General features: G+C 39.9%; 1 protein-coding gene and 1 non-coding gene across 2 annotated transcripts; both read right to left on the bottom strand.

The window, feature by feature from the left end:
• Positions 1–21,718: 21,718 nt before the first annotated feature.
• On the bottom strand, positions 21,719–60,799 carry LOC100438763 (POTE ankyrin domain family member B3). The gene is made up of 12 exons (XM_054531956.1): positions 59,785–60,799; positions 55,257–55,371; positions 54,924–55,097; positions 50,296–50,402; positions 48,838–48,975; positions 46,289–46,359; positions 40,402–40,472; positions 38,936–38,992; positions 37,736–37,902; positions 28,309–28,432; positions 24,660–26,691; positions 21,719–23,098 (listed from the first exon to the last, which is right to left on the bottom strand). Exons 1-11 carry the CDS (start codon positions 60,414–60,416, stop codon positions 26,473–26,475), a joined length of 1,875 nt encoding a protein of 624 aa, XP_054387931.1. The 5' UTR covers positions 60,417–60,799; the 3' UTR covers positions 21,719–23,098; positions 24,660–26,472.
• LOC112129133 (U6 spliceosomal RNA) lies at positions 47,483–47,589 on the bottom strand. The gene has a single exon (XR_002911561.1). It is a non-coding gene; the product is annotated as a U6 spliceosomal RNA (small nuclear RNA).
• Positions 60,800–69,505: the final 8,706 nt, after the last annotated feature.

The following is a 69,505-nucleotide window of genomic DNA, read 5'->3' as shown; positions in this document are numbered from 1 at the left end:
TAATATTCAGCCTTAAAGTATATTCTCACACATGCTACGAAATAGATGAAACTTGAAGACATGCTAAGTGACATGCCAGTCAGAAAAATTCAAACATTCTATCATGCCACTTCGATGAGTTACTTAGTGAAATTTGTAGAGACAGAAAGTAGAATGGTGATTGCTAGGGGGAGGGAGAGGGAGAGGAATGGGAAGTTGGTGTTCAATGAGTACAGCGTTTTAGTTGGAGAAGAAGACAAGTTTTGGAGGTCTATGGTGGTGACTGTTGCACAATAGTGCAAATATACTTAATGCCACAAAACTGTGCACTTAAAGTGATTAAAAAGGTAAATTTTATGTTGTGTATATCTTTCCAGAATTATAAATCTGCCATCACAGTACAGAAATAGGATATATTATATAGCGTTAGGTGATGATATTTTACACATTTGCACATAATTAGAATTTCAAAGCCTTAATTTCAGATAAGGTAATCTAAGACATAACAATATTGATGTAAGAAAGCCATAAACAATGTTTATTTTCAATCAGATTTACTAAAAAATTTTATTGAAATGGTCAATTTTCTTTGCCAATATTACTGTATTCTTATTTCTAGTAATAGAAGTGTGAGAAAGCATCAAGGAAACTTAAATTGCATTCTCATACTGACTGCATACAATAATTCTGAAAACAGCAGAAGTTATGTATATCCCCCATAAGTAAAACATGAGTAACACAACACAACAAAAATTAATAGGAGATAATTCAAATAATGGTGACCTGTTATTCTTATCCAGTTAAGTACTATTCTTTTCTAACAGGAATTTGCTATTTCAAATATATTATCTGAGATGTCTATATTTATATTTTGAGATGCCATACAAACTTGAGTCAATGACACAGACTTTTACAAATCAAGAAGCTTATTCTGGGGCCATTTCTTTTGACATTTTCTCTAAACTATTAAAGAGGCATTAATGATCCATAAATTATATTATCTACATTTACAGCATTTAAAATGTGTTCAGCATGAAATATTAGCTACAGGGTAAGCTAAATAAATTAAACATGGAATAAAGATTTATCCTTAAATATAAATTACAAGAAGACTTTGATATTAGTTTTTCACAAGTGAAGCATTCTTATGTTCCCCAAAAAGTGTCATATGTTCCCCAAAAAGTGTCATTTTTGTTCCCCAAAAAGTGTCATAACTTTTTGGGGAAACTCTGCGAAAAACGGAGAAACTCTGAAGGGTTTTAAGTATCTTTCCTGAAGCTGCAGACTCCATAACCTCTCTTTACAGGGAGCTCCTGCAGCTCCTACAGAAATGAGTGGCTGAGATTCTTCGTCGCATAGCAGAGCTTCTCATCCAAATCCTTTCCCTTTTTAGTGTCTGTATATCAGTATAAAAGTTCTATAAACTGTAGTTACTTATTTTAATCCCAAAGCAGAGTAACAATATATTTCATCCTAGGGCTGGCAGTTTCTGTGAGTGTTTTGTCTAATTCTCAAAACTCTATCTACAGGATTCCAAAGAGCCTAAAAAGTAAAATATTTTAAAAAGGGGAAAGGAGAAGGGAGAGAAAATAAAATTAATAGCCCATTTCTGTCACTGTTATTAAACACCAGAATACCTTTCTGTTAATCTAATTAAAATTAGTGACATCATTTAACATTTATGTCTTCAACAAAAGTTTGGAATCCTGAAAAAGACATTTAACTTGCTAATAAATATATTTGAATTGAATTGAAATCCTTATATATTACTTTAAATAAAGAACACAAGACGAATTATGATGTGGAAAATTCTATCCCTCATTGTCCAAAATCTAATAGTTAAATTGAACTTGTTAAATAATGTTTTTGGCCAGGCATGTGGCTTACACCTGGAATCCCAATACTTTGGGAGGCAAAGGCAGGTGGATTGCTTGAGCTGAGGAGTTGCAGACCAGGCTCAACAACATGGTGAAACCCAATCTTTACAAAAAAAAAAAAAAAAATTTAGCCAGGCATAGTGGCTTGCCTGTAGTCCCAGCTACTCAGGAGGATGAGGTGGGAGGATCACCTGAGCCTGGGGAAGCTGGGGCTGCAGTGAGCCATGATTGTGCCACTGCACTCCAGCTTGGGCAACAGACTGAGACCCTGTCTCAAAGAAAGACAGAAAGAAAGAAAGAAAGAGAGACAGGAAGGAAGGAAAATTAATGGTTTTGGTGCCAATAATCTTTATGGAATTTTGCTTTAATGAAATGATTTAACTAAGTAGTGACATGATCTGCTTAAGTGTATTGACCCTAGCAATCAGAGGCCTCCATATCCCCACAATGACTTAACAGTTACATTTGACAAGCATTGATTCTCCTATCATACATACAGCATAGTCAGAATTTCAGAATTCCAACTTTCCCTATGCTATTTGGGCATGTTGCTTAACATCTCTAAGACTCGATATTTATACTCTTAAGATACTACTAATAATAGTACCTAGTTTTTATGACATAATGTGCATCAAAAGCATTATACTTTCAGGCAGATGGCAATTTCTCAATAAATATTTGCTAATGTTTTAGTACAAACAGGAAAATTGGATTATGATATTTATGACACTGTTGATTCTCCTTCTAGAAACATTTGTTTCTAAAACTTGTTTTCAAGTTAGAGTGCTATTTTGTATTAAATTGAAAATACTATATGTTCAGATTTTTTAAAAAACAGTATTGCATGAATGTTTTAATTAAAATACTCCTAAATGAGCTTGAGCAAGGAGGACAGGGGAGATAAGCAAAATAAGGTTTTGTGGCATAGGAGACATTTGGTGGAAATCTTTCAGCTCAACTAAGATTTGAAAAAAAAAAGAGAATTTTTATAAAAAATGTAAAGGCAGGTTTTACCCTGATGAGCTTGTGGAGAAAATACAGAGTCTAACATAATTCAAAAGAGACTAATCAGTCAAAGTAGTTTTGAAGGAATATCTTGAAGAGAGAGAACATAAAATGAAGATCAGGTATGTACTTATTTTAATAATCTATCCATGAGATAAAAAGCATTGGGTTTTATTTTATTTGTCAAAAAGGGACAATAGTTTCAAGAACCATTCTTTATTCAGCCTAAAGAGGATTTTACATTTTGAATCAGCGACATATTGTGCTAAGTAGGATAATATCCAAATTTGTGTCTATATCAACAATTTTGTTCTCAGTTAAAAACACTTTATTCACACAACTGATGATTATCTGCATTTGATTTAGTGCTGAACTGTCAAAGGGGGACTAACAAAAACAAAATATTAGAGTTGCAAGCAGCGTAAGTGGAAAATAATGATCATATTGAACTCATCATTACTGAAATAAGAAAACAAAGCAAAAAGTAAATAAGAAAAAAATTGACTACATGAACATTTGCTTCTCTCCTAAGAATCAAAACCCTTAATTTGCTGTGGCAAAAAAGCATCTGGGTCCATTAACCCATGCAAAAGTCTACTGTTTCTGGGAGATAAGAAGAAGCAAAACACATCAGCTTTCAGAGAAGGTTAAGAAACCTCTCATACCCTACCTTATCCCACCTGAGACCAGGCAGAGGATCACTGCTTCTAGGGCAGGGATGCGGGAAAAATACTCCTCCATCAGGAGAGGAACAAGGATTGTTTTGGGGCCCAGGATTTTGCACTAATGCAGAGTTGTGCTACTGTGGTAAAGGTTTGGAAAATCTCGATCCAGTGACCACAGACAAAGGTGCATTGTTCCTATAGAAGGAGAAATAAAAGAGCTTGTCCTTATTGTGGGGTTGAAAACTTGCAATGACATAAATCACAGGTTTTCTACCACTGAGGTGGGAGGAGGGTAAGGTATTATTTCTTCTGCAAAAAACAACACAGATAAGTGACAGTTTGCCTCCCACTAGAATAAGAGTCAAGAAGTGCTAAAAATACCCCTTCTCTGAGTGTCCAATGATGAAACTGGCTCAAAAATAACATGAATCATCCCTCTGTCCCCAACCTGAGTTTTTTGCCTAGTCGCACACACACAAAAAATGATGTTCCACAGTTAGAGAGGAACCAGAAAGTGGAGCGAGACCCTCTCTATAACATAGGTGGTAAGGACTACGGAAAGCTAACTGTGGAACAGGATCATTGGCATATGCTCTCCAGAGTCTAAGGCCTCACACAAGGCACATCATATAGCAGCCTACTGCTGGAGAAATCTGAGTTACTTGGTTCACTGAATGTTTCAGACACCGCAGCAAAAACCAACCTTTGTTCCTGCCCACACTAATAGCATGACACAAACCAAAATGAAACAGAAATATAAAACAATCTCAACTTAAATAATTGTCTCATGATCTACTGTTTTTCTACATCAGATGATTTGCATTTTTTAGAAATTGGGAGACACATAAAAGCAAGTTAGAAATTTGAGTTATGAGTTATAGTATTTTCAAAAGATAAAAAGTCAACAGAATCAAATTCAGAGATAATTCAGATGTTGGAACTAAATGCAAGTAATTTAAAATAATAATGATCAAAATGTTAAAGGATCTAGTTAAAAAAAGACATGTATGGAAAAATGAGGAATTTCAGCAAAGATGGGAACAGTAAAAGGCAAAAGCTAGAAATAAGTGAAAGCATGAGAACAGAGACGAAGAATTACATCAGCAAGCTGATTAGCAGACTGGTCATCAGAGTTAAAGAAAGAAGCAGTAAATTTTATACTAGGTCAATACAAATCATTTGAATGGTAGCACAAAGGGAGGAAAGAGAAAAACCAAATAAACCAGTGAACCAAGCAAATAAAATACTCCAGTGAATCCAAGAATTCTCTGGTAATATGAAATTAACTAAAATACAATTAATTGGAATTCCAGAAGGAGAGTAAAAACAGAATGTGAGAGAAGAAAAATTTGAAAAAGATGACTAAGGAGACCAAATAACCTCAAAATATCCAAGAAAGATTAATACAAAATTTAAAGAATGCTAGAATAATCACACTAGTCAAACTGCTGAAAACCAACGATTAGCATAAATCTTGAATTCAGTCACAGAAAAAATAGGAACACTGTGTAGAGAGATAAACAGAAACAAACATTATAATGAGCTGCTTGTCAGTAACTCTACAAGTCAGAAACCAATGATACAAAATTCTTAAATAACTGAAGAAAAGTCAACCCCCAATCTTATATCCATTAACTGTAATACAGCAAAAATAACAATTAAATGACATTTTCAGATTAACACTGCAAGAGTCCCTTGCTAACAGGTATGCACTAAAATAAATGTCAAAATCATTTCTTGAGGCAAAAGGAATATGGAAGCAGATGAAAGTTGAAACTACACAAAGAAATAAATAGTGCCAGAGAAGATATAAAGATATACAACCCAATTATTTTACATTGCTCTAAAGATAATTGATTGTCTAATTTTTTTAAAAAAGGAACTTTATATCATGGAATTCATAATATTTGAGACTATAATGCATGACATAAATAGTATAAAGGAGAGAGGAAACAAATATACATTTTGAGGTTTTTGTACCATAGTAGGTATAATACAAATTATAGGTTACTGTAATAAGCTAGAATAGGTATTGAAATCTCTAGAGAAACCATGAACATTTTTAAAAAATGGTATGTGCATTAATGTTTTCATAGAACTTCCAGCTTTTATTTGTTTTTATTCATTTTATTTTATTTATTTATTTATTTTGAGATGGAGTCTCACCCTGTTGCCCAGGCTGCAGTGCAATGGCATGATCTCAGCTCACTGCAACCACCTCCGCCTCCCAGGTTCCAATGATTCTCCTGCCTCAGCCTCCTGAGTAGCTGGGATTACAGGTGCCCACCACCATGCCCAGCTAATTTTTGTATTTTTAGTAGAGACGCGGTTTCACCATGTTGGCCAGGCTTGTCTCAAACTCCTGACCTTGTGATCGGCCCACCTCAGCCTCCCAAAGTGCTGGGATTACAGACTTGAGACACCGTGCCAGGCCCCAGCTTTTAGTTTTTAAGGTAGTTGTTGTGTTATTACAGGTGAAGTAAGATTATTCTTAAATATCCATGTTTTGAGAATTAATGATAATGACAAATTAATTTATCTCAATCTAAATGACATTTTAATATTAAATATTTAAATATTTTTATTATTTTTCCTTTTTAACAGAAGTCATTCTAACTGGTGTGAGATGGTATCTCATTGATGTTTTGTTTTGCATTTCTCTGATGATTAGTGAGGGTATACATGTGTTAATATGTTTGTTGGCCACATATGTGTTCTTTTGAAAACTGTCTGTTCATGTTCTTTGCCTATTTCTTAATGGCGTTATTTATTTTTTGCTCGTTGATTTGCCTAAGTCTCTTATGGCTTCTGGATAATAGGCCTTTGCTGTATGCATAGTGTAGGAATATTTTCTTCCATTCTGTAGGCTGTCTGTTCAATCCCTTGAGAGTTTCTCATGCTGTGCAGAAGCTCTTTAGTTTAATTAAATCATACTTGTCAATTTTCATTTTTCTGGCAATTGCTTTTGAGAACTTACCCATAAATTCATTGCCAACTGCAATGTCCAGATGAATACTTCCTGGGTTTTCTTCCAGGATTTTTATAGGCAGAGGATGTAACCTTATGCCAATGGATCTTAATAATCAACTGACTCCACACTGAGAATCATTACTGTGAAAAATCAGTTTTGTTATAATGATGGAAATTTAAACATATGAAAGTAAAAACAGATGCCACCTTTTAGCTAGAACTCTACAAGGCAAATTACTATAAGAGAGGCAGAGGAAACAAGATAAATATATATCTATCTATCCATATATATCGATCCATATATATCTATCCATATATATATCCATATATCTATCCATATGTATATATCCATATATATATCTCCATATATATATCCATATATACATCCACATATACATCCATATATATACATCCACATATACATCCATATATATACATCCATATATATATCCATATATATACATCCATATATATCCATCTATATGTATCCATATATATATATCCATCTATATGTATCCATATATATATCCATCTATATATCCATATATATATCCATCTATATATATCCATATATATATCCATCTATATATCCGTCTATATATATCCGTCTATATGTCCGTCTATATATATCCGTCTATATGTCCGTCTATATATATCCGTCTATATATATCCGTCTATATATATCCGTCTATATATCCGTCTATATATATCCGTCTATATATCCGTCTATATATATCCGTCTATATATCCGTCTATATATATCCGTCTATATATCCGTCTATATATATCCGTCTATATATCCGTCTATATATATCCGTACATATATCCGTCTATATATATATCCGTATATATATCCGTCTATATATATATCCGTATATACCTATCCACATATACGTCCATATATACCTATCCACATATACGTCCATATATACATACCCACATATACATACCCATATATACATACCCACATATACATACCCATATATACATACCCACATATATATATCCATATATATATCCATATATATCCATATATATACACATATATAATCCATATATATATCCATATATATCCATATATATATCCATATATATCATATATATCCATATATATCCATATATATCATATATATATCCATATATATCATATATATATCCATATATATATCATATATATATCCATATATATGATATATATATCGATATATATATCCATATATATCCATATATATCCATATATATCCATATATATATATCCATATATATCCATATATATATCCATATATATATCCATATATATCCATCTATATATCCATCTATATATCCATATATATATCCATATATCTCTCCATATATATATCCATATATATATCCATATATATCTCCATATATATATATCCATATATATATCTCCATATATATCTCCATATATATATCCATATATATATATCCATATATATATCTCCATATATATCTCCATATATATATCCATATATATATATCCATATATAGATCCATATATGGATCCATATATATATGCATATATAGATCCATATATAGATCCATATATATCCATATATAGATCCATATATATATCCATAGACATATATCCATAGATATATCCATAGATATATATCTATGGATATATCCGTAGATATATCCATAGATATATATCCATAGATATATCCGTAGATATATCCATAGATATATATCCATGGATATATCCATAGATATATATCCATAGATATATCCATAGATATATCCATAGATATATATCCATAGATATATCCATATATATAGCCATACATATATCCATATATATATATCCATATATATATCCATATATATATCCATATATATCCATACATATATATCCATATATATATCATATATATATCCATATATATCATATATATCCATATATATATCCATATATAGATCCATATATATATCCATATATAGATCCCTATATATATCCATATATATATATCCGTATATATATCCATATATATATCCATATATATCCATATATATCATATATATAATCCATATATATATCCATATATATATCCATATATATCCATATACATATATCCATATATATATCCATATATATCCATATATATCCATCTATATCCTTATATATATCCATCTATATCCGTATATATATCCATATATATGCGTATATATATCCATATATATATCCGTATATATATCCATATATATATATCCGTATATATATCCATATATATATATCCGTATATATATATCCATATATATATATCCGTATATATATATCCATATATATATATCCGTATATATATATCCATATATATATATCCGTATATATATATCCATATATATATATCCGTATATATATATCCATATATATATATCCGTATATATATATCCATATATATATCCGCATATATATCCATATATATATCCGCATATATATCCATATATCCATATATATATATCCGTATATATATATACATATATATATCCGTGTATATATATCCATATATATATCCATATATATATCCGCATATATATCATATATATATCCGCATATATATCCATATATATATCCGCATATATATCCATGTATATATATCCGCATATATATCCGTGTATATATATCCGCATATATATCCGTGTATATATATCCGCATATATATCCGTGTATATATATCCGCGTATATATATCCGTGTATATATATCCGCGTATATATATCCATATATATATCCGCGTATATATATCCATATATATATCCGCGTATATATATCCATATATATATATCCGCGTATATATATCCATATATATATATCCGCGTATATATATCCATATATATATATCCGCGTATATATATCCATATATATATCCGTATATATCTATATATATCCATATATATATCCAAAATATAATTTTCAGTGAAATAAATAAAAGCAGATTATTAATAAACTTACCTGATTGTACAAACTAACCTTTAAGGGGATTTCTACTAATTTTTCCATTGCCTGCATTGCCCTTTCTTCTAGATGCAGTTTATATTTTTGTACTTCACCAATGTGTCTTTACCAATGAGTACTTTCCATACATTTTTTAAGATTTAATATTACTTCTTCCAACATCTTTTTAGCCTCCTCAAGTTTTTTGCATTCCTGTTGTATTTTTTTCATACGTACTAACTCCTGCTGAATACCTTGATTGTTCTGAATCAAACAGACATATTTTGAAGATCCAGCTTCCAGCTCTGCTGTAAGATCATCAAACTACATTAATAAAATAATGTAGCTTGAAAATGAAGTAGGCTGAGAATAATCTCATACAAAACCAATAACAAATTTTGAAATACATTTACTTGCAATAAAATGTTATCTATAATGTAGATTCTTTAAATGTTAACCTTTAAATTACTCAGAAATTCAAGAACAAATTAAAAGCCACCATAAGTCACAAACATATATTCTTTACTATCATCATCTTTGCCACAGAACTTTTGCATTTGACCTTTCTTTTATTTTTCTGATAATTTGTGTTTGTTCCTCCTTAAATGGCTCTAAGTTAACTCTTATTAGAAAGTTTCAAACCCATTTTTCTCATCATCATGCCCCAAAATTTGTCAAAAAAAGTTTCAGAGATATAATATTGAGTTATTTAGGCCAAAGTCAATAAATGTCTCTTAGAATAAGACTTTGAAAATAATGTAATACTCTATGCTAGGCATGGTGGCTCATGCCTGTAATCCCAGCACTTTAGGAGGCTGTGGCAGAAAGATTACTTGAGGCCAGGGATTTGAAACCAGCCAGAGCAACATGGTGATAACATAATCTCGACAAAAAAAATTTTTTTTTAAATTAGCCAGGCATGGTGACTTATGCTTGTAGATCCAACTAGTTGGGAGACTAAGGCACAAGGATGGCTTGGACTCAGAGTTCAGGGCTGCAGTGAATTATGACCAAGCCACTGCACTTCTGCCTGGATGACAGACAGAGACCATATCTCAAAAAAACACAAAATAATCCTATAAATAAGGATTCTAATGCCGTAAGCCTTTCCCTAGGCTGTAAATGTTTTATGGTAATTTGAATTGCATTTTAAAAAGTAATGACTCTTGGGGTAGAGGCCATAGACTACAGCACCCAGATAGAAATCCACATATTTGCCTTACAAGAAATAAATCCACATTCTTGCCTTGCAAGAGCTCCGAAGGAAGCACTAAACATGGGAAGGGACAAACAGTATGAGCCACTACTAAAACATACCAAGTTGTAATGACCATCAACACTATAAAGAAACTGCATTAACTAATGGGAAAAATAAATAGCTAGCAACATCATGGCAGGATAAATTTCACATGTAACAATATTAACCTTAAATGTAAATAGGCTAAATGTCCCAGTTAAAAGACACAGACTGGCAAGTTGGAAAAACACTCAAGACCCATTGGTGTGCTGTATTCAGGAGACCAATCTCACATGCAAAGACACACACAGGCTCAAAATAAAGGGATGGAGGAATATTTACCAAGCAAATGAAGAGAAAAAAAAAAAAGCAGGGGTTGCAATCCTAGTCTCCGATAAAACAGACTTTAAATGGAAAAGATCAAAAGAGACAAAGAAGGGCATACAAAGCAGTGCCATCTGCTTTTCCTCAGGACTCTGCTCCATCAGCCATCAGGTGGCAGCCACTCAGGCTGTTGGAACCTGGCCATCCATGCTTCTTTGAGTGGGTGAGGTTAAAGGCTGGTCCAACTGCCCCAGGAGCACGCTTGCAGAGGTGGCTGCTTGCTCTTTGAGCCAGCTTGGCCTTGCCTGGCATGCACAGGCCCCAGCTACTGACACGCTGCTCCGAGTGAGCTTGTCCTGCCTGGGGCCAAATTCTAAGTCTGGCCAGGGCCACAGAAGGCAGAGCCCCTGGGTGGTAATCCTGGCTGCTTTCTGCACTTGAACATAAAGTCCTCCTCAAGACGGCCCGTGGTCTGCCTGTTGGAAATCAAGAAGCCTGCAGTGCCATATGAGCTCTGAGGCATGGACTAGAGCCCCAAAGGCAGCGAACACCCTGCTCCTGAGCCTGCTACTCATTTCCTCTGCGTGGCTCCATTTGTAGCACAGTTGTTGTACTGAGGCTTGTGCATGCTGGGCAAGGACAAGCTGGCTCAAAGAGGAACCAGCCAACTCTGCAAGGCTGTGCCAGGAGCTGGTGGACCAGCCACTAACCTCACTTGCTGCTGGTAAGGATACATCAGTTCTTCTACCCTAGAGGTAGAGCCCCAGTGCCATCTGCTTTTCCTCAGGCCTCTGCTCCATCAGCCATCAGGAGGCAGCCACACAGGCTGTGGGAACCTGCCTATCCTTGCTTCCTTGAGTAGCTGAGGTTTGTGGCTGCTCCACCTGCTCCCGGTGCACCCTTGCAGAGGTGGCTGGTTGCTCTTTGAGCCAGCTTGGCCTTGCCCGGCATGCAGAGGCCCCAGCTACCGACACGCTCCTCTGAGTGAGCTTGTCCTGCCTTGGCCCAAATTCTAAGTCCAGTCAGGTCCACAGAAGGCAGAGTCCCCTGGGTGGTAATCCTGTCTGCTTTCTGCACTTGAACACAAAGTCCTTCTCAAGACGGCCTGTGGTTTGCCTCTTGACAACCATATGAGCCCTGAGGCATGGACTGGAGCCATATGAGCCATATGAGCCATATGAGCCCTGAGCCATATGAGCCCTGAGGCATGGACTGGAGCCCCAAAGGCAGTGCACATCGTGCTCCTGATCCTGCTGCTCATTTCCTCTATGTGGCTCCATATGTAGCACAGTTGTCCCACCGAGGCTCATGCATGCCGAGCAAAGCCAAGCTGGCTCAAGGAGCAACCAGCCACCTCTGCAAGGCTGTACCAGGAGCCGGTGGAGCAGCCACCAACCTCACTTGCTGCTGGTTGGGGCACATCAGTTCTTCTCCAATAGAGGTAGGGCTCCAGTGCCATCTGCTTTTCCTCAGGCCTCTGCTCCATCAGCCATCAGGAGGCAGCTACTCAGGCTGTGGGAATCTGGCCATCCCTGCTTCCCTCAAGTAGCTGAGGTTGCTTGCTGCTCCACCTGCTCCTGGAGCACCCTTGCAGAGGTGGCTGGTTGCTCTTTGAGCCAGCTTGGCCTTGCCTTTCATGTGCAGGCTCCAGCTACTGACACGCTGCTCTGAGTGCACTTGTCCTGTGTTAGGCCAAATTCTAAGTCCGGTCAGGGCCACAGAAGGCAGAGTCCTGGGTAGTAATCCTGGCTGCTTTCTGCACTTGAACATAAAGTCCTCCTCAAGATGGCCTGTGGTCTGCCTCTTTGCAACCAAGATGCCCGCAGAGCCATACTAGCCCTGAGGCATGGACTGGAGCCCCAAACGCAGCACACACCCTGCTCCTCAGCCTGCTGCTCTGTTTTCTCTGTGTGGCTCCATTTGTAGCACAGTTGTTGCACTGAGGCTTATGCATGCTGGGCAAGGCCAAGATGGCTCAAAGAGCAACCAGCCACCTCTGCAAGGGTGTGCCAGGAGCAGGTGGACCAGCCACCAACCTCACTCGCAGCCGGTCAGGGTACATCAGTTCTTCTACCCTAGAGGTAGGGCCCCAATGCCATCTGCTTTTCTTCAGGCCTCTGCTCCATCAGCCATCAGGAGGCAGCCACTCATGTTGTTGGAATCTGGCCATCCCTGCATCCTTGAGTGGGTGAGGTTGGTGGCTGCTCCACCTGCTACAGGCACACCCTTGCAGAGGTGGCTGGATGCTCTTTGAGCCAGCTTGGCCTTGCCTGTCATACACAGCCCCCAGCTACCGACATGCTGCTTCGAGTGAGCTTGTTCTGCTTTGGCCCAAATTTTATCTCTGGCCAGAGCAGAGTCCCCTGGGTGGTAATCCTGCCTGCTTTCTGCACTTGAACATAAAGTCCTCCTCAGGATGGCCTGTGGTCTGCCTCTTTGGAACCAGGAAGCCCGCAGTGCCACACGAGCCCTGAGGCATGGACTGGAGTCCCAAAGGCAGCACACACCCTTCTCCTGAGCCTGCTGTTCATTTCCTCTATATGGCTCTATTTGTAGGACCGTTGTTGCACTGAGGCTTGTGCATGCCGGGCAAGGACAAGCTGGCTCAAAGAGCAACCAGTCACCTCTGCAAGGGTGTGCCAGGAGCAGGTGGACCAGCCACCAACCTCACTCACAGCCGGTCGGTGTACATCACTTCTTCTACCCAAGAGGTAGAGCCCCAGTGCCATCTGCTTTTCCTCAGGCCTCTGCTCCATCAGCCATCAGGATGCAGCCATGCAGGCTGTGGGAACCTGGCCATCCCTACTTCCTCGAGTGGGTGAGGTTGGTGGCTGCTCCACCTGCTCCAGGCGCACCCTTGCAGAGGTGGCTGGTTGCTCTTTCAGACAGCTTGGCCTTGCCTGGCATGCACAGGCCCCAGCTTGCCACATGAACCCTGAGGCATGGACTGGAGCCCCAAAGGCAGTGCGCACCCTGCTCCTGATCCTGCTGTTCATTTCTTCTATATGACTCCATTTGTAGGAATGTTGTTGCTCTGAGGCTTGTGCATGCCGGGCAAGGCCAAGCTGGCTCAAAGAGCAACCAGCCACCTCTGCAAGGGTGTGCCAGGAGCCGGTGGACCAGCCACCAACCTCACTCACAGCCTGTTGGGGTACATCAGTTCTTCTACCCTAGAGGTAGGGCCCCAGTGCCATCTGCTTTTCCTCAGGCCTCTGCTCCATCAGCCATCAGGAGGCAGCCACTCAGGCTGTGGGAATCTGGCCATTCCTGCTTCCCTCAAGTAGCTGAGGTTGCTTGCTACTCCACCTGCTCCTGGAGCACCCTTGCAGAGGTGGCTGGTTGCTCTTTGAGCCAGCTTGGCCTTGCCTTTCATGCGCAGGCTCCAGCTACTGACACGCTGCTCTGAGTGCGCTTGTCCTGTGTTAGGCCAAATTCTAAGTCTGGTCAGGACCACAGAAGGCAGAGTCCTGGGTAGTAATCCTGGCTGCTTTCTGCACTTGAACATAAAGTCCTTCTCAAGATGGCCTGTGGTCTGCCTCTTTGCAACCAAGAAGCCCACAGTGCCACATGAGCCCTGGGGCATGGACTGGAGCCCCAAACGCAGCACACACCCTGCTCCTGAGCTTGCTGCTCATTCCCTCTCTGGCTCAATTTGTAGCACAGTTGTTGCACTGAGGCTTGTGCATGCTGGACAAGGCCAAGCTGGCTCAAAGAGCAACCAGCCACCTCTGCAAGGCTGTGCCAGGAGCCGGTGGACCAGCCACCAACCTCACTCATAGCCAGTCGGGGTACATCACTTCTTCTACCCTAGAGGTAGGGCCCCAGTGTCATCTGCTTTTCCTCAGGCCTCTGCTCCATCAGCCATCAGGAGACAACCACTCAGGCTGTGGAAACTTGGCCATCCCTACTTCCTTGAGTAGCTGAGGTTGGTGGCTGCTCCACATGTCCCAGGTGCACCCTCGCAGAGGTGACTGGTTCATCTTTGAGTCAGCTTGGCCTTGCCTGGCATGCATAGTCTCCAGCTACTGACATGCTGCTGTGAGTGAACTTGTCCTGCCTTGGCCCAAATTCTAAGTCTGGTCAGGGCCACAGAAGGCCAAGTCCCCTGGGTGGTAATCCTGGTGCTTTCTGTACTTGAACATAAAGTCCCCTGAAGACCGCCTGTGGTCTGCCTCTTGGCAACCAAGAAGCCTGCAGTGCCATACGAGCCCTGAGCCATGGACTGGAGCCCCAAAGGCAGTGCACACCCTGCTCCTGAGCCTGCCTCTAATGTCCTCTGTGTGGTTCCATTTGTAGCACAGTTGTTGCACTGAGTCTTGTGCATGCCTGGCAAGGACAAGCTGGCTCAAAGAGCAACCAGCCACCTCTGCAAGGGTGTGCCAGGAGCCGGTGGACCAGCCACCAACCTCATTCGCAGCCTGTTGGGGTACATCAGTTCTTCTACCCTAGAGGTAGGGCCCCAGTGCCATCTGCTTTTCCTCAGGCCTCTGCTCCATCAGCCATCAGGAGGCAGCTACTCAGGCTGTGGGAATCTGGCCATCCCTGCTTCCCTCAAGTAGCTGAGGTTGCTTGCTACTCCACCTGCTCCTGGAGCACCCTTGCAGAGGTGGCTGGTTGCTCTTTGAGCCAGCTTGGCCTTGCCTTTCATGCGCAGGCTCCAGCTACTGACATGCTGCTCTGAGTGCACTTGTCCTGTGTTAGGCCAAATTCTAAGTCCGGTCAGGGCCACAGAAGGCAGAGTCCTGGGTAGTAATCCTGGCTGCTTTCTGCACTTGAACATAAAGTCCTCCTCAAGATGGCCTGTGGTCTGCCTCTTTGCAACCAAGACGCCCGCAGAGCCATACTAGCCCTGAGGCATGGACTGGAGCCCCAAACGCAGCACACACCCTGCTCCTGAGCCTGCTGCTCTGTTTTCTCTGTGTGGCTCCATTTGTAGCACAGTTGTTGCACTGAGGCTTGTGCATGCTGGGCAAGGCCAAGATGGCTCAAAGAGCAACCAGCCACCTCTGCAAGGGTGCGCCAGGAGCAGGTGGACCAGCCACCAACCTCACTCGCAGCCAGTCAGGGTACATCAGTTCTTCTACCCTAGAGGTAGGGCCCCAATGCCATCTGCTTTTCTTCAGGCCTCTGCTCCATCAGCCATCAGGAGGCAGCCACTCATGTTGTTGGAATCTGGCCATCCCTGCTTCCTTGAGTGGGTGAGGTTGGTGGCTGCTCCACCTGCTACAGGCACACCCTTGCAGAGGTGGCTGGTTGCTCTTTGAGCCAGCTTGGGCTTGCCTGGCATGCACAGGCTCCAGCTACCGATATGCTGCTCCGAGTGTGCTTGTCCTGCGTTAAGCCAAATTCTAAGTCTGGTCAGGGCCACAGAAGGCCGAGTCCCCTGGATGGTAATCCCGGCTGCTTTCTGCACTTGAACATAAAGTCCTCCTCAAGACGGCCTGTGGTCTGCCTCTTTGCAACCAAGAAGCCCACAGTGCCATACGAGCCCTGAGGCATGGACTGGAGTCCCAAAGGTAGTGCACACCCTGCTCCTGAGCCTGCTGTTCATTTCCTCTATATGGCTCTATTTGTAGGACCGTTGTTGCACTGAGGCTTGTGCATGCCGGGCAAGGACAAGCTGGCTCAAAGAGCAACCAGTCACCTCTGCAAGGGTGTGCCAGGAGCAGGTGGACCAGCCACCAACCTCACTCACAGCCGGTCGGTGTACATCACTTCTTCTACCCAAGAGGTAGAGCCCCAGTGCCATCTGCTTTTCCTCAGGCCTCTGCTCCATCAGCCATCAGGATGCAGCCATGCAGGCTGTGGGAACCTGGCCATCCCTACTTCCTCGAGTGGGTGAGGTTGGTGGCTGCTCCACCTGCTCCAGGCGCACCCTTGCAGAGGTGGCTGGTTGCTCTTTCAGACAGCTTGGCCTTGCCTGGCATGCACAGGCCCCAGCTTGCCACATGAACCCTGAGGCATGGACTGGAGCCCCAAAGGCAGTGCGCACCCTGCTCCTGATCCTGCTGTTCATTTCTTCTATATGACTCCATTTGTAGGAATGTTGTTGCTCTGAGGCTTGTGCATGCCGGGCAAGGCCAAGCTGGCTCAAAGAGCAACCAGCCACCTCTGCAAGGGTGTGCCAGGAGCTGGTGGACCAGCCACCAACCTCACTCGCAGCCTGTTGGGGTACATCAGTTCTTCTACCCTAGAGGTAGGGCCCCAGTGCCATCTGCTTTTCCTCAGGCCTCTGCTCCATCAGCCATCAGGAGGCAGCCACTCAGGCTGTGGGAATCTGGCCATCCCTGCTTCCCTCAAGTAGCTGAGGTTGCTTGCTACTCCACCTGCTCCTGGAGCACCCTTGCAGAGGTGGCTGGTTGCTCTTTGAGCCAGCTTGGCCTTGCCTTTCATGCGCAGGCTCCAGCTACTGACACGCTGCTCTGAGTGTGCTTGTCCTGTGTTAGGCCAAATTCTAAGTCTGGTCAGGACCACAGAAGGCAGAGTCCTGGGTAGTAATCCTGGCTGCTTTCTGAACTTGAACATAAAGTCCTCCTCAAGATGGCCTGTGGTCTGCCTCTTTGCAACCAAGAAGCCCACAGTGCCACATGAGCCCTGGGGCATGGACTGGAGCCCCAAACGCAGCACACACCCTGCTCCTGAGCCTGCTGCTCATTCCCTCTCTGGCTCAATTTGTAGCACAGTTGTTGCACTGAGGCTTGTGCATGCCGGGCAAGGCCAAGCTGGCTCAAAGAGCAACCAGCCACCTCTGCAAGGCTGTGCCAGGAGCCGGTGGACCAGCCACCAACCTCACTCATAGCCAGTCGGGGTACATCACTTCTTCTACCCTAGAGGTAGGGCCCCAGTGTCATCTGCTTTTCCTCAGGCCTCTGCTCCATTAGCCATCAGGAGACAACCACTCAGGCTGTGGAAACTTGGCCATCCCTACTTCCTTGAGTAGCTGAGGTTGGTGGCTGCTCCACATGTCCCAGGTGCACCCTCGCAGAGGTGACTGGTTCATCTTTGAGTCAGCTTGGCCTTGCCTGGCATGCATAGTCTCCAGCTACTGACGTGCTGCTGTGAGTGAGCTTGTCCTGCCTTGGCCCAAATTCTAAGTCTGGTCAGGGCCACAGAAGGCCAAGTCCCCTGGGTGGTAATCCTGGTGCTTTCTGTACTTGAACATAAAGTCCTCCTCAAGACCCCCTGTGGTCTGCCTCTTGGCAACCAAGAAGCCCGCAGTGCCATACGAGCCCTGAGCCATGGACTGGAGCCCCAAAGGCAGTGCACACCCTGCTCCTGAGCCTGCCTCTAATGTCCTCTGTGTGGTTCCATTTGTAGCACAGTTGTTGCACTGAGTCTTGTGCATGCCGGGCAAGGACAAGCTGGCTCAAAGAGCAACCAGCCACCTCTGCAAGGGTGTGCCAGGAGCAGGTGGACCAGCCACCAACATCACTCACTGCCAGACATGATACATCAGTTCTTCTACCCTAAAGGTAGGGCCACAGTGCCATCTGCTTTTCCTCAGGCCTCTGCTCCATCAGCCATCAGGTGGCAGCCACTCAGGCTGTGGGAACCTGGCCATCCCAGCTTTGTTGAGTGGGGGAGATTGGTGGCTGTTCCAACTGCTCTAGGTGCACCCTTGTAGAGGTGGCTGGTTGCTCTTTGAGCCAGCTTGGCTTTGCCTGGCATGCACAGGCCCCAGGTACTGACATGCTGCTCCGAGTGAGCTTGTCATGCCTGGGGCCAAATTCTAAGTCTGGCCAGGGTCACAGAAGGCTGAATCCTCTAGGTTGTAATCCTGGCTCCTTTCTGCACTTGAACATAAAGTCCTCCTCAAGATGGCCTGTGGTCTGCCTCTTGGCAATCAAGAAGCCCACAGTGCCATATGATCCCTGAGGCATGGACTGGAGCCCCAAAGGCAGTGCACACCCTGCTCCTGAGCCTGCTGGTCATTTTCTGTGTGGCTCCATTTGTAGCACAGTTGTGGCACTGAGGCTTGTGCATGCTGGGCAAGGCCAAGCTGGCTCAAAGACCAACGAGCCACGTCTGCAAGGATCCGCCTGGAGCAGGTGGACCAGCCACCAACCTCACCCACTTAAGGAAGCAGGGAATGTGTGTTTGTACCATGGATTTCACTACAGGTACATTTCCCCTGAGGTTGGTGGCCTAGGTTTACTTCTAGGTTTTTTATGGTTTTAGGTCTTAAGTTTAACTCTTCAATCCATCTTAAGTTAATTTTTGTATAAAGTGTAAGGAAGTGGCCCAGTTTCAGTTTTCTGCATATGGCTAGTCAGTTTTACCAACACCATTTATTGAATAAGGAATCCTTTCCCCATTGCTTGTTTTTGTCAGGTTTGTCAAAGATCAGATGGTTTTAGATGTGTGGTGTCATTTCTGAGGCCTCTGTTCTGTTCCATTTGTCTATATATCTGGTTTGGTACCAGTACCATGCTGTTTTGGTTACTGTAGCCTTGTAGAATAGTTTGAAGTCAGGTACTGTGATGCCTCCAGCTTTGCTCTTTTTGCTTAGGATTGTCTTGGCTACGTGAGCTCTTTTTTGGTTCCATATGAAATTTAAAGTAGTGTTTCTAATTGTGGGGAAAAAGTCAATGGTAGCTTGATGGAGATAGCACTGATTCTATAAATTACTTTGGGAGATATGGCATTCAGGCACAGAAATGTCCTTGTGTTAGGCAATACCATTCAGGACATAGGCATGGGCAAAGACTTCATCACTAGAACACCATAAGCGACGGCAACAAAAGCCAAAATTGACAAATGGGATCTAATTAAACTAAAGAGTGTCTGCAGAGCAAAAGAAACTATCATCAGAGTGAACAGGCAACCCTCAGAATGGGAGAAAATTATTGCAATCTATCCATCTGACAAAGGGCTAATATGCAGAATCTATAAAAACTTAAACAAATTTACAAGAAAGAAACAAACAACCGCATCAAAAAGTGGGCAAAAGATATGAACAGACACTTCCCAAAGGAGACATTTATGCAGCCAACGAACATGTGAAGCAAAGCACTGGTCATTAGAGAAATGGAATTCAAAACCACAATGAGATACAATCTTACGCCACTTAGAATGGCGATCATTAAAAAATCAGAAAACAACAGATGTTGGAGAGGATGTGGAGAAATAGGAATGCTTTTACACTGTTGGTGGGAGTATAAATCAGTTCAACCATCGTGGAAGACAGTGTGATGATTCCTCAAGGATCTACAACTAGAAATACCATTTGACCCAGCAATCCCATTACAGTGTATATACTCAAAAAAATATAAATCATTCTAATATAAAGACGCGTGCACACGTATGTTTATTGCAGCAGTGTTCACAACAGCAAAGACTTGGAACCAACCCAAATGCCCACCAATGATAGACTGGATAAAGAAAATGTGGCATATATACACCATGGAATACTATGCAGTCATAAAAAAGGATGAGTTCATATCCTTTGCAGGGACATAGATGAAGCTGGAAACTATCATTCTCAGCAAACTAACACAAGAACAGAAAACGAAACACCACATGTTCTCACTCATAAGTGGGAGCTGAACAATGAGAACACATGGACACAGGAAGGGAAACATCACACATAAGGGCCTGTCGGGATGGGGGGCTAGAAAAGGGATGGCATTAGATCACGGGTTGGTGCATGTACCATAGCATGTGTATATGTATGTAACAAACCTGCATGTTCTGCACATGTACCCCAGAACTCAAAGTATAATTTTAAAAAAAGAAATTTGCTTTTAATTAAGCTTTTAATAATAGAACTTGTAAAGAAAATCCTTTTGAATCTCTTACTACCGCATCATAGCTGGGACAAACTGCAGATATTTTAAAAGTAACACAAATATCAAACAGAAAGAACTAGACTTAGGAACCAAACTCAGGTTTCTGTAGTGAACAGGGCAGAATCTTAACATTGGGTCGCCACCACTACTCCTTCAGTTTGGCCTTGGCTAGCAGAAGATGCGATCACTTATGTTAAAAAAAAAAAAAAAAAAAAAAAAAAGGTTAAAAAAATCATTTCTGCTAACTGGAATTTTTTTTTTTTTTTTTTGCAGCCACATGAGTTTTAGCCAATTCAGAGGCCTTGTTCCCCACAATTTGGAGCATTCTTTGTATTTGACCAAGACAGGAAGAGATGGGAGAAAAGTGAAACAACAACAACAAAACCCCAAATATAAACAAACAAAAAGAGTTAAGCAAAACAAACAAATGCACAATTCATATGATTACTATGATTACTGAGTGTTCTAATGGTAAGGAAAAATTAAAAGCAGCTGGTGAGTAATCTTAAATTTTAGTCATTAAGGAAAAATTTTAAGACAAAACTCTAATTCAGCTACTTACCTGGAAATAAGGCTCAGGCTGGTGATTGTTCTCTGCCATCTTAGAAGCTGGAAAAAACTTACACTCACCTTCCCTGTCAGAAGCAAGCTGAAACTCAAGAAAGGAGGTGCCTGCTCTCCATCGTCATGGAAGCAGGAAAATTTGACTTGTTGGAAATAAGTAAAACTTCAGAAAAGGAGTTGTATAGCAAAATCAACCTTAGATCTCAACCAAATTTTGGGAGATCAGGGATTCTCTGCAGGGGAGAAGCTCCCTAGCCTCGGCACATTATCCTATTGGTTTGGGCAATAAAGATAGCCCAGGTTGGTATCAAGCAATAATGAGATTTATCAAAGGTCAGGACCACCTTTGTAATCTCCTTCTCTGTATTGCTTTTTTTTTTTTTTTTTTTTTTGAGACGGAGTCTCACTGTCTCGCCCAGGCTGCAGTGCAGTGGCGCAATCTTGGCTCACTGCAAGCTCCACCTCCCAGGTTCATGCCATTCTCCTGCCTCAGCCTCCCGAGTAGCTGGGACTACAGGCGCCAGCCACCACGCCCAGCTGATTTTTTGTATTTTTCGTAGAGACGGGGTTTCACCGTGTTAACCAGGATGGTCTCGATCTCCTGACCTTGTGATCCACCTGTCTCAGCCTCCGAAAGTGCTGGGATTACAGGCATGAGCCACTGCACCCGGCCCTTTGTCTTTTTTTTTTTTTTTTTAAATCTTTATTGGTGTGGTCTGTTTTGTCAGAAACTGGGAGTGCAACACCTGCTTTTTTTCTGTTTTCCATTTCCTTGAAATATTTTTCTCTGTTCCTTTACTTTGAGCCTATGTATGGCACTGCATGTGAGATGGGTTTCTTGAAGATGGCATACTCCAATGGGTCTTGGTTCTTTATCCAGCTTGCCGCCTGTGTCTTTCAATTGGAGCATTTAGCCCATTTCCATTTAAGTTTAGTAATGGTATGTGTGGATTTGATCCTGTCGTCATGCTGTCAGCTGGTTTTTTTGCAGACTTATGTATGTGATTGGTTTTTAGCATCACTGGTCTGTGTACTTCAGGGCATTTTTGTAGTGGCTGGTGGTGGTCTTTTCACATTTAGTGCTTCCTTCAGGAGCTCTTGTAAGGTAGATCTGGTGATAATGAATTCCCTCAGCATTTGCTTGTCTGAAAAGAATCTTGTTTCTCCTTCATTTATGATGCTTAATTTTGCGGGACATGAAATTCTGGGTTGAAATTTCTTTTCTTTAAGATGTTGAATATCTTTTCTGGCTTGTACGGTTTCAGTTGAGAGGTCTGCTAAGTCTGATGGAATTCCCTTTGCAGGTGACATTGCCTTTCTCCCTAGCTGCCTTTAACATTTTTTCTTTCATTTTGACCTCAGAGAATCTGATGATTATGTGTCTTGGGGATGATCTTCTCATGGCATATCTTACTGAGGTTCTCTGGATTTCCTGAAGTTGAATGTTGGCCTGTCTGGCTAGGTTGGGGACATTCTCATGAATGATATTCTGAAATGTGTTTCCCAAGTTGGTTCCATTCTCCTCATCTCTTTCAGGTACATTAATCAGTCATAGATTTGGTCGTTTATATAATCCCATATTTCTTGGATGTTTTGTTCATTCCTTTTCATTCTTTTTTCCCCCATTCTTGTTTGCCTTTTTTATTTCAGAAAGCCAGTTTTCAAGCTCTGGGATTCTTTCCTCTTCTTGATCTATTCTGTTGGATGGTCTTGCACATGAGATGGGGCTGGTCTGACCTCAGCCCTCCTTAGTCTGCTTGCCTCTCCCAGGACCCCAGCCTGGCCACACCTGCTTACAGGGCACTCTCAGGTGCCCACACATACTACAACAATTTTCATAATGCAATCACGCACAATCACCATGTGACTGCGTTATGAAAATTCTTCTAGTGTGATTTACAGCTCTGTCAGCTCAGTTATGTTCTTCTTTCTACTCGCTATTTTGTCTTTTAGCTCCTGCAATGTTTTACAATGATTTTTAGCTTGTTTGTATTGGATTACAACATACTTCTTTCACTCAGTGAACTTTGTTTCTACCCATATCCTGAACTCTGCTTGTATCATTTCAGACATCTCAGCCTCAGCCCAGTTCTGAACACGTGCTGGAGAGTTGATACAGTCATTTGGAGAAAAGAAGCCATGCTGAATTTTTGAGTTTTCAGTGTTCTTGCATAGAGTCTTTTTCTCATCTTTATGGGCTTATCCACCTGCAATCTTTGAGGCTGCTGACCTTTGGACAGGGTATTTTTCCTTTATTATATCTGGTGACCTTGAGGATTTGACTGTGGTATAAGGTGGATTCAGCCAACTGGCTTTGTTTTTGGAGGATTTTAAGGGGCCAACGTGCAGCACCCAATTCCTGGACTGTGTGCTTTAACTCTGGGGAACTTGTATTGGGCCACAACTTTGTTCTCTGGCTCCTCGAGGTTTGGAGTCCACTGCACTGAGGGGACCAAAGTGCGGCAGCTATGGCAGAATGCTAGCGGATGCAAAAGTCCCTGCCTCCCTGTGGGCATTCACCCAGTGGTGGAGGAAAACAGCTGGGGTGTGGGCCAGGGGGCCCCCGCTGACTGTGTGTGCTGTTGCACTGGAAGTAGTGCTGGTTTGGGGTGGGTGGCTGGCCAGTGAAGGTCTGGGTGCCTTCTCTGAGCCCCCACAAGCAACAGTGGTCACTCAGGGTATAAGAAGGTCCTTTTTCCTCTGCACAGCATTACCTCAAGGGTGAGATGCTGGCAGGGGTGGGGTTTTTGGTTCTGTGCCTGCCACGGCTTCATCTTCAGTGGCAGTTGGTGTGGGTTGGGGTGTGTGCTGCATTCCCATATACTGTTAAGGCAAGTACAACAAAACCCACCTGTGTAAACACACAGAGAAAAGTGATGTAGGAAGTTTCCATATAAAGGGCTGCAGTGTGGAGAGGTAATGTGCAGGCTGGTGCGTGGCTGTAGGGGCCACCTTGCTGCATCTCTCCACTGATCAGGCACAGTCCACTGGTACAGAAGCTATGGTGTGGGCACCCGAGAGTGCCCTGTAAGCAGGTGTGTCCTGGCTGGGGTCCTGGGAGAGGCAAGCAGACTAAGGAGTGCTGAGGTCATACCAACCCCATCTAATGTGGAAGACTGCCTAGAGAGATCAGGTCTCAGAGGAGAACTCTCTCAAAAGTGAATCCTCAGCACAGCACAACTGCTCTACACAAACGTGGCCAGACTTCTTCTTTAAGCAAGTCCCCTTTTTTAAGAAGGGAACTCTTAGACCTGATCTGTGCTGGGCAATCTTACACATGAGATGGGGCTGGTCTGACCTCAGTACTCCTTAAGTGCTGGGATAAAGTGCCTCATAAGAGCAAGTGGAGCCTAGAGACGTAGCTGTCCCTGCCCTCTGGGCTCCACATCAGCTGACTTGCCGCTCTACCACTTTCCTTGTCTCCTGGGGGCTCCACCCCAGAGAGGTGTAAGTTAGCAGTTACTTAATGTAATCACCCCACGGTGGAGGGTCTGTGCTGTGGGCCCAAGCCGGGATTCTTTGTCTGGTGATGAGCAGTAGGGGGTGTGTTGTAGCTGTGGAAGATGGACGGACTTCTTCCTTGTGTCAACTGCAGCTTGTTGGAGGTGTCAATATGGCACTTAGAGTCTTTGCTCCCTTGATATTCTGAGGGTAGCAAGGGCAGTTCCACTGCAGAGGCAGTGGCAGAGACGATTTCTGTTGCTCCTGGAAGCTCTGTCCAGGGAATTGCTGAGTTGCTACTGGCTTGACAGCTCAAGTGGGGGGCTGGCTGGAGATCCAGACCAGGGGGACCTGCCCATTGAGGAGATATGGAAACGGGCACCCACATAACAGTCTGGCCACTTTTCTGTGGGGCTGCTGTGGTATGCTGGGCATCCACTCCAGTCCCCAATTGCCTCATATTTTCCAGTGGCTGAAGGTATCAGCAGTGAAGCCTGTGAAAAAGCAAAGACGATAGCCTGCCCTTTCCTCTGGGAGCTCTGTACCTCTGAGGTATGAACCTGTTGCCAATCTGAACACATCTGTAGGATGTGGCTGGAGGCAAGTTGAGAAGTCTTGCCTAGTCAGGAGGAACAGGAACAGGGACTTGTTTAAAAAAGAAGTCTGGCCACATTTTTGTAGAGTGGCTATGCTGTGTTGGGGGTTCACTTCAGCCCCTGGTCACCTCAGACACTCTGAAACTCTAAGACTGACCTGGCTGAGTAGTCCAAACAGCAAAGATGACAGTCTTGTCCTCACCCTGGGAGCTCTGACTCAGGAAGGCCTGAAACCTCTGTCAGCCAGAGAACAGCAGTGAAGGTGTCTGGAGACCCTGGTTGAAAGGCTCCACCCCGTGATTAGAAATGTGGTTGGGGACTGACTTAAACAAGAGTCTGGCCACGTTTTCACAGGGTGGCTGTTCTGTGCTGAGGTACCACTTCCACCCCTGATCAGCCTGGGCTCTCCAAAGCCCACAGGCCAGAAGGGCTAGTTGCCCAAACAACAAAGGTGGTGGCCCACCCCTCTCTCTGGGAACTCTGTCCCAGGAAGGTTTCAAATCTCCAATGGCCAGGGAACACTGGTGGGGGTAGCTGGAGGCCTCAGGTGGGAGATCCTGTCCAGTGATGAGGAATAGGATCAGGGGCCTGCTTACAGAAGCATTCTGGCCATGATTTGGTAAAGCAGCTGTGCTATGCCACAGGATCTCTTCTGTCCCTGGTGGGTTTGTACCCTCCAAAGCCCGCACGCTGGAATGACTAAGTTGCCCAAACAGGAAAGATGGTGGCCTGCCTCATCTTTTCTCTCAGAATTTATCCTGTGTGATGGAGCTTAATTTTTAGGCTGTTAATTTTACTGTCAGCATTAGAGTTGTTCAGAAAGAATCTCACTGTTATCTTTTAGGTTAGATATATGAGAATTCATTTTCTCCTGTAAATAAACCTGTTCATGTTTGTTCTCTGGAAAGAAGTCCCTTTCAGCTATCTGACTTTGATCACAATCATGTAGCGCAGTAGTCAGTCTACAATGACATGATTGAATTTCCATTTCCAATGTTTCCTAGCTGTGTCTTACATTCTCCAGTTCAGAACTGAGCATTCTCAGTTGTCAGAATGCTAAGCTGTTCACTGTACTTAAATGTTGATTTTTGTTAATGCTTCTGCATTCAATTTTATAGCCTCTAGAAGTTTACCAGTCTTTTCTTTCACACTTTCAATTTCCTCAAAAATTTTATTTTCCCTTAGCTGGTTCTGATGTTTTATTTCATCTAGTTCCAGTCTTAGCATGGCAATTTCTTCCTGCAACATGCTGTTTTCATGCAAGAGATCTTCTTTCTTATGACTAAGAGAAAACTAAGTAAACAAAGGGAACTTTTAGTTAGCACTCAATAGAATGACATATCATGATTTCTTCTAAAATTAAAGAATGACATTTATATTTGTATAATGAAATAATTCCCATAGTGGATATTTAACTGGAAAAAAGTTGGACAAAACTTCAAATCTAAAAGAGTGTAAATTCCAAAAAGTTGAAATATTTATCTAAAGACCATGAAAAAGAAATCACTAGAGGATTTTTAAGAATTTCAGAATTGGAAAAGCCTTTCTCTGAATTACAAAAAACCCAGCGGCATAAAATAGAAGATTAATACATTTGACCACATTTTTAAAATTGGGTTTACACTCTGATAGCTAACCTATAAACCACACCATCTTAAGAGCCTTAGCTATGCATATATTAGGACAGAAGCAATTTCTCAAAGTTCTTTAAGTTCCTTTTTCTGAGGAATGTTTTATCAATATACTGCTTTTCTAACATTTTTACAGTCAATTATAAGAATTACATTTATTCATAACTGTTAAATCTAAGCATTGTACCCTTCTACAATGTACACATCTGCATCTAAGCATTGCACTTCTACATACAACACTGAACTCATTTAAGATCACGATTCTTAAAAGGAGAGGTAACAAATATATGCAGCCAGGATCAGTGGCTCACATCTGTAATCCCAGCACTTCAGGAGGCTGAGGCAGGAGAATCGTGTGAACCTGGGAAGCAGAGGTTGCAGTGAACTGAGTTTGTGCCATTGCACTCCAGCGTGGGTGACAGTGCAAGACTCCATCTAGAATACACACACACACACACACACACACACACACACACACGTATATATGCAATGTGCAGGATTTTCGCCAGGTCTTCTGATGCTACTGCTAGTGGTCCTCCACAAAATCACAGTAACTTCTGTGGTGTAAATATATAAATACAAAAGAAGCCTTTTATTTCAAAACACAAATGGTAAATAAGATATAACTTACAAGGCTTTTCTTAGAAATCATGAGATTATTTGCCATTGCAATAACTTTTCTTTCCTCTTTATAATGTTTGAAACAGTAGTAAGTGTGAAATAGGGGAAACATACTGAACTATTCAACTGGGAACAAAACACTTATCAATAAATTATCACTAAATGTGTATCATGGCATGTCATTGTTTTCAAAGCTCTTTGCACTGAAATGAGAAACTACTTGGAGCAAACTGTTCCTCTCCTCAAAAGCAAGGATAATGACATCCACAATGTGGCCTCTGACCCAGCTATACATTTCCTACTTTCCTATTAGTGAAAATAACAAACTGACTTCTCTATTAATATTTTAAAAAGAAGAACTAATGTCTCCAAACTAGCAAATCTGTTGTTAGTAGCAAAACTTATTTTTGATATTGGAAAGATCATCAATTCTTATGAAAAATATCAAATGCTTTTCCTTTGGATTGAGGCCATTGTGAAGGTCACTACTTGACTGTTGCAGGCAAATGCAGTTGAATTAAGAACATGGCTTTATCCTATATGTACACATATAGATATATGACCAAGGATACTTTCCAAATCCTTTATACTTTCCAAAATAAAGCTTTTTTTAATATATACACATATAAAAACATTTGAAAATGACTAAAGAAAATACCTCAGAATTCATTTTCTTTTCAGCCACTTCTATCTGCTTTTGTTTATTCATCAGAATCTCATCTTGTGATATTCCAGTGTTCTGCTCTTCGGAAAGTTGTTTCTGGGTATCATTTTGTTTGTCACTAGAAGAAATTTTAATTTTCATGAAATACTGGAGGTGTCTCTAAAATGATCTACAGGGCAAGATGGCACCATCAGATGTCATTCGCACAATGTGTATCTGCACATTAATCCAAGACAAGGCAAAGGGGTCTCACATCTGTTAACTCTGCTCTCCCCAGTCATGTTGGCACCAGGGACTAGTTTTATGGAAGATAATTTTTCCATGGACCTGAGGTGGGGGAAGGTTCCAGGATGATTCAAGCACATTACATACATTGTGCACTTCATTTCTATTATTACTAATACATAATGAAATAATTATATAACTCACCATAATGTAGAATCAGTGGGAGCCCTCAGCTTGTTTCCTTGCAACTAGATGGTCTCATCTGGGGGTGACAGGAGACGGTGACAGACCATAAAGCATTAGATTCTCATAAGGAGTGAACAACCTAGATCTCCTGCATGAGCAGCTTACAATAGGGTTCAAGTCACACTCCTATGACAATCTAATGCCACCGCTGATCTGACAGGAGGAGGAGCTCAGGCGGTAATGTGAGTGACAGAGAGTGGCTGTAAACAGATGAAGCTTCACTTGCTCACCTACCACTAACCTCTTGCTGTGTGGCCCAGGTCCTAACAGGCCAGGGACTGGTACTGGTCTGTGGCCTGGGGATTGGAAACCCCTGTGTTAACCCATACTTTTTATGTTTATTTTTTGGAAACAGTTTCCACTTATATTCTTGATTCCTCTGTAATTTATAGACAACTTAGAAATTCCCTTTGGAACAAGACAGGGTCTAATATTGTGTTTTTAACATAGAACTCTGAATTAACTTTATCTGTGTATGAGAGAGAGATGTGAAATAAACTGATCATTAATCGCTTTCAATTTTACTTTTATTTCATGCATATTAAAAATAAAACTGGGAAGCCCTAGGCAGAGCAATTGGGCAAGAGAAATAAAGGGCATCCAAATTGGAAAAGAGAAAGTCAAACTATCTCTTCACCAATGATATGATCTTATGCCTAGAAGACCCTAAAGATTCCTACAAAACACTCCTAGATTTGATAAATGAATTTAGTAAAGTCTCAGAGGTTACAAAATATACAAATACCAATGAATAGTACCACTATACACCAACTACAACCAAGCTCAGAGTCATATCAAGAATCCAATCCCTTTTACAATGGCTGCAAAACAGTAAAATACCTAGGAATATACTCAATGAAGGAGGTGAGTGATCTATAAAAGGATAACAGGAAAACACCACTGAAGAAAATCACAGATGATACAAATAAATGAACATACATCCTATGTTCCTGGACTGAAAGCACTGATATTGTGAAAATGCCATAGTGCCCAAAGTAGTCTATAGAGTCAATACAATTTCTACCGAAGTACCAATGTCATTCTTCACAGAGTTATTTTAAAAAGCTGCCATTCATGTAGAACCACAAAAGAGCCTGAATAGCAACAGAAATACCAAGCAAAAGGAACAAACATGTTGGCATCACATTACCTGACTTCAAATTATACTCTACGGCCACAGTAACAAACATCATGGTACTGGTATAAAAGTACATACACAGATCAATGGAACAGAACAGACAACTCCGAAAAAAAGCCACTTACAACCAAATGATCTCTGAGAAAGGATACAAAAACATACACTGGAGAAAGTACACGTTATTCAATAAATGGTGCTGGGAAAAAAAGATAGCCACATATAGAAGAGTAAAACTGGATCTCTATCTCTCACCATGTAAAAAAATTAATTCAAGATGGATTAATGGCCTAAACCTAAGACTTGAAGACATTAGCCTAGGCAAATAATTTATGATGAGGACCCTGAAAGGAAAAGCAACAAAAATAAAAATAAATAAATAAATAAATAAGACCTAATTAAACTAAAAAGCTTCAGCACAGCAAAAGAAATAATCATCAAAGTAAGCCAACAACCTACACAATGGGGAAAATATGGGCAAATTCTGAATCTAACAAAGGATTAATGTCCATAACCTACCAGAAACTCAAACAAATCAGCAGGAAAAATACAAATAATTCCATTAAAAAGTGGGCACATGACACGAATAGACATTTCTCAAAAGAAGATGTACAAATGGTGAACAAGAATATAAAAACATGCTAAATATTACTAGTCATCAGGGAAATGTACAATAAAACAACAGTGAGATATCACCTCACTTTAGCCAGAATGGTCACTACTAAAAATAAAAAAACAGCAGATGTTGGTGTGGATGTGGTGAAAAAAGAACAGTTATACACTGCTGGTGGGGATACAAATTAGTACAAATCTATGGAAAACATTATGGAGAGTTCTGTTAAAGTAGATCTTACCATTCTCATTTCTGGATACCCACCCAAAATAAAAGAAATCATACTCTCAAAAAGACACCTACATACGTATGTTTACTGCAGCACAATTCACATATGTAAAGATATGTTATCAGCCAGTGTCCATCAACTGATGAGTGGAATAAAGAAAATTTTATATATATATATATGTATACCTGAGACTGGGTAATTCATAAAGGAGAGAGGCTTAATTGATTCACAGTTACACATGGCTGGGAAGGCCTCAGGAAACTTATAATCATGGCAGAAGGTAAAGGGGAAGCAGGCAATTTCTTCAAAAGGTGGCAGGAGAGAGAGAAGTGAAAGGGAAAGAGCCCATTATAGAATTATCTGCTGTTGTGAGAACTCACTATCACGAGAACAGCATGGAGGAAATCGACACCATAATCCAATACCTCCCAGCTGGTCTTTCTCTCAACACCTGGGAATTACAATTTGACATGAGATTTGGGTGGAAACACAAAGCCAAACTATTGGGGGGTGTATCCTTATTTTAAAATATCTAAATGTCATTATTTATATTTCAAAAATAGCAATTGTTATTAGTAATGATTTTGTTTGAAAATAAAATGACCTGGTAAATTTTCTTCACTTTTAGCCTAGTATTTAGTCAAAATATAAAAAGCTGAATTTGCCAGCAGAAAACTGTAATTACTTTTAAATGAGGTAAAGATGTATAAGAATATCACTGTTACTGTACAGAGAAGAAAGTGAACAAGAAAAGGAATTTAAAAAGAGAATATCACTACCATATACATACATGAACTGACAAAGAGACTAAAATCTCCTACTGGAGATTATGTTAGGACTTGAGCAAAAGCTTCTAAAAATACCAAAAATGGAAAGAAAATAATTAATTTTAAGGAATAAGTTATACAGAGAAATACGTATTAAAAAAAAAGAAGTTGCTTATCAGCTTAAGGAGATTTTGGGCTGAGACAATGGGGTTTTCTAGATATACAATCATGTCATCTGCAAACAGGGACAATTTGACTTCCTCTTTTCCTAATTGAATACCCTTGATTTTCTTCTCCTGCCTAATTGCCCACAATGAGATACCATCTCACACCAGTTAGAATGGCAATCATTAAAAAGTCAGGAAACAACAGGTGCTGGAGAGGATGTGGAGAAACAGGAACATTTTTACACTGTTGGTGGGACTGTAAACTAGTTCAACCCTTGTGGAAGTCAGTGTGGCGATTCCTCAGGGATCTAGAACTAGAAATTCCATTTGACCCAGCCATCCCATTACTGGGTATATACCCAAAGGACTATAAATCATGCTGCTGTAAAGACACATGCACACGTATGTTTATTGCAGCATTATTCACAATAGCAAAGACTTGGAACCAACCCAAATGTCCAACAATGATAGACTGGATTAAGAAAATGTGGCACATATACACCATGGAATACTATGCAGCCATAAAAAATGATGAGTTCATGTCCTTTGTAGGGACATGGATGAAATTGGAAATCATCATTCTCAGTAAACTATCGCAAGAACAAAAAACCAAACACTGCATATTCTCACTCATAGGTGGGAATTGAACAATGAGAACACACGGACACAGGAAGGGGAACATCACACTTCGGGGACTGTTGTGGGGTGGGGGGAGGGGGGAGGGGGGAGGGATAGCATTGGGAGATATACCTAATGCTAGATGACGAGTTAGTGGGTGCAGCGCACCAGCATGGCACATGTATACATATGTAACTTACCTGCACATTGCGCACATGTACCATAAAACCTAAACTATAATAATAATAATAATGATAAAAAAAGAAATTAAAAAAAAAAAAAAAGAAAACCGATCTTCCTGAGAGCTATTATTAACCAATTCATCTTGACCAAAATTTTAAAATGAAGTCTACAATTCTGGAATATAAAATAGTTTCATTTTGAACATAGTTAATTGAAGGGAACTTTTATACAGAAAATTTTTGGTTAAAGTTGACTCTAACTTAGGAAAGAAATGACCTGTACCAATGGTAACAAGAAGCCACCCAGAGCCAGTTTGAAATCTAGTCAATCAATCAATGACCACTGATCTTGCTCACCAACCAATATCAATGTGAGCAGCTTGCTTCTGAAATACAGCCATGCAGCAGCACCTGCTCCATCAGCATAGACAGTGCCTGACCGGTATTCCTCTTACTATAGGAAGCAAAAAATTCCAACTCTGTCTCTTTATTTCAAACACCAAAGGTTCATAATCCCTTGAAAAGAATTTGTAAGTCTATTAAATGTGCCACCTTACTTTTTTAAAAAATAAAATACTAGTGGCCAGGCTCAGTGGCTCATGCCTGTAATCCCAGTACTTTGAAAGGCCAAAGTGGGTGGATCACCTGAGGTACAGAGTTCGAGACCAGCCTGACCAACAGGGTGAAACCCCATCTCTACTAAAAATACAAATATTAGCCGGGCGTCGTGGCATGCTCCTGTAATCCCAGCTCCCTGGGAGACTGAGGGAGGAGAAATGCATGAACCAGAAGGCGGAGGTTGCAGTGATCTGAGATCATGCCACTGAACTCCAGCCTGGGGGATACAGCAAGACTCCATTTCAATAAAATAAAATAAAATAAAATAAAATACCAGTAAAGTTTGCAATTCCTCTGACTCAGTTTGCCATAATTACAATTATGATTACTAGTAAAAGAATAAATAGTGAATAACCACAATATTGGGCTCTTCTCTCTAAATAAAAAAATTAATATAAAGAATGTAGCTTATTATAAAGAGCCAAAACAATTTTAAAAATGCATGTAATTACTGGGCAAAACTGTTAGAATGAACCATGTCAAACATTTTTAAAGTGAGAATTAATCAAAAAATATATCCAGGATAAACCTGATTCACTCATTTAATAAGTATTTATTAGGTAGCTTCATCCAATATGCTAGGCCTTTTTCTAGGCAGTGAGGATATGGTAGTGAAAAATAAAAACCCTATTCATGAGAGTGAGAAAAACACACAATAACAACAGACAGATAAGGCAAAATATACAGTATGTTAGAGGAGAAAAACTAAAGCAGGAAAATGAAATGTTTATGTGTTCGATGGGGAGGGTGGTGGGAAAGTTGGGATGGTCAGAAAAGTCCCTGCTGAGAAAGGGGATTTTTTTTTCTAATACAAAAAACCTTTTATTTGTATATCAAAGACTCTAAGAAATGATGACATAAGGTTAACAGCGTTGATGTCAAGATGCAAATGGGTTTGAAGTTACAGATGATAAATCACTTTGTTTCACTGAACCTTCCCTTCATTACATTAGAGAGCATCCCTGGTAGGCTCCCAATTGAACCTTAAGCATGACGCATCTGGGTAGCACACGGTTCTTCCTCAGAAAGTGGTTGTTCCTTAATGTGTTTCTTTTTACCCTTTTTCCTCTTCTTCTTAGAAAGGGATTTTTAAATAAAGAACTGAAGGAATGGAAAGAGAAAGCTAGGAGGATATCTGGGGAAGAAGCATTCCAGACACAGGGAACTGCCAAGCACAGAGGTTTGCCTGCAGTCTTTAAGCACTAGGGGTAGATAAGGGATGGCAAGAATTCAGTGTGGCTGAAGCAGAGCAAGGGAGATAAATTAGGAGGAAATTTGACACGTACTCAGAGTGAAATGGGAGACAATCAGAAGGGCTGGGGCAGGGGAATGACACAATTTGACTTATGTTTTAAATACATCCACTGAGTTAAGAATTGATAAAAATGGAAGTTTTTAAAAGCCAGGATGATCAATTCCCAGTCTATGACACTCATCTAGACTGCGGATGAAGGTGGCTCAGATGTACAAGATATGACTGGCTTCTGGACATATTCTTCAGGTAGACCTGACAAGATTTACTGAGAGATTAGATGTGAGGTATCAGAGAGAGAGAGAGAGAGAGAGATGAGTCAAGAATGACACCGAGATTTTTGGCAGAGCAACTGGAAGAGTTGCCCTTAACCAAAGTAGGAAAGACTACATGAGGTGTAGATTTCAGGAAGGACATCAGTAGCCCAATTTCGGATCTGACAAGTGTGTGATACCCAATAACTAACCAAATAGAGATGTCACATAGGCAGGCTGATATAGAAATCTAGAATTAGGGAGCAAGATCTGAGCTGGAGACATACATTTGGAAGTCACTAGCATATACACAGTAGAAAAAGTCACGAGGGGCCGGGTGCAGTGGCTCATACCTGTAATCCCAACACTTTGTGAGGCCAAGGCAGACAGATCCCCTGAGGTCAGGAGTTTAAGACCAGGCTGGCCAACGTGGGGAAATGCAGTCTCTACTAAAAATACAAAAATCAGCCGGGCATGGTGGTGCGCACCTGTAATGCCAGCTACTCAGGAGGCAGAAGCAAGAGAATCGTTTGAACTCAGGAGGCAGAAGTTGTAGTGAGCCGAGATCACACCACTGAACTCCAGCCTGGGTGACAGAGTGAAACTCTGTCTCCAAAAAAGAAAAAGAAAAAGTCACGGGAAAGAAGATTGAGGACTGAGCCCTGGGAAACAACAATGTCCAAAAGGGGAAAGATGAGGAGGAGCAAGCAAAACAGACCATGATGAATGGACTAGAAAGGCAGGAGGAAAAGCCTGAGGGAGTGAGGTCCTGAAAGCCAAGTGAAGATGCTGTTAGGGATGAGATGCCCTCCATTGGCTCAAATATTGCTGACAGATTAAATAAAATGAGGTGGAAGAAAAGTGCCTAGATTTATTACAGAAAAAAATTAGTGATAATCTTGAGGAAAAGCAACGTTGGAGGACTGCTGAAACTGAAGACTTACTTGTGTGGGATCAAGAGGGAATGAAAAGAAAATTTGAGTTCGTGAGTGTAGACAGTTCTTTTAAGGACATCATACTTAGGAGTCATGACTGAGGATGCTGTAATTTTCTTCCACAGTCAAGGAAAAGTAATAGACAAATAGTTTCAAATTTTATATAACAATTATATATTTTAAAGGTTATAAAAATTATACACATGTGGCATTAAAAATGCGAGGTGTTAAATTCTTAAAACTATAGAACTAAAAGTCGCCTTGAACATTTCTAGATTACATAAGCTGATTATCATTTTGTTCATGCTTATACATAAAGACCAAGAAATACTGAAAGTTTCAAGGAGACTATTTCTTGCTTGATAAAAATCAGCCAATTTTAGGACAGTTGATACTCATCAAATATACAGAGTAATTGATCACAATAAAATACTGAGTTCTATTAACAGGAATAAAGTGGCAGAAATGCAGAAAATAATCTTATTTTACAAATGAAATTTTAAAAATTATATGAAGTCACTGTGGAAAAATATGGTGAGGTGAATACTGAAATATATCCTTTTCTCAAAGGAAAGATAATGTCACACATGCCGGGCACTTTTACAAATAAGAGTCACTGCATTAGCAGCACCTTCCTTTTAGCACAAGGGTCAGCAAATTAGCACCTGTGGGCCAAATCCAGCCCACTGCCTGTTTTTGCAAGTAAAGAATCTTGGAACACAGCCATGCTTATTCACTTTACAGTCCATAGAGTCAATTAGCTGGGTGTGATGTTGCACACTTGTTGTCCCAGCTAGTAGAGAGGCTGAGGTGGGAGGATCACTAGAGCCCAGAAAGTCAAGGCTGCAGTGAGCTGTGATCACACAATTGCACTCCAGCCTGGGCAACAGAGATCCTGTCTCAAAAAAATATATATATATAGTCCACAAAGCCTAAAATATTTACTAACTAGCTCTTTGCAGAAAAAGCTGGCCAGCTCCTGGTTTAGCAGATGAAAGATCCTTTGATATATTTTAATAAAAGTTTTACCCAATATACTCAAATGTTTATATTAAATATAGATCCCCATGTACAATCCCTTGGCAATATTCAGATTGAGGGTGCAATATTTTGGCACTCAGGCACTGACAACAAAAATTTAATAACTAGCAATCTCATTGCTAACAAGGTACAGTGTCAATGTAGCATGTAGCTTCCATTTGTAACACAGCAAATATTACAAGAATTCTAACAAAATTATCTTAAGATGTGTTACCAAACTAAATGCTTTAAATACATTTTAATTGTGAAATAGTATACTCTAGATCTAACCTCATTTGTAAAAAATGGTTGCATACTGTATTATTTTCTGGGTATGAAAATTGAGCTATTTCCTATTGGTAAGGATTTACTTTTGATAATGATAAATTCCTATTGATAAGGATCCCTCTTTTTGATATAATAATGCTGTAAGAAACATCCTTATATGTAAGTATATATGTGACAAATCTATACAAATATCCTTAACATACATATATATCCTTACTATGTTATATATGTGTGTGTGTGAATATGCTACTAAATTAATGTTCAAAATGTATTTACCAACAGTGTATGAAATGTCTTTTTCAATGAGACCATTTCCTTTGCAGCAACACACATGGAGCTGGAGGCCATTATCCTAAGCAAACTAATGCAGGAACAGAAAATCAAATGCCACACATTCTTACTCATTAGTGGGAACTAAACAATGAGAACTCACGGACACAAAGAGGAGAATAATAGACACCAGGGTCTACTTGAGGGTGGAGTGTGGCAGGAGGGAGACAACCAAAAAACTATCTTTCGAGTATTTTGCTTATTATGTGGCTGATGAAATAATCTGTAGTCCAAACCTCCATGATACAGTTTACCTATATAATAAACCTGCACATGAACTTCTGAAGCTAAAATAAAAGTTCATTAAAAAGAAAAGAAAATGCCTTTTCCCTCACATTTGCCAATACTGGTTATTTTTCAAATAAATTAATGACTGGAAAAAACGGTAACTCATTGTTTACTGATTTTCATTTTTCTGATTAACAGGCAAGGCTGAATATTCTAGTAAAAGTATAAAATTTGTTCATCATGAATATTAGTCCAAATTAGGATTAGTTTGACAGCATATACTTATCTCCTGTTAAATGTTGCCATAGGCTTACCTGTGATACTCTTCATTCTCAGTGTCAGGAAATTGCTGATTTTCAGGTGTTCTGCTCTTCCTTTGTGGAATTGATCCATCATCACCATTGCCAGCACTGGCACCATTAGTCAGGTTTTCTGGTAATCCCACATGATTACTTCCGTGCTTCTCCATTTCTTCCTCAACCTTGAGTGGAAGTTTGATATTAAGGATGGTTATCACTTTATTGAATAAAAATAACCTTTTTAATTGATTTTATCAATTGACTCAGTTTGTCATTATTTTAGTCATTAAAAATATTTCACACTTAAATTTGGTCATATATACAGAATTATTACCATATAATTTTAAGATGTAATTATCGTGTCATTAGTATATCATTGAAATTTTTGTAAAGTTTGCTTGATTGCTGTTTGACTGAATAAAACAGAATTTTCCAAAATTCAAAAAGGGCCCTCCTTCATTTTGTGCTTTTATTCCCAAAAACTCTTCAGAATCTTATATATGAATTTACCCTATTTGACTCATGGGAACACAAAAATAAAAAGACATAGACACAAAATGTGTCTTCTGTCTTTACCACCTAGATTTTACATTAAACACTCAGATGTAGAGGATGAGACACTGTGGGGCTTCAGGAATAGAAAGGAAGATTGCCCTTTTCTGCACTAAGATATTCTTCTCCCCCACTGCCTTTGATCGTTCTTTTTTCATTTGGTTCCTGGATATCAAAAACATGATGGTGCTCACTGAAACATGAAAACCAAAGTTTGCCACAACACAAGGAGCAGAGTGAAAATGCTGAGGTGCAAGTGTAGACTTCCAGAAAATGAGATGCTCCCCAAATTTCACATTCAATAGCTATACAATTTTCTAGCTGGAAGTTACAAAGAATAAGTAATTATCTTCTTTAGCCACATTATCTAGTGATAATCAGACTAAAACCAAGAAAGATAAAATGATTAGTCCAAAGCTCCTAAAGTGGCATTACCTAGCATTTTATGGTGGCACCATTCAGGATTGTTCCATAATAATGAAAGAATCTCTCTAGGATTTGTATCTCTTGAAAACTCAATGTACAGAATTCTTTCTGAGTTAAATATTAAAATTTTCACTGGTGATTTATGCTACTTACATGATAGGATCATGTATGCCTACACTTACTACACTTTGCTAAACAACATAACATAAAAATCTAATTCAACAGGAACATTTGAACATAAAGGTATATCTCTCTATCACAGTCCTTATTTATTTCTGGTTCTTGAGACATTTTCTGCGGATGCAAAAATAGAAGGTTAATTTGCTTGTTGTATTTCTGTGATGTCTCCTCTTTTGGAATGCATGTTAAAATAATTTTATTCTTAAGTAATCAAGTATGGACATGAAAAATTAGAAAATAAAATTAAAATTTAACTGTTAAAATAATTAAATAAATAAATAATTAAAATTAAGAATTAACTTTTTAAATCTGTGTTTAGCTACTGCCACGCCATTGGCTTCTGACTAACATGTGAAAAATAATTCACCTTAGACAAAGGGAGAATAAAAACATGAACCAGCAAACTTAACTTTGTCACCATTTGTTTGGACTAAACTTAATTTGTTATGTGTTAAATCTACCAAAAATGAATTAGCAGATGATTTGCAGTGTTCCAAAGGCTTCCTCACTTGAAAAGAGTATATCTCACAAAACCCTAACTAGTGAGCCCCTATAGTGCACTGAAGTGCTTTTTTAAAAGATTCCTCACTGGATTTTAGGCACACTTTAAATTATTAGCAGCTGAAATCAACAACAAACAGAAAGAAATGCAAATTCTTAAATTTTAATTGAAATTATATGCTGTAATATGATAGTGTTATGTATCTAGATTATCTGCTGAAGTCCAGTTCTAATATATTCTAATGTGTAATAATTACAGTGGATAAAATTTTTTAATAATCTGTACTGATTTTCTGCAACTGAAATAATGTAGAAGGTTATTGTGTTTGTGCACTAACACCAAATGTCCCATTCTGCAAGATATGATTCTTGTAATAGGCAGTTGGGTTGCTTTTATGACCTGGTTCCCTCCCTGAACAGAAACACTGAGGTCAATGAGAGACCACAAGGCAGAATATATCTTTAACCTTGGTATCAGTGACTGACAATATAAAACTGCAGATTTTCAATCACTGGCCATGATTACTCTTTAACTATGAATCCAGCTCAGGGACCATCAGTGTTACATTGTTCATAGTTCTATTGCTTAATAATATAATCCAATAATTGATGTTACTTTCTTTATCATGTTAGGGTGTTGTAAAAATAAAAGAACAAACAAAGTTCTGGAATATGTTTTTGCCTCTATTCCAAAAGGAAAGATTAGCTATAAGCTAATCAAAAAGGCAGATAAGAATATTTTAAATAAGAATACTATAAAATAAGAGTATTTTAAATTTTATAGTGGTTATGTTTTTAAGCTAAATATCAAATGTTAAATTAGAATTTATTGATTCTTCTGTTAATGAGATTGCTGAATTTATTAAAATAAATTTTAAGAATCTATTAAAAAATTCTTAAAAAAAAGAATCTGTTGATTCTTAAAACCTAGTCTGAAAGGTAATTTCATTTGGACTATCTAATATTATTAAAGCAAAGAAAACAACATTAAATCAAAAATTTAAATTTAAAATTTTCCATGCCTCTGGCTGGCTATTTTCACTGACTTTAAGCCTTTGCGACTCTTCCTCTGATGTCAGCTTTAAGTCTTGTTCTGTTGAGAAATCCATATATTCAATTAAAATGAACCACTTAGAACAGTTAAAAACTATTGCCTTTATAAAAATAGATTGAAGACAACATTTTATTTTATTTCATAAACTGAGTGTTTAGTCTTTCATGAAATAGTTACTTAGGAAATAATTCTCCAAAACTTCAACAAACCACTTGGGGAGACACCTGATGTGATTCATTCACAAATTCATCCACCCAACATAAATGAACAAAACCACCAGAGACACAACTTTAAAATACAGTAGAAACATATAAGGTAACTCAGTATGTTGTTCACTTCCTAATAGTGAAGAAGTAGATGTAAAGAAAAGGAAATTTAGTTTTAAAGAGAAACAAGTTTTCCTGCACTTAGCTACTCTGACTCTAAGGATAGTAACAGGCAGGGCCCAGGAAAGGTTGTGGTGACCCTGTTTGAGAAGCCAGAGCCCACAGGTATGGGCTCGAGACATCCAAGAGCAAGGTTAAGAAAACAAATTCCTTTACCATCTCCCCTTCCCATCAGCATTTACTCATAGCTATTTTTACAAATGCAAATATTTTGCAAATTCTTGTTTTCCTTCAATGCAGCTGCAAGGTCACAAGCTATGCTGAGGTTGCAAAACTGTCACTATATGATTAACTGCCTTTGTTCTGCTTCTGTAAGTTTGCCTATATAAGCCAACCCCTGTCTTTGTTCAGGGCTCAACTTTTTGATGCAAATCCACTGAGCTGGTGCACACCTAAATGAAATCCTCTTGTTTGACCCACTGGTCTCTCCTGCCTCCTGTTTTCTGCAACAATAGTACCTTATAAATGATTTCCAAAATTACTGCTGACACCTTTATTAGTGTACAATGTCTTCTTAACATCTAAAATATTTCTGTCCACTATTATGACAAATTTATTTTCATTTTTCTTTTTTGTTTGTTTGTCTGTTTGAGCCAGGGTCTTGCTCTGTCACCAGGCTGGAGTGCAGTGGCACAATCTCAGCTCACTGCAACCTCTGACTCCCTGGTTCATACGATTCTCCTGTCTCAGTCTCCTGAGAAGCTGGGATTACAGGCACACACCATCATGCCCAGCTAATTTTCGTATTTTTAGTAGAGATGGGGTTTCACCATTGGCCAGGATGGTCCTGATCTTTTGACCTTGTGATCCACCTGCTCCAGCCTCCCAAAATGCTGGAATTACAGATGTGAGCCACCACACCCAGCCTTATTTTCATCTTTTAAAACAATGCTATGGGAAGTTTTCCTTGATTCTGCAGGTCTTTCCCCAGATAAACAGGTAACTCCTTCCTTGAGGTTGCCTTAGTACTTCACTGATTTTTCTACTGCATCTTTACCACCTGAACTGTACATTATTCCTCCACATGTCTGTCGCCTCTGCTCCAAGACTGCAGAGGACAGTCTTGCACATCATCTTTGTAACAACAGTCTTTATTTTACTCAGAAATTTCTTACTGAGTCCTGCTACATACATGCTAAGTGTTAGGGTTTAAAAAGAATGAAAATAAAGCCTGCCAGGGACGGCTTTTCTAGAACACCTGCCCAAGCAGAGATTTAAATATTGAGGCTAGCAAGATTAAAAGGGGTAGAGGGCAGGAAAGGGTGACAGCATGCCAGGCAGCAGCAAGAGCAGGAGCAAGGCCTGAAAGAGTGAAAGCATTTGCCTACAATAGAAGGAGGAGTGAGTAGGGCATTACCAGCAGCTCAGTAATGCTAGAGAAAGGGCACACAGGGAAAAGGGCTAAAGATGTAGAGTAGGGCAGAAGTCAGATTATGAAAGCCTTATGTGTAATTTTAAGATGCTTAGACATTAACGTTCAAGAGTGGTCCCTGGTCCTATCTGCATTTAGATGTAGATCATTTTAATGCCAAAACCAATATTCCTAGTGAGCCATTATTCATTAAGACAAGGTGACAGCTAGCTCATGTGGACACAGCTGAGATGATATTATGTAGCAAATGCTCAATAATTTTCATGAACACTTGGAAAGTCAATTCTGTAATAAGTCATAGAAATTATAACAAATCACTTAATATTTGGGAAGGTGCTTTATAAAGTTATAGTGTATATGAATATAACTAATAGTTGTGAATTCAGAGCTGTGACAATAAAGCAAGAAAACCACATTGTGTTTGAGTCAGCAATCTTTAGATTTCTAGCTAGTCTTCCTACCCAGTCCTTAAGTTCTAAGTATAATCCTAGTACTCACTCTCAAGTTTACGTTAAATGCTAGCCTATACAAAAAACACTCTTTCTCTTACTTCTTTTTTATTATTTATATGTTGCTTTGTTTAAAGGAAGAACACAAAAATGCCCGGCTAAAGGGATTCTGTTTGGCTGCAGGCTGCAAGAGGGGAAAAACACAAAGCACATTTTGCAGAAAATGATTTTTTAGAAGTCAGAACTATGACATGAAGTCAAGCAGGGCACTCTAGGATTGACTTAGCTGGGCTTCCTTAATATGCTCCTTGCTCTCTTTCTTTTCTGGAAGCTGTGACTCACACAGGTCATGGACAGTATCATTCCCTAAGAGGAACACAACTCTGATATTCATCTTTATCCATTAAGTTCATCTGTCCCAATTCTGTGTTCTGTGGATGCTGACTTTTGATCATTGATGGTGATACACATGAAAATTTATCATCAACTTTCAGATTCTCGGATCTTTGACAAGTCTTATTACTGAGAGTCAAACTAGTAGGATGCGAGTTATAAATGCTGGTTATCCAATTACCTACTCAAAATATCCTACATGAATATTCCATTAAACATGCACAGAAAAAAATAGTCATTCCTGTTGACCTGCTGCTCTTTGCTCTTCTGTATTCACCAGAAAATTTCCTACTCCTTCCTCATCTCCAGGTTAAATACTAGTGTACAATGTAGAAACCTGTAAATTATCTGACATTTCTCTCTGTCCCCCAAACCTTTCTCATTCAATTATCACTAAATCATATTGACTATACCTCTCTTCTGCCTCTGCTTTATATTACCACTGCCACTGAGAACATAAACATTTACAAAATGCCTTTCATTACAAAAAGCCCTGGCAACTAGTAATGTTATTTCTTACATGAAAAAAATTAAGCAAAACAAATGAAAAAAGTATGACATCAAAAAAAGGCCAACACATTAAAATGAGTAACTGAGATTCCAAACTTTATTTCACCATGGACAGGTGAAAACCTTATAATACATTGATACTAGTCCAAGGATGTGTGACATGGAAACTATAGCTGACTATAAGCAAAAGCTTCCTTTGTCTCCTGGTTTCTTTACATGGTTATCTTCCATCAGTCCCAGCAAACTATAGGCCACAGGCCAAATCCAATCTGCCTTTTGGCTTTGTAAAGAAAGTTTTATAGGAGCTCAGTCATGCCTGTTTGCTTATATAGAATCATGGTGGCTTTCACACTACAACAGCAGACAACAGCAGGGTTAAGTAGATATGACAGAGACCACATAGTCTAAAATATTTCCCACCTGGTGCTTTACAGAAAAACCTTGCTAACCCATTTTACACCATAAGCAGAATATGCCTTAATACTCATATTTAATCTTGTGACTCCCCTGCTCAAATTTCTGCAATGAGCCCCTGCAGCACACATTGTTGGCTCCCTACCAATAGCCATTCCTTATTCTTTCTTGCAGAAGAAACACAAGTCTATTGGGATATTTATTATCCCAATCCCCCTCTTCAGCCTCAGAAAGATAAATATTTATTCTAAGCTAGTCATGTATTTGCCTTCCCAGTGCCTGGTTTGGGAATGAGCATGTGGTGTGACCCAGCCAATGAAATGTTACAGGAAGCCCCTTGCATGCTTCTAAGTTTTCTCCCTGTTTAAAAGACACACGTGAAGAAAAGCAGCCCTTGAGATGTTGTGCTGTGAGAACAAGATGTTTGGAGCTGTTGCGGATTAGCCAACCATGAAAGGAGACATGAATAAAACACTGCCAACAGCACCGCTGAAAGAGGGACAAGTGGGATCCTAGGATATCACTGAACAACCAAAACAACTCTGGTTCCTACTGTTTCAGCCACTGCTCATCTAGTATTTACAGTCCAAAGCATTCTACTTGGTAAATTTCCCATGGCCCACAGGATAAGACCTACTCATTTCTATAGTATTAAAAAAGTCTACCATAAACTTGCCTTAGCTAAGTATTCACCTCATTCCCAACCTCTGGTATCTCACACTTTTGGTACTAGCAAAAGCAAACTGCTCAGAAACCCTGCAAAGTTCACTCAGCATCTTGTCTTTTGCACTTGCTGCTCTTCCTGACAAACAGGCAATCTCATTAGATGTTCTTCTGGCAAACACACAATCTTGTTGCATGTTCCTTCTGCCAAACATTATTCTTCTGCTTCTCTACCTAGAAAAATTCTTCTCACTCTGCATGCTTACGTTGAATCATACCTACTTTTTCCAAACTTTCATTCCTCATCACATATGTCTGGCACATAATTAATATATAATAAATTATAATTATAAGCTTCCAGTGGGCATCTAGCACACAGTAAGCACTGAATAAAGTAGTAAAATAATAAAAATGACAATGATAATAACAAACTCCTTTCTGTATTTTTAATTGTGTGTGTTCTGTAGCATTAGAAAAATGGTAAAAGACATTTGATAGTTATTTGTTAAGTGGACAAGTGAAAACATAGATAGAAATGTTTTCTTTGTAAATTCTGTTGAAAAAGCACAGAAATGAAATAGAGACAGCTCTATTATGAGTACCTTAAAGATCAAAACTACATCTATTCCATCTTTGTCTCCTGCAATTTATAAAACCTAACTTACAGAAGCTTTTTGATAAATAGATGGCTAAATTAAAGGTGTCCTCATACAGTTTGGATTACACAATGTATTAGGTGTCCACAACCAGGTGGCATACTAGTATTTTCATTATTGTGAAACATTTTTCTACTTTTATTATAATCTGCTGAGCCTAGAGTTGGGCAATTTGTATATTTATTATGACAATCTTTTGGGAAATGGTAGCAGAGCATCTTGTGCTAACAAAATTACTGTTATCAAGACAATTGACCAGCAGGTAGAAGAACACATCTTGTTCCCACAAAGTAAATGTATCTATTTCCAACTGCAAATGAGGAGGAATGAAGTCAGTAATAGTGAGACCTCGTTGGGACAAGGATATGTAACATGACTTGTGCTTCGGCGTTCTTTTGTGATCAAAAATTCCCTACTTTTATTTTTTTATCTATGATAGGACCACCCAGAGCAGGGGTCTATAACTCCCAGGCCACAGACTGGTACCAGTCCATGGACTATTATGAACCACACCACACAGGAGGAGGTGAGCAGCAGGCAAGCCAGGGAAGCTTCACCTGTACTTACAGCCACACCCCATGGCTCATATTACCGCCTGAACTCTGCCTCCAGTCAGATCAGTGATAGCACTAGATACTCATTGGAGCATGAACCCTGTTGTGAACTGCTCATCTGAGGGATCTAGGTTGTGTGCTTCATAGAGAATCTAATGCCTGATGATATGTCACTGTCTCACTTTGCCCCCAGATGAGACCATCTAGTTGCAGAAAAATAAGCTCAGAGTTTCCACGGATTCTATATTATGGTAAGTTGTATAATTATTTCATTATATATTACAATGTAATAATAATATAAATAAAGTAGCACAGTAAATGAAACATGGTTGAATAATCCTGAAACCATCCCCACCTTCCCCCAGCCCATGGAAAGATTGTCTTCCACAAAACCGGTCCCTGCTGCCAAAAACATTAGGGACAACTGACCTAAAGTAATTCATTATCACAAGTCTTACCTGGATTGCTGTTTTCAGAAGAGATTTTTAGCATCTGTTTTTCTTTATAGTCAGAAAGTAATTCACAAATTCTATGTATAAAAATGTAATAAACCAAATTACTATTTTAATACTGATATAAAAAATACTTACCAAATGTAAAATTCTTAGAGTATTTCAAACAATATCATAATATCAGAACTTAACAGTATTATCCCATCCACCTATGGGTACATTCTATAAACTTCTCTTTAAGCTTCTAATTAAAGAAGAAAAAAAATAAGGTGAAATGCTCATAAATCAAGGGCACTGTGACCCAGCAAATCAGCTTGCATTAGCATGACATAGTAGAAAGTGTCCCAACTCTGCATAAGTCCTAGCTCCATAATGAACAGCTATTTGTTCTTGGACAACTTGCTTCTCTTAGGCTCAATGTCTTCTACAAAGTGAGGACTTTGCTGCCTTATTTCACTAGGTTGTTATAAAGATTTAACAAGATAACATTTTTTAATGCTCAGACAAATAGTAAAGCAATGGAATAATCTGTTCCTAAACTTTATGACTAAAATTATCTTGGAATTCCAAATAAAACCCAATGTGTATTTTGTTCATAGGTTCTAATATGCAAATGTTGTAGTTTTCAGAAAATGTTATTAAGTCCTGATTTTGCTTCTTAGTTGTCCTACTCCTTATGGCTTATAATTCAGGGCATCTCAACTATGTCATAGTTTGTAACTAAATTTTTTCATAAATATCTCATTAAAGTAGATAATGTGATTGTTCACTATTACGGAGTTGACCAATTTGTTATGCCAAGGGCAGAAAAACCAATGGATGTTAAGACCTGGCTTGGACCAGTGATCCTTCTCTACAGACTCAAACTCTGAGCCAGCAGATGTTTGTCGGGATAATGCTTTATATTGATGTTCAATTCCAGCTGACATGGGAGACCAAAACTCTACTTTTATTTTTTTTCAGTTTTCATGAAGAAGCTGCAAGTTGGCATTCTCTAATTTTTGACATACATACTTATAATATATTTTGCACTGAACACATTATTCAGCTCTAAATCATCTCATAGACCATCATCTTCCATGATTATTTTTGCAGCACAAATCACAATTTCAATATTTTGGTGGCACCCATTTTGCTTTGATTCACACTGTTTCCTTAGAGCTAGTCAGCAAGTAGTCAAATGACCTTCCAGTGACTGCATGAAATATGGAATGCTTCAAAAAGTTGTGCTGCCTCCTTATGCAGAAGCCATGCTAACTTTCTCTGTATTGTTCCAATTTTAGGATATGTGCCGCCGAAGCAAGCACATGATTAGTGATGAGTTATGGACAAGGTTTGGCTCTTGTCCATGACTCATCACTACTTACTTAAGATTCTGAGAATTCTCTTCAATGGCTTCCTGCGAGGTACAATTTGAAAATATTTTAAAATCTTGAGCTAGAGATGGAAGCAGCTTGGACGATTTTCATTATCATGTAAATCACATCATTCAAGGGGCCAACCACAACTGGGAGCTACTGTTCAGGGAAGGCTCATATGGGACTTTCTACTGCCTAAGTTTCTATACAGGATATAAAGGTGTCTCACAGTACAGATCTGGTAGCAAAGAAGAAACAAACACTAATCTCTTTCTGCCACATTATTTGAGCCCTTCTGACCCTTTAGAACAAGCCCACCTAATATCTGCTAGAGAAAAGACCAACAACGGCCTGAAAGGATCTCTTACCATGAAGGTCTCAGCTAATTCCTGGCTAAGATGTGGGTTCCACATTAGGTTCTGAATACGGGAGGAAGGGTCAATTTGCTCACTTTGTGTGCGGATAAAGTCAGGATGCCCAGCGACCAGAGCAGGGTGCTGGTGCTTTGGGAACAATGGCTGAGCATACAAGCATAGGTAAGGGAACTAAAAAATGTTGTAACTTCAAAGTCACTGTATGAATTGCCATGAAGACTTGAGGGATCTGAATCAGTAAGGGCATCTTGGTGTCAAAGGTCAACAATTACCAGGAAGCAGGACCAGTTTGAGTGGCAACAATGCAGCAACAGAAACAACGGAAACAACAGAATGATTGGAATGTCCTTTTTTTTCTCCTCCTTCTGACTTGATAAAAGGGACTGTCTTCCTTGGATTTAGTGAACCCCTTCTGTTCTTGAAAAATTCAAGGAGAATGTAGGAGATAGTCCCCAGAAGACAGTACAAGACTTTCTGCTAAACTGGACATTTCAAGACCCAAATAACTAATCAGAAAAATCAAAGATGTGACACTCTTTTTTATCCCATGCATAGATGTTATACTTGGATGAAATGAACAATATTGGGGTCTCTAAGGATAAAGGTCTTAAAAGTCCTGAGGTAAAGAATCCTGCACCCATTGGTACTTCTAACTTGTCTTGCTTTTTGTCTGATTTCTGGCTGATGCAGGGGACTAACTCACTGCCACTCGAAAACTACCTGAACGAAACTATGACGTCTCACCTGATATGTAAGATGCAACTGTTATAATTATTTTAAACCTCAATTTAGCATTAACTAGCCTTTTAATGTAAACACTTACACATTATGATGACTGGAAACAGCATACTCTCTAGCCGTCTGTCCAGATAGGTCTTGAGAAGATACATCAATATTTTGCTCAAGTAGAAGGCTGACTGTACTTGCTGATCCACAACATACAGCAAGTATGAGAGCAGTTCTAAAATGACAGAGATAGGAACCATAATAAAGTTATTTCAAAAGCTAATTTGATATACTTTACCAATTTCACATCTTGCCTGTCCATGCAGAATCAAACATTTACATGCGCTAAAAGACATAAGTATCTTGGGTGCTCCAGAGTTCATCTTTGTAAAATACTACCAAGGTTAAAAGGAAGGGACAAAAAGGAAACCTTTTATCTCAGTGGGGTATTGCATAGCAGAAGCGACTAATTTAATGTCCTTTGATGGGCAAGAAACAATGCTAGGGCCACTTATCTGAAGTGGACAAAGATTTAAGTGAAGATTTTGTCACAGCTTCCCTAGACTGATACGCTGTAATAGAAAATTAGCTAGGGGGCAAGATAAATAAGAGCTCTCTGCATGCTGAAAGCAGTAATATTAATAATAATGATAAGAATAGCAGTCACAGGAGTTTCAGTTAATGATGCCAATAAGCATGTGCTAGGCACTGAATTAAATGCCACATATATCTTTCTTGCTTATGCACAGCCAACTTTGAAGGATATATTCTCCTACTTTTCACATATGACAACATATTGGGTGGTAAATAACGTTCCTAATGTCACACACATAACAAGTAAGAAAGTTAGGAATTAAACCCAGTCTTGTGTGAATCCAAAGCCTAGCTCTTTTCTCTTTATCACCCACCTACGGCTTGCCTTCATTAAAGGAAAAGTGTATCCACTTAAAACTATCTTCACTCCCTCTCTCCATACCAACTAAAAATAAAAACATCAAAATACACTGGAAATAAAAAAGGAAAAAAGCTGTTCAACCCACAGTATGTGGGAACAGCAATTAATTGTCATGTAGGGATAAGCTAACATTAATATTCTTCAAAGAAAGCAACTTAAAGCAGAGTCATTGAAAAGACAAAAGGATTTTCAACTCCTATTTATGTTTAATACAGCATATTTAGTGGAAAAGCATATAAGACACAGAGGTTAGAAACTACTAGAAAAGGTTAAGAAGTTCAATACTGAGTCATAAAGTAAACAAAGTTAAAGTTCAAACTTCATAAAATTAATATGAAATCCCTTTAGCTAACATAAGATCATGTAACCAAAAACATCATACAACAAATAACATCAGTCAATATAATAAGAGAAGATGAATCCTACTAAAACAGTTCTTTATGTTGCCCAGTCCAAATAATTGCTTTTCTACTTAACTGATTTGTGTTGATACTGATCACTATATCCCAATAAGTATAATTTAGTCTTATTAATTTATTATTTATGACTTGAGTGACTATCAATCTAGTACAACACACAGATCAAAAGAAATAACCATACCTTCCATATCTATCAAGTGCATTTAAATTAGCTTTTTTCTTGATTAAAAATTTCACCACTTGCTGTTTTTGTCCATGTACGCCAAGCAAAAGTGGTGTGAGGCCATACTGTAAAACAATATAAAACAAAAACAATATGTAATTCAAAAAATTATGTATTTGTCAACTGAATTGGAAGCTTTATATAAGATCCTATGGACTTACACTCATAGAAAGTAAATAAAATGTAGTCGCTTCCTTCTCACTTTTCTGTACTTTCCCACATGCCACTCCCCTTGGAAACACCCCTTCTCTGCCTCACCACATTAACTCTGATCATCTTAAAAACTCACTTTATTTTTTTATTTTATTTTTGTTCAAAAATTTTTTTTATTATACTTTAAGTTTTAGGGTACATGTGCACAATGTGCAGGTTAGTTACACATGTATACATGTGCCATGCTGGTGTGCTGCACCCATTAACTCGTCATTTGGCATTAGATATATCTCCTAATGCTATCCCTCCCCCCTCTCCCCACCCCACAACAGTCCCCACAGTGTGATGTTCCCCTTCTTGTGTCCATGTGTTCTCATTGTTCAATTCCCACCTATGAGTGAGAACATGCGGTGTTTGGTTTTTGTCCTTGTGATAGTTTACTGAGAATGATGATTTCCAATTTCATCCATGTCCCTACAAAGGACATGAACTCATCATTTTTTATGGCTGCATAGTATTCCAAGGTGTATATGTGCCACATTTTCTTAATCCAGTCTATCATTGTTGGACATTTGGGTTGGTTCCAAGTCTTTGCTATTGTGAATAGTGCCGCAATAAACATACGTGTGTATGTGTCTTCATAGCAGCATGACTTATAGTCCTTTGGGTATATACCCAGTAATGGGATGGCTGGGTCAAATGGTATTTCTAGTTCTAGATCCCTGAGGAATCCCCACACCAACTTCCACAATGGTTGAACTAGTTTACAGTCCCACCAACAGTGTCAAAGTGTTCCTATTTCTCCACATCCTCTCCAGCACCTGTTGTTTCCTGACTTTTTTGATGGGGTTGTTTGCTTTTTTCTTGTAAATTTGTTTGAGTTCATTGTAGATTCTGGATACTAGCCCTTTGTCAGATGAGTAGGTTGTGAAAATTTTCTCCCATTTTGTAGGTTACCTGTTCACTCTGATGGTAGTTTCTTTTGCTGTGCAGGAGCTCTTTAGTTTAATTAGATCCCATTTGTCAATTTTGGCTTTTGTTGCCATTGCTTTTGGTGTTTTAGACATGAAGTCCTTGCCCATGCCTATGTCCTGAATGGTAATGCCTAGGTTTTCTTCTAGGGTTTTTATGGTGTTAGGTATAACATTTAAGTCTTTAATCCATCTTGAATTAGTTTTTGTATAAGGTGTAAGGAAGCATTCTTATACACCAATAACAGACAAGCAGAGAGCCAAATCATGAGTGAACTCCCATTCACAATTGCTTCAAAGAGAATAAAATACCTAGGAATCCAACTTACAAGGGATGTGAAGGACCTCTTCAAGGAGAACTACAAACCACTGCTCAATGAAATAAAAGAGGATACAGACAAATGGAAGAACATTCCATGCTCATGGGTAGGAAGAATCAATATCATGAAAATAGCCATACTGCCCAAGTTAATTTATAGATTCAATGCCATCCCCATCAAGCTACCAATGACTTTCTTCACAGAATTGGAAAAAACTAAAGTTCACATGGAACCAAAAAAGAGCCCGCATCGCCAAGTCAATCCTAAACCAAAAGAACAAAGCTGGAGGCATCACGCTACCTGACTTCAAACTATACTACAAGGCTACAGTAACCAAAACAGCATGGTACTGGTACCAAAACAGAGATATAGATCAATGGAACAGAACAGAGCCCTCAGAAATAACGCTGCCTATCTACAACTATCTGATCTTTGACAAACCAGAGAAAAACAAGCAATGGGGAAAGGATTCCCTATTTAATAAATGGTGCTGGGAAAACTGGCTAGCCATATGCAGAAAGCTGAAACTGGATCTCTTCCTTACACCTTATACAAAAACTCACTTTAAACATTTACTGTTTCCAAGACTCTTTGCTTCTAAACCAGCATTTGGCATGGTACTTTTGGATGATAATTTTTTTTTCATTTAAACAAAGAGCTTCTTGAGGGCAGGGGCTGTATCTTTTATCTCTATATTATCCAACCCTAAGACAAAATTGTTGTGTATAAAGCAAGAATTTGAATGTAAAATATTTCTTTAGTTTCACATGTCTTACCAAAAGTTCAAGCTCCAACGTGCAATAAAAATTGCTATTAATACTCATACTGCCCATTTCAAGAATTTTTCCAACATTCATTCATTTAAAATCTATTTGTATTTAATTTTTCCAGATTGTTAACTAGACAGATAATCAGTTCATAGGATTACTGAAACTAACAGAATTCCTATCCGTATTCTTAATAACTCCATGGTTTTTAGTGTTTAAACATGCCATCCTGATTAAGCCAAAGCTCTACAAACTTAAGAGACATATGGATAGTCCATAATACAGCTTCAATTGACAAAAAAGGTTTAGAATTTGCTACAATTCTAACTGAGAAAACTCTGCTCTTAACAACGACTTACTGAGCTAAGCACTTGAATGATTGAACAAAGGGACACAAAGTCCTGAGAGGGCCATCCTCTACTTATTGGAAGACTACTCACTGCAAATTTCTAAAGACCTTCTGAATGGCAGTGAATAACTGATGGTAGAAAGGAAAAGGTATTATTCTGTAAGCTGATAGATAGTGCCAATAATATTCATTCTAATGTCTCAATGACAGAGATAAGTCAGACTAGGCCAGGAATGGTGGCTCACACCTGTAATCCTAGCATTTTGGGAGGCTGAGGTGGGTGATTCACTTGAGCCCAGGAGTTCAAGATCAGCCTGAGAAACATGGCAAACACCTCATCTCTACTAAAAAAAATATATAAAAACAGATTGGAGGACCACCTGAGCTTAGGGACGTCAAGGCTGTGGTGAGCTGTGATTGCACCACTGCACTCCAGCCTGGGGAACAGAGTGAGACCCCATCTCAAAAACAAACAAACAAAAATTTAGATTAATGTTATTGGAAAGGAAAGATTTAAAGGAATTAGCACATATCCAATTCCAACTCTTCTAGAAATATCTGAAGTTTCTGAGATATAAGAATTTACATATTACACTTATGTATTCAGTGGTTCTTAAGCAGGAGTGTATCCGGATTTCGAGAAATTTGTCGTTGTTGTTATTGTTGTTAAAGACAGGGTCTCATTATGTTGACCAGGCTAGACTAGAACTCCTAAGCTCAAGCAATCCTCCCACCTCAGCCTCCCCAGCAGCTGAGACTACAGCCCTGCACCACCATGCCTGGCTTCAAGGAAACATTTTTAAACATACATATCCAGGCTTTATTAGACTTACTCTATCAAAACCTTCAGGGAAAGCCTAGACTTGAAGATTATTTAAAAATTTTCCTGAGATAACCGGAATGTACAACTCTAGCTGGAAGCTAGTGCAATAGACAATTATTTCAGTCTCATCTCTCATTCACATAAACAATTCCCTTTATCATTTGAGGATTTGGCCAAAAAGAGGAAAGAGTAGGAGAGAGACTCATTTGCTGAAAATACCACAAAATTTTCCCTGGTAAGAGTAGAACAAGGTCTAGTGAACTCAAAATCCAACCTGATCTTGTTACCTGTATACAAGCCCCTTATCTCCCACCTTCCCACCAAGACATTCCAGAATTGAAAGCAGAGTTGAGACTCTAATTGGCCATTTCTACCAGAATAGGATACTAAGTCTGTTAATTACTTGTTATTCCTTCTGCTCAAGGGTTTCCCACTACATTACCACATATTCACTGCCAATCTGGTTCCTCAGAGCCCTCCTAAAATTGATCTCTAGGCAGTTTACAACCCACTAACTCCCTCTTCCAAACTGAAAACTGTCATTCTCTAAAATGGAAAAGAACCTTGTCTCACCATACAAAGAAAACAAATGAACAACAACAACAACAACAACACACACACACACACACACACAAAACCTCTTCATGGTCTTTTCCCCCATTACCTAATTTCTAAGTTGGCCTTGATATTTCGGATTGCTGCATTTTTCCCTTTCCATTTCTGCCTCATGAGCAATCAGAAATATCTTAAGCCTTGTCACTGAGAGATACATCACCTCATATCTATTAGTGTTTTTTTCAGGAATTTGCCAAAGCAGCAGGATTACTATTCACTGAAACTTGTTTAAGTTTTCTTGGAGTTTTAATGTAAAACCTATTTCCAGGGCAAATTTTGTCATTTTACATTCATTAGGGAAAAAAACTTGGCAGGGAAGAATTGAAAAAAAAAAAAAGTATTACTTTTTACAAATTCAATGTTTTTTAAAAAATGCTTTAACCACAAATGCACTGAAAAAACTGTACCCTCTAATGCTTCTTTAAAAGAAACAATATTAAAATAAAGTCTTAGAAAATTAAGTCATTTCAAAATATTTTCATTCAGGTTATGCTTGAGCTTCCAAATATGGAAAACTAGCCCTTACACAGGTCAATGTTAACACGAATACATTTCAGTATTTTGAAGATAAAATTGGTAGATCTATACCTTGTTTTTTGATTCAATATCAGCACCGTATAAGAGCAGTGCTTTGGCCATTAATTTATCTTCATTGTAGATAGCATAGTGTAGAGCGGTATTTCCATACTCATCTGGAATATTTGGATCAGTGCCATGTTCCAGCAACATTAACGCACATTCATCTTCCTGGCATTGTACGGCCTGTCATTATTAGACCAAAAACAAATTATAAGTCCTAGGAATTCAAAATAACCTTCCACAGCTTTCACCAAGTAGTTACATTTAAATGAGAAAACTCATTTTTATGCTATCTATTGAAATCAAACCCATCTCACGCTGATATAGTTGACTACTGCATACCTTTATCAGAGCTGTCCTTTTTTTGTTGTCAAGGACATTAAGTTGACATCGTCTGTCCAACAGGAGTTTTACTACTTCTGAATTTCCATTGGCAGAGGCCAAATGTAGAGCAGTCCTATGAGAGTGAGAAGACTTTTTAGGAAATTGTAGTGCACTAGCTACAGCCACATCAATGATTCATGTAATTGTAAACACTGAATAGCCTGCTATTACTCTGCCTTCAAAACAAACTTAATTTTCCTTTGAAGAAAGCACACTACTTATTACCTCTCATTACTCACTGTATTAATGAAAGAACAGCCTATTTGAATAGAAAGAGCATAGCCCTTGGATGACATTCAACTTGGGCTGGAATCCTACTTGAAGCTCTGTTGCTTCCTAGCTGTTGCTTAGCCTTTTTGTGTTTCAATTTCCTCATCAATAAAATGGGAATGAAAATAGCCAATTTCTCAGAGGAAACCACTGTAATGCTTAAATAAGACTCTACACAAAACATAGAATAGTTTCTAACACAACAGCTCAAAACTTTAAGATATTATAATTTTTACTAATACCACTAAAGACAACATTTGAATTAAGAGAAATGATACAATTATACCTACACTTTCAGATACATTTTAAAGATTACAGGTAGCATTGTATTGTATTTTAGTGATTCTAAGATGATCATTGTCTCCATGTTTTAACATTTCTTACACTGAAATACCACTTATAATTCATGATTTACTATAACTATAATTGGCAGCATTTAAATAATTCTCTTAGTGAGACATAAAATAATGTGGCATCGTACAATCCCTGGTGCCTTACGTTAAGTACAATATGTTATAATATAACAGGTCTGGGGCAGTTCCAGTCAGATGACTAGCATTTAGATAAATTTTAGTTCTTAAAAGAACTATGGAATAAGAGGGCTGAGGTGAAAACAAAAACAATTTGCTAAAATAATCTATTTCTTACTTTGGTTTTCAAAAACTTTAAGCCAAAGAAAACTTGAAATTCAAATGAATAGCATTGGCTCATTTTTTTCAATACTTAGATTTATACAATGTATGTACATCAGATATTTCCAATCATCCATATTAGGATTTAAGACTGTTATAAATTTTCTCTTTTTAAAATGGATTTATGAAACTATTTGTGGAGCTTTTTTCAACTTTTACATTCGGGGATACAGGTGCAGGATGTGCAGGTTGGTTAACATAGGTAAACGTGCACCAGGGGGGTTGGTTGTACAGATTATTTCATTACCCAGGTGTTAAGCCCAGTACCCATTAGTTCTATTTCCTGCTTCTTTCCTTCCTCCCACCCTCCACCCTCTGATAGGCCCCAGTGTGTGTTGCTTCCCTCTGGGTGTCTGTGTGTTCACCTCATTTAGCTCCCAACTATAAGTGAGACCATGCAGTATTTGGTTTTCTCTTCCTATGTTAGTTTGTTAAGGATAATGGCCTTCAACACCATCCATGTCCCTGCAAAGGACAAGCTCTTGTTCTTTCTTTTATGGCTACATAGTATTCCATGCTGTTTATGTACCACATTTAATTTCTTAAAACAGCTAAAAGAGTCTTTACCCAGGACTTATAAATTTTCAAAAGGGCAGTTAAGGGTTATCTTTTATTATTTTCTACCTTCAGAAATGCTTTTGTTTGAAAGGAGGGAGGAAAAGCTTCAATTGAGATTAAGTCCTAATGCCCCAATTTTGAATCTCTCAGCTTGCTCAGGCCCAGCAGGTAAACATGACGTTCTCAAAGGTGGAAGGATCCTGAGAGATAGCGGAATATGCCTGCCATATAATAGGTGTCTGGCTTATGTTTGATGACTAAACGGATTGAAATAATGGATAAACACAGCTTGGAAGTTCAATATTTTTGAAAGAAAACTCCTGTTGAGTAGAGCAATACATTTGCAATAGTAATGATCATTTATATTTGCTATTTTAGTTTTCATAAATATATAACTAAACTAAAATAATTAATCCATACTATTTATACATGTTAATCTATATATAATGAAAAGATAATTATATAATAAAATGTATTTACAATAAAATCTACCAGAAGAGTTAAACAGAATCCCTCTACTTCTGAAGAGGGTAAAAGTTCACAGAAGATAGCCATCCCCAGGTATAAACATAAATAATAGAATGTGAGAAATTATTTGTATCTATGCAAGTAGCATATTCCTTCTCTTTCCAAGGATTATTTCATTACTAATGAAACTTAACTAAAACTTTTCAGATGTTCATTGCAGAAATCACAGACAAGAGAAAGGGAAAAACTTCACTTACAAATCCCCAGAAATAAGTTTGATTGTATTTTCTACGTATTTTCAGCTAACACAAGAGCAGATTCTGTTTGTGTATATGTATAACAAACTGATTTTTTTCTCACTTGATATAGCAAAGTACATCTTTGCATGCCGACATATTTCTGTATCTACTGACACCCTCAATGGTTACATGTTCTTCCATCCTATGGATGCACTGAAATTTGTTCATAAAATCTTTATATGAGTTCTTCTCAATACATGGCTATTTTAAGCAATACTAAGAAAAACAGCTGTGTCTGTTTCATATAGATATTTTAGTATAATGGAATAGATGGGTAAAAGGCATACACATTTTAAAAATGTGGTTCTTACCATCAAAGTGTCTATTTGAAAAGTCACAGCAACTTAAATTTTCAGCAAGTATATAAGTACCACTGTTCTTCACCCTCACAAACTTTGTGGACAGAAAACAGTATTTCATTCCTTTATATTTATTTATTTATTTTTATTTTTTATTTATTTACTTTTTTGAAATGGAGTCTCACTCCATCACCCAGGCTGGAATGTAGTTGTGCAATTTCAGCTCACTGCAACCTCCGCCTCCCTGGTTCAAGCAATTCTCCTGCCTCAGCCTCCTGAGTAGCTGGGATTACAGGTGCATGCCACCATGCCCAGCTAATTCTTTGTATTTTTAGTAGAAACGGGGTTTCACCATGCTGGCCAGGCTAGTATCAAACTCCTGACTTCGTGATCCACCTGCCTTGGCCTCCCAAAGTGCTGGGATTACAGGCATGAGCCACCGTGGCTGGCCTTTCATTCCTCTTCTTAAACAGAAAACATTCTTTCATTCCTCTTCTAACTTAAATTCCTTCTCTTACTAGGAACGCTATGTTTTCCTATGTGCACAGGTCACTGGTAGACATGCAAAAAAGTACCTTGCCCAGTTTTAAATTGAGCTTATTTTATTATATCTGCATATATATGCCGGTTTCAGTGGCTCATGCCTGTAATCTCAGCACTTTGGGAGGCTGAGGTGGGTGGATCACAAGGACAGGAGTTCAAGACCAGCCTGGCAAAGATGGGGAAATCCCATCTTGGTTAAAAACACAAAAAATTAGCCGGGCATGGTGGCGAGTGCCTGTAATCCCAGCTACTTGGTAGGCTGAGGCAGAGAATTACTTGAACCGGGAACCGGAGGTTGTAGTGAGCCGATATTGTGCCACTGCACTCCAGCCTGGGCAACGGAGTGAGAGTCTGTCTCAGAAAAATAAATAAATAAATAAATATTTGCAAGTATAAATAGGCATTTGTGTTTTCTTCTGGTACTTTTCTCCTTTCGTATATTTAAAATTTTTAATCTATACTTCAGGAACTTATTTTTGTGACATAAAAATCTAGGTAGTTTTCTCCAAACAGCATGCATTTAATTTATGAATAATTCATCTTGTTTTACCAATATGAAACATCACCATTATCAAGTGCTAAATTCTTACATATATTTGGGTATTTCTGGATTTCCTGTTCTGTTCTGTTCATTTATGTCTTTTCAGCTGTTAGTAAACAATTTGTGGAAATAGCACATGCACATTTTGATATCTGGAAAAGCAAGTCTTTTTCCATTCTGTTACAAAAAATCAATTTATCACAATGATAAAATACATCATGTGCAATTTAAAGACACTAAGACTTTGCTATTTTTATTTGGCTTACATAAAAGTGATAAACACAGAAAAAGCTCACATCTTAAGAAAAACGAACCTTCCTATTCAAAGATATGAACCATACTTCCCATTTCAGTTTCATTTTAAGGTTACTCAGTAAAGAACATATTTACATAGGGTACATCGATATAAAATCCATATTGGATTTTATTTGAAAAATATTTAGCCCAGAAGTTGATATATTATGAGACTTAGTTCTCAATATACACTTTTCTATAATGTATAGAACATTGTTTTAAAATGTGTACATTAAAAATAATCTGCAGCATCGACTTAATTTCGCGAGTCAAATCACTTTAAAACAGTCTATTAGTGTTCTATAAGGCAAATTATAATTGGATTGGAAATCAGCTAAAGTTTTGTTTTTGTGTTGCTGTTTATAAAGGGACCTGGGCCCTGACCTCTCTGAGGTTTCCACACCCAGGGTGGTGTGGGGCCTGCGGAGGAAGAGAAAGCCTGGCTCATCCCTCCTAGCGCCAGGAGGGTATGTCCCCATCATCCCCCCATGTCCCGCCTCCTCCCAGTCCAGGCCCGGTTACCTCTTTTGCTTGTCCCTCTTGTTCACGTCAGTGTCCCTGAGCATGACGATGAGATCCTTTCTGGGGACTTTACCCCACCAGGCAGCTCTGTGGAGCTTGTCCAGATCTTCTCGACAGAGGTGGTACCTCGGCTCCTTGAAGGCGCTGTCGTCGTAGTCTCCCCAAGCGCCCACGCTGCTCTTGCCGCTCCCGCTGCAGCAGGGGAAGCGGTGACGGCACCACTTGCCCATCTGGCTCCTGAGCGTCTTCATAAAGGAGTCGTCATGGTCTCCAGAAGTGCCCACGCTGCTCTTGCCGCTCCCCCCGCAGCAGGGGAAGCGGTGGCGGCACCACTTATCCATCTTGCTCCTGAGCGTCTTCATAAAGGAGTCGTCATGGTCTCCAGAAGTGCCCACGCTGCTCTTGCCGCTCCCCCCGCAGCAGGGGAAGCGGTGGCGGCACCACTTGCCCATCTTGTTCCTGAACGTCTTCATAAAGGAGTCGTCGTGGTCTCCAGAAGTGCCCACGCTGCTCTTGCCGCTCCCCCCGCAGCAGGGGAAGCGGTGGCGGCACCACTTGCCCATCTTGCTCCTGAGATCAAATGGCTTCTTCGCAGCAGAGGCAGCGGGCATGGAACCAACCTCAGCCACCATCTGCTTTTAACAGCCAGGGGAGGCCGGTAGTAGCGAGCAGATCGCCTCTACCAACCAGTTTCACCAACTAGCAGGAAACTCTGGGTTTCCAATCTGTTTGAAGAGAAAGGTCAATCCCAGCCAAAACCTGCCAACCCCAGCAAGGGAGCCGAGCCCACCCCACCCAGGGAAAACCCACGCCCACCCGGGGGACCCCACGCCCACCCCCAGGAAAGGCCAAGCCGCCCCCCCCCCCCCCACCAAGGAAACACCCAGCCCAGTCAAGGGAATGCCAAACGCAGCAGAGAAAAGGTCAAGCCCAGCAAAAGAATGTGAGGGAGGAAACGCCAATCCAAGCAAGAAACACCAGGCAAAGCGACTAAGGCCAAGCCAAGCGAGGAACGCAGAGCGAAGCCGTTATGCGCGTGCGGCGTGCGCGCCTCAGACGGCGTCATCGCACATGGTGCAGGAAGTGGCCGATGTGTGCAATCCGCGTGCGCAAGCCTTGGCGCCACAAATGTCAGTGACAGCCTTGCGTTACTGGCAAAGTTCATGGGAGTTGGCCAAGCTTTCTGGCCATTGAGGAGAAGCCTGTGGTGGGAAAAAGCCTCTTGAAGCAGGACTGGGGCTAGAGCGCCTGGAGCTTGAGGATGCTGACAGCCTCCTCTGAAGAAAGCCCCCAAGACACTAGTGGTGGTGGTGCTGCTGCGCGTGGCCGCCGCTGCAGCTCAGAGCTCGGGTTGGCGGAGCTGGATGCACATGGCCTCAAAATCTGCGAGCACAAGACGCCCGTGGAGCCCAGGGCCTGCCTGAGGCGCCTTCCACACCTGCTCCTCCTTGGTCTGCACCCAGAACACAGGGCCATCAGCAACGGGGCACTCGGGGCCGCAGAATCGGGGCTGGGCTGCTAGCTCCTGCTCTAGTGCCCCCTGCCTGGTGTCCAAACCAGGGCCAACAGCTGTGGGGCTTCTGGCCTTGGGTGCTTCGCTTCACTGGCATGCAGTAGGGTTGAGGTGCAGGCCGCTGTCTCCCGGCCTGCAAGAGGGGGCTTGGAGGAACACCTACCACTGACGGGGAGATGCAGGAAGGCACCCCCACGTGCAGATCCTGGGAACAGGACACTGCTAGCACCAGGGAGCCAGATCGGAGCCTCCCTGGCAGCCTCTGAGCTGGACCCAGGCAGTGGCACCTCTACCCTCCTGCGGGGACCCTCCTGCTGTGCAGGCTTATGCAGCCAGGCTCCAGGCTGCTTCATCCATACTGCAGGTGCTTTGGTGTGGGAGGAAAAATGCATTCTGACCGGGCACTGTGGCTCACCCCTGTAATCCTAGCACTTTGGGAGGCCGAGGCGGGCGGATCATGAGGTCAGGAGATAAAGACCATCCTGGCTAACATGGTGAAACATCATCTCTACTAAAAATACAAAATACTAGAAGGCATGGTGGTGGGCGCCAGTAGTCCCAGCTACTCCGGAGGCAGGAGAATGGCGTGAACCCGGGAGGCGGAGCTTGCAGTGAGCCGAGATCGCATCACTGCAGCCTGGGCTACAAAGCAAGACTGTCAAAAAAAGGAAAAAAAGAAAGAGAGAGAGAGAGAGACAAAGACAGAGACAGACAGACAGACAGAGAGAAAGAGAGAAAAATGGATTCTAAGCCTGGGACACCGACCTGCTCTTGCCAACAAATCAGAGGGGAAGCCAATTACAAGTGCAAAAAAAAAAGTTTTTATTTCAGTGGGATGAATGCCCAAGTGTGCAGTCACTGGAGTAAACTTCACTGGGACATGCTATGTAATCCTTTGTGTACATTGCTGAGTTCTACTGCTAATGTTGTTAAGAATTAGTGTATCCATGTTCAAGAGAATTACCGGACTATAGTTTACTTTTTTGTACTGTCTATTTTGATATCAGAGTAATGTTAGCTTCATAAAATGAATTGGGAAAGAGTCTCTATTTTCAGAAAAGATTGTGTGTATTGGTGTCAACTCTGTAAGCAGTACATTAAATTCTTTAGTAAAACCATTTTGTCCTGGAGATTTCTCCTTCAGGAGTCTTTAAAATTCGAAATTAAATGTCGTTACATTTTTAGGGCTATTAAATTATCTATTTTAGATTGGGTGAGTTTTGTGGTAGTTTGTTTTTCATGAAATTGGCCCATTTTCCCCAAGTTGTCAAATGTATGTGAGTGGAGTTGTTCATGACGTTCCTTTATTATCATTTTCATGTCTTCAAGGTCTGTAAGGATAGCCCATTTCATTCACGAAATTGGTAATTTATGACATCCCTTTTTTCTTATCATTATTAGTTAAGGTTCGTCAGTTTTATTGATATTTTCAAAGAACCAGCTTTATTTCTTTGCTTTGATTTCTTATTTTCTTTTGGCTGTTTCATTTATTTCTGCTCTTATCCTTATTATATTCTTTCTTATATTTGTTTTGGTTTTATTTTGCTACTATTTTCTACTTTCTTGATGTGATAGCTTGAATTTTTATTTGAGAAATTTCTACTTTTCTATTATATACATTTAGTGAAATACATTTTCCTCTCAGCACTGACGTTAACTGTGTTAAATCAAGTTTGATATGTTGTATTTTTATTTTTATTCAGTTTAATATATTTAATTGTTTCCCTTGAGATGTTCTCCTTAGAAGTGTGCTTGCCGTTTAGCACTATTCACAATAGCAAAGACATGGAATCAACCTAAATGCCCATCAGTAATAGACTGGATGAAGAAAATGCGGTACCTATACAACATGGAATACTATGCAGCCATAAAAACGAAGGAGATCATGTCCATTGCAGGGACATGGATGGAACAGGAAGCCATTATCCTCAGGAAACTAATGCAGAAACAGAAAGCCAAACATCTAATGTTCTCACTTATAAGTAGGAGCTGAACAATGAGAACATATGGACACAGGGAAGGAAACAACACACACTAGGGCCCGTGGATGGCGGAGGGAGAGGGAGAGCATCAGGAAAAATCTCTAATGCATGCTGGCCTTAAACCGAGGTGATGGGTTGATAGGTAGGGAAAACCACCATGGCACAAATTTACCTATGTAACAAACCTGCATATCCTTCACATCTACCCCAGAACTTAAAATAAATAAAAATGTAAAAAAAAAAAAAAAAGAACTAAAAAAGTATGCTGTTTATTTTTCAAGTATTTAAGATTCTGCTGTTTTTTTTATTTTTAATTTCATGCCATTTTGGCTGGAGGATACATTCTACATGATTTCAGTTTTTTAAAAATTCTTAATGTTTGTTAAAATCCAGGATACAGTCCATTTTGGTTTATGTTCTGTGGGTACCTAAATGTTCTGCTGTATTCTGCTGCTAGGGGGTGGAGGCCTTTTTTTTTTTTTTTTTTTTTTTGAGGCAGAGTCTCGCCCTTTTGTCCAGGCTGGAGTGCAATGGCGCATTCTCGGCTTACTGCAACCTCTGCCTCCCGGGTTCAAGTGATTCTCCTGCCTCAACGTCCCGAGTAGCTGGGATTACAAGCACGCACCACCACACCCGGCTAATTCTAGTATTTTTTTGTTTTTTTTTTGTGATGGAGTTTTCACTCTTGTTGCCCAGACTGGAGTGCAATGGCGCGATCTCAGCTCAACACAGCCTCTGCCTCCCAGGTTCAAGTGACTCTCCTGCCTCAGCCTCCCGAGTAGCTGGGATTACAGGCATGCACCACCATGCCGGGCCAATTTTGTATTTTTAGTAGAGATGGAGTTTCTCCATGTTGAGGCTGGTCTCGAACTCTTGACCCCAGGTGATCGGCCTGCCTCGGCCTCCCAAAGTGCTGGGATCACAGGTGTGAGCCACCGGGCCCGGACTTAATTCTAGTATTTTTAGTAGAGATGGGGTTTTGCCATGTTGGCCAGTCTGGTCTCGAACTCCCGACCTCAGGCGATCCACCCACCTTGGCCTCACAGAGTGCTGGGATTACAGGCGTGAGCCACTGCACCGGGCTGTTTTTGTTTTTGTTTTTTTCTATTTTCATTACTAAGACTAAATAATAGTTATGTGACTGAATACAGTTGATCATTTTACCAACTCTTTTCAGCAAATTTATTTTTTGTCATTTTAATTAAGTATAAATTTAAGATGTGAATAAATATAGATACTATAGCACATATATTTCCCAAAACATAATATATTATGTGTGTGTGTGTGCATGTGCGTGTGTGTGTGTGCGCGCGCACGCGCATTTGGGAAATAAAAGAGTATTATATTTTACTCAAACAACATCAAACATGCGGTCAGGTAAGTTTGATGAAGAAGGTAATATTTCAGCCTAAGAATGAAAATTCTGTAAGACAATATGTTACTTTATAGTATCAGTTATGTGACCCTTCCACACTGATATTTTGGGTGCAATTGCACCCTCTTTGCCATATACTCTTGGGAGAATAGAAGATTCTTCACACTTTTCCATTCATCGTAACTTCTCCTGTAGGACAGCCCACAAATACATTTCCTGGAATATATTGAGGAAAGAAAAACAAACAAATATGAGAAAATAAGAAAGATAAGTGTCTGGGAGGGTGAGAAATCAAATTTAGTGGGGTTTAAACTACATCCCATACAAGTACCCCAAAGTTGTGCTTTTGGAGAAATTCACCTTGGATAGAGACATGGTCAAGTGATATATTCCCTTTACCTTTTTTAAAAAACCATACATAGCTGTATCCTTGGAAGAGAGGCAAGGAGTGCTGTAGGGTGACTGTCTTTGATTTCTGCTGTGGTTCAGAGGAAGTGTAACTTTCTTAAAAGATACCTTGACTTGTGTCACATTTAGCTATTCGTTCCTTTTTATTTAGGAAAAAAGTCTGAACCTGCTGTGGCTCCAGCTCTTATTACTTTTTCTTGGGCTTCTTGGATCTCATAAATGATAACTCTACTTTTATTGTTGCCTTCTCCAAAGGAAACTGAATACCAGCATCACCTTCATTTACCCTAAAGCATGATTTTCTGCCTAAGAAAACCCCTATAGTTGACATTTATATTTACTCTATACCTCTCTTAATCTTTTGAGGAATGCCTCTCTACCTATTCTGCATGGTAAAGTTCTGATTACTTACAACTATGAAACAGATATTTCCTTCTTTTTGTATGTTTTATATATTGAATTACTTTATTATTGCCAAGCACAATCTGCTTTGCTAAATTATTCATAAGCTTGCCTCTTCCATTAGACTTTGGAATTCCTGAGACAAAAATTACGTTTTATTCTGAAAGTGTGCTTAAATCAATGGAAAGATGGTTTGTCCAAACAGGATATAGAGGAATAGAGTTATTCTGTACACAGCCACCCTTAGTTGCAAGAGCGGCTAGAAATAGGAGTTATGCTACCTTTTTAAAGACATGACCTCAGCCGGGCGCGGTGGCTAGTGCCTGTAATCCCAGCAATTTGGGAGGCTGAGGCAGTCGGATCACGAGGTCAGGAGATCGAGACCATCCTGGCTAACACACGGTGAAACCCAACTCTACTAAAAATAAAAATAAAATAAAATAAAATAAAATAAAATAAAATAAAATAGCTGGGCGTGGTGGTGAGCGTCTGTAGTCACAGCTACTGGGGAGGCTGAGGGGGAGAATGGCTTGAACTCAGTAGGCGGAGCTTGCAGTGAGCCGAGATCTCACCACTGCACTCCAGCCTGGGTGACAGAGCAAGACTCTGTCTCAAAAATAAATAAATAAATAAACAAACAAAATAAAGGTAGGCTATACTAAGTTAAAGATGCTGGCTAGAACCCTAGAAGCACCACAAAATAAAATAAGGTAAAATACAGATATAGTAAATAAGCCACTAGTGAAGATAAAATAGATACAATGAAATTAGAAAAAAATTAAAATCCTTTAAAAAGCCCCATTTGCCTCTATTTTTCTAATTACCCAAAGGAGGCAAAGTGTGAAAAAGGATAGATCATGTTCCTCTAAGGTCCCATGTCAGCTATCTGTGGAATGCAGGCGGTGAAGGAGAGTGGGAATGGGTGGGTGCCCAGCGTTGCTAAAGCTGTGGGGTGTCTTCTCGTTTTTAAAGAAATCCAGAAGTGCAGATCTATTCATTCATTCATTCATTGATGTAAAATCTTGTTTCTAAGGTGTTCAGTTTGATGACTAATATATGTATACTTTACCATCAAAATCAAACTCACTCACATTCCCATCACCTCGCAGAACTGCCCTCTTTCATGTGTGTGGTGAGAATAAGATCCACCTTCTTAGCAAATGTCAAGTATACATCGCAGTGTTGTTAGCTATATTCACAATGTTGAACAGTAGATCTCCAGAACTTATTCATCTTGCATAACTGAAATTTTATACCCTTTGACCAACATCTACCCATCTCACCTTCTCCCGGCCCCTGGCAACCACTCTATATCCAGCAATCCCATTTCTTTGGGGATACAGCCAAAGAAAATAAAATCAACATCTGGAAAAGATATCTGCACTGTTATGTCCATTTGGGCATTTTTAAAATAGCCAAGTAATAGAAACAACATAAATGTCTGTCAATGGATAAATGGATAAAGAAATGAATACACACACACACACACACACACACACACACACAGTGGGATATTATCTAGCATTAATGAATGAATAAAAAAATCCTGCCATTTTTGACAGCATGGACGGACTTGGAGAACATGCTTGGTGAAATAAGCCAAGCACAGAAAGACGAATAGCACATGGTCTCACTTATAGGACGACACTGCGCTCATGTTTCAGCCACCTCTGCCACACTCACCCATGCAAACACACCCACCTGTCTCAGTTCCTGCCCCTGACTGGCGGACAGGGTGGGCACTCTCTGGCACATGTTCCACTCATGCTTCCCTACCTCCAGCTATTTTTGGCTCTGACACTGAAAATGAAATTCTCACCAAGACTGGTCCAACTCTGAGGTTGTGTGGGACTAGGGTGTCCTCTACTGTCTTCTATAATGATCACAACTTTGTTTAATTTCATTCAATAAAGAGAAAATGCTAATGAAATAAATGGGAATTCAACAGATAGCCCATTATTTCTCAGCACAAATACAGAATTCAGTAGTAAAACAAAAATCATTGAAATGGTAATAAGTACTCTTCTAGCAATGTGAGTTTCTATAAGCTTCTGATAGGTCTTATAATTCCACTATCCCTTTGGGGCGGTCCATCTAGCGTGAGGCTATGTTATGTTACATAAACACTAGGAGGAGAGAGTAGGATACTATTTCATCACAGGGAGGAGAAAAGAATTTAAGCAACATGCTTAAATACAATGTTAAAGTGTGACTCTAACTTAAGATACTTTTCATATGTTCAATAATATGTGTTGTGTTGACATAAAACTGATAGAAAGTGTGCCAAAAAACATAGAAGTTTTAAACATAATCCACCAAAAGAACATATTCACAGTCGACATTTCTTTCATTATTAAGAATCAACGTCCATAACCCTCGCTAAGACAAAAGTCATCCCGTTTGTCTACATTTTTTTTCTTTGCAAACACACACTGAATGACTTTGTGTGACATGCTGTGAAGTTTTACCAATTCTTCAAGCTCTTTGATTTGCATTATGCTGTTTAATCCTGAGAGAAGAGCAGCTGTCGCTGGTAATTGTAAGTCTAGAATTCCACCACCTAATACGTGAAAATTATAGTAGACTGATCATAAAACCATGTTGTTAACTTTTTAAAATTTAATGACTACCAAGGAATTTCATCTTAGTGATACATCTTTTGAGAAATTAGAAAATGAAGAAATGCACGTGTTCAATGACCCATTTTAGAATTTAAAAAGTCTTTCAAATGAGCATCTTATTCATATATTGTGAAGAACCACTGGAAACAGTTATTTAATAATGTGGCTAAGCACGTATTCAGAGGAATGCTTCCTGTATATTTGCACATTTGTATACTTATGTCCTGCTCCTGGAATAGATTTACCAGTTTCCTTTTTAGAAAATTTCAGAATTTCTGGAATGTGCTGAAGTACTAGTGGGTAACTTAGATTTGGAATACAGTGTATTAGGTGTAACTGGAAAACTGAGAGGCTTCCTACACTGGAAGGTCAAAGATCTTTCCTGGAGGGGAGTTAAGAATTTGCCTTTACTTACCATTATTCTGTTAAAAGAGAATATAAACAATGCAGTTTCACAAAAGGAAGGGGACAGTGGTGTAAATAAACCTCCCCGTCATGTTCTCCTGCCTTTCCTTTAAGTCTTGAACGCTTTCCACTGGGTGTTACAGTCGAGAGGCCCCCACCTCCTGACGAAGCAAGACCCCGAAACCCCGAGACGATGGGATGTGCTGCTTTGGCCCCATCTTGCTTGTGCTGTTTGAAGGGGCCCTGCTGCCACCCAGTTGTCATTAACGCCACCCTCACCTCCCAGGAACTGCATCATTCGGACGGACAAGACACCTATGTAATGACCAAAGTAAGACCCCATGTGCGTGGCTAATGAGGCAGTGCCCAACGTGGCTTGGAAGCCCTGCTAGGGAAATCCCGCCCCGCCACCCCAGATGCGCCACCCCAGACCTGCTCTCGGACCTGCGGCCCCGGGCCCCTGGCCCTTTCCCGTTGCCACCGAGGCTTCTTGCTAGGAAATGGAACTTCAGAAAAGCCCCAAATATATACTGCATTAAGTAAGGGTTTCATTCTAATGGGGTCCCATGTGACCCTGGCTTTCCGTCCGGCAGCAATGTACTCCTGTCTATGAATGAGATGAAAAGGGTGCCCACAACAAGCCAATTTCTTTCAGGAGCGACTAAGACATGCGCATGTCCAGGGGTGCCTCAGGGCACCCGGGAGGGACTCAGGCCGGGGCAGGGAGGCGGGGCCGGCCCTAGGGGAGCAAAGCTCTTGAAACTGGCTTCTGTTGCCGGGCTCCTGACCCTGCCCTCCCATCCCTGCACTACAAGAGGACAGCGGCGACTACAGGAGGCGCCGAAGACGCTGCTGAAGGCCCTAAAGAAACTTCAGCAGAACCGGAACTCCCCTTGCAGGTCCAGCCGCGGGCCCTGCGCCCTCCCGCTCAGCCGAGCGGGGCCGAGGGCGCGTTTGCTGGGTGTCTGGTGGCCTCTACCCAAGCGCCTCTTCAGAGGGCTGTTCCTGCGGCCCA

The sequence above is a fragment of the Pongo abelii genome, chromosome 16 (genome assembly GCF_028885655.2).
Source record: "Pongo abelii isolate AG06213 chromosome 16, NHGRI_mPonAbe1-v2.0_pri, whole genome shotgun sequence".
Taxonomy (NCBI): domain Eukaryota; kingdom Metazoa; phylum Chordata; class Mammalia; order Primates; family Hominidae; genus Pongo; species Pongo abelii.
This window is presented reverse-complemented; position numbering and strand designations above follow the sequence as displayed.

Coding starts and splice junctions, on each gene's coding strand:
- LOC100438763 (XM_054531956.1), bottom strand. CDS start 60,416: ATGGTGGCTGAGGTTGGTTCCATGCCCGCTGCCTCTGCTGCGAAGAAG. Junction 55,372..59,784: donor AAGAGGGACAAGCAAAAGAG/GTAACCGGGCCT, acceptor TCACTCTCATAG/GACTGCTCTACATTTGGCCT. Junction 46,360..48,837: donor GTTTCCAGTCATCATAATGT/GTAAGTGTTTAC, acceptor TTTTATACATAG/AATTTGTGAATTACTTTCTG.